General features: G+C 33.0%; 11 protein-coding genes across 11 annotated transcripts in view; 4 read left to right on the forward strand and 7 right to left on the reverse strand.

Moving 5' to 3' along the window:
• HELRODRAFT_135217 (hypothetical protein) overlaps positions 1-129 on the forward strand; it is a gene marked incomplete at both ends in the record, with an annotated part of 924 nt that extends 795 nt beyond the window's left edge. The window contains one exon of the mRNA XM_009027057.1: positions 1-129. This exon is cut by the window's left edge and continues 183 nt beyond it. Within this exon, the coding sequence (XP_009025305.1) occupies positions 1-129 (129 nt within the window).
• A 3,409-nt stretch (positions 130-3,538) lies between these two features.
• Positions 3,539-11,612, reverse strand: HELRODRAFT_68418 (hypothetical protein; the record flags this gene model as incomplete). Its single annotated transcript, XM_009026978.1, has 9 exons — positions 3,539-3,684; positions 3,835-3,934; positions 5,609-5,722; positions 5,936-6,111; positions 6,344-6,521; positions 8,848-8,880; positions 9,171-9,252; positions 10,570-10,731; positions 11,548-11,612. Coding segments are annotated over 9 exons (1,056 nt in total), but the record flags the coding sequence as incomplete, so codon positions are not given.
• Positions 11,613-18,656: 7,044 nt separating this feature from the next.
• Positions 18,657-19,214, reverse strand: HELRODRAFT_146853 (hypothetical protein; the record flags this gene model as incomplete). The annotated part of the gene is made up of 3 exons (XM_009027058.1): positions 18,657-18,817; positions 18,932-19,035; positions 19,105-19,214. Coding segments are annotated over 3 exons (375 nt in total), but the record flags the coding sequence as incomplete, so codon positions are not given.
• A 7,516-nt stretch (positions 19,215-26,730) lies between these two features.
• HELRODRAFT_189088 (hypothetical protein) lies at positions 26,731-30,304 on the forward strand. The gene is made up of 7 exons (XM_009027059.1): positions 26,731-27,349; positions 27,420-27,859; positions 28,011-28,119; positions 28,359-28,514; positions 28,593-28,967; positions 29,256-29,482; positions 29,710-30,304. The coding sequence occupies exons 1-7, from the start codon at positions 26,827-26,829 to the stop codon at positions 30,013-30,015; spliced, it is 2,136 nt and encodes a 711-aa protein (XP_009025307.1). The 5' UTR covers positions 26,731-26,826; the 3' UTR covers positions 30,016-30,304.
• Positions 30,305-30,563: 259 nt separating this feature from the next.
• On the forward strand, positions 30,564-34,546 carry HELRODRAFT_107293 (hypothetical protein). The gene is made up of 11 exons (XM_009027060.1): positions 30,564-31,890; positions 32,030-32,182; positions 32,312-32,356; positions 32,615-32,747; positions 32,946-33,046; positions 33,232-33,281; positions 33,449-33,602; positions 33,793-33,890; positions 34,030-34,272; positions 34,293-34,463; positions 34,501-34,546. Exons 1-9 carry the CDS (start codon positions 30,708-30,710, stop codon positions 34,225-34,227), a joined length of 2,115 nt encoding a protein of 704 aa, XP_009025308.1. The 5' UTR covers positions 30,564-30,707; the 3' UTR covers positions 34,228-34,272; positions 34,293-34,463; positions 34,501-34,546.
• Positions 34,547-35,304: 758 nt separating this feature from the next.
• On the reverse strand, positions 35,305-37,770 carry HELRODRAFT_95214 (hypothetical protein). The gene is made up of 7 exons (XM_009027008.1): positions 37,632-37,770; positions 37,122-37,517; positions 36,773-36,993; positions 36,572-36,658; positions 36,284-36,391; positions 35,932-36,110; positions 35,305-35,831 (listed from the first exon to the last, which is right to left on the reverse strand). The coding sequence occupies exons 1-7, from the start codon at positions 37,741-37,743 to the stop codon at positions 35,705-35,707; spliced, it is 1,230 nt and encodes a 409-aa protein (XP_009025256.1). The 5' UTR covers positions 37,744-37,770; the 3' UTR covers positions 35,305-35,704.
• A 1,670-nt stretch (positions 37,771-39,440) lies between these two features.
• Positions 39,441-41,948, reverse strand: HELRODRAFT_163081 (hypothetical protein; the record flags this gene model as incomplete). The annotated part of the gene is made up of 6 exons (XM_009027061.1): positions 39,441-39,751; positions 40,057-40,303; positions 40,388-40,654; positions 40,740-41,241; positions 41,654-41,777; positions 41,918-41,948. The coding sequence occupies 6 exons, from the start codon at positions 41,946-41,948 to the stop codon at positions 39,441-39,443; spliced, it is 1,482 nt and encodes a 493-aa protein (XP_009025309.1).
• A 2,585-nt stretch (positions 41,949-44,533) lies between these two features.
• HELRODRAFT_163082 (hypothetical protein) lies at positions 44,534-47,226 on the forward strand (the record flags this gene model as incomplete). Its single annotated transcript, XM_009027062.1, has 6 exons — positions 44,534-44,555; positions 44,742-44,843; positions 45,295-45,415; positions 46,179-46,349; positions 46,497-46,773; positions 46,993-47,226. 6 exons carry the CDS (start codon positions 44,534-44,536, stop codon positions 47,224-47,226), a joined length of 927 nt encoding a protein of 308 aa, XP_009025310.1.
• Positions 47,227-48,429: 1,203 nt separating this feature from the next.
• On the reverse strand, positions 48,430-51,062 carry HELRODRAFT_154200 (hypothetical protein; the record flags this gene model as incomplete). Its single annotated transcript, XM_009027063.1, has 7 exons — positions 50,802-51,062; positions 50,517-50,627; positions 50,140-50,292; positions 50,111-50,113; positions 49,879-49,986; positions 49,688-49,781; positions 48,430-48,510 (listed from the first exon to the last, which is right to left on the reverse strand). Coding segments are annotated over exons 2-7 (547 nt in total), but the record flags the coding sequence as incomplete, so codon positions are not given.
• A 3,951-nt stretch (positions 51,063-55,013) lies between these two features.
• On the reverse strand, positions 55,014-55,337 carry HELRODRAFT_137354 (hypothetical protein; the record flags this gene model as incomplete). The annotated part of the gene is made up of 2 exons (XM_009027064.1): positions 55,014-55,179; positions 55,240-55,337. Coding segments are annotated over 2 exons (264 nt in total), but the record flags the coding sequence as incomplete, so codon positions are not given.
• A 439-nt stretch (positions 55,338-55,776) lies between these two features.
• Positions 55,777-59,571, reverse strand: HELRODRAFT_189092 (hypothetical protein; the record flags this gene model as incomplete). Its single annotated transcript, XM_009027065.1, has 8 exons — positions 59,273-59,571; positions 58,651-58,677; positions 58,377-58,480; positions 58,104-58,284; positions 57,745-57,983; positions 56,727-57,656; positions 56,040-56,471; positions 55,777-55,878 (listed from the first exon to the last, which is right to left on the reverse strand). Exons 1-8 carry the CDS (start codon positions 59,310-59,312, stop codon positions 55,777-55,779), a joined length of 2,055 nt encoding a protein of 684 aa, XP_009025313.1. The 5' UTR covers positions 59,313-59,571.
• Between the last annotated feature and the right edge of the window lie 2,540 nt (positions 59,572-62,111).

The raw sequence follows: 62,111 nt of genomic DNA on the forward strand, positions 1-62,111 counted from the left end.
AAGAGGCCGTTGAAGACGAACACCGATTTATCAATTCTGAGCTTGGATTTGAACCAGCTGAATGATGATGGCGTTGAATGTCTGGCGGAGGGCATGCAATTCAATCGGTCGCTGACGGAACTGTCACTCAACATGTGTGGACTGACGTCACTGGGTCTCGAGTATCTGGTAGGCGTGGTAAAAAGCAGAACACCACTGCGTACCATTCGATTGTGTTACAACGAAATCGAACTAGAAACCAACGGCCAATCAGAGCATCCGTCTTCTTTTATAACCAATCAGAATCGAGGTAATGAGATGATAAATAATGAAAGAGGTCCAGTCAGCGACGATGCAAAAGCAAAAGCCAAACTCGCAATCAAGGCATTAGACGAATGCATATACGACGAAGATGATTTAAATAGGTTAAGAAGATCTTCACTGCGATTGGTCAGCCGCTCTGACGAAGCCACGCCCGTCATAAAACAAACAGGGCACGACAGTTCTGCCCTCTACAGAAAAATGATGCTCGCCTTGAAAAGAAACCCAAGCTTGAGGCTGATCATGTGGGGTAACAAAGTCAACTAATTTAGATGTTTTTAGCACTATATTGAGAATTTTTTTTAATCTCAAAGGTTCTAAAACATATAAAAGGTTCTAAATCGAGACAAAAAGCAGGCAACTTAAGCAAGATTTCGCTATTTCAATTTATTTAGATCGCCTTTTGCCTTTGTTTTTGTTGATTTTAGCTGTCTTTTACATTACTTTCTGAACTTTATACACATGCACGTAAAATATATTTTTTAAAAAAGCATATACAGGCTAAAAATGCACCAAATTATTTTATTTAACACAGCTTGCCTTCATTTTTATATTTACTGTAAACTTTCAGTCATTTCACTTTTTAAAAACAAATGAATGAATGAATGAATAGAAGAAACGAATGAATGAATGGTACTAGTTCAATTATATTAATTCATTCCTTATCAAATATTTTATTTCAACGTGTCAACCCTCTTATTGAATGTTTCAATTATATTCAATTTCACATATTTTCTATCGCTATTTCATTCCTAAATACAACGTAAACACACACACACACACAATGCATTTACACAAATTAATCCAGGTAACAATTTCAAAGGTGCCTATTAAAAAGTAACCGAAGCAATATTGGCGCTTCGTCATTATTATGACATTATAATTATTAAACATGGACATGTGAATCCTTTTATTATTGATTCATAATTTCAAATGTTGTACACACGCCACACACACACACACACGTTATATTTAGCTTGTTAACTGTTTGTACTGTTATTTATTTTCGTAAAACTTCTCTCTATTTTACTTCTTATTATTTTTTCATATTAATTTAATCCTTCATTCATTCATTCATTCATTCATTCATTCATCCAACCAATCAATCAATCAATCAATCAAGAAAAAAAACGTTTAGACGATTTTTATTTTTGGTACCAAAAAAATGAAATAAAAATAAACTATCAAAGGAGGAGTGAATCCAAATGTAATTCTCCCTCTCACCCCACCCTTTCTCTCTCTGTATATAAAACTATATATATATAATATATATATATATATAATTACTTATAAAATCCAGTATAATATCATTTAAAACATATTTAACGCATACATATTCATATACAAAATGTTCTAATATATATATATACATATATATATATATATGTATATATAGTATTATATATATATATATGTATATATAGTATGAAGTTGACAAAAATTTTACAAAGCATCAAATGTGAACCAAATGAATGACACAAAAAAACGCTCAGCTATAAAAAGCTTCAATATTATTATAAAAAATAATTTTAATTTTTCATAAAATAAATTAAAATGAAATAATTATTAAAGTTATGATTTGCAGAATACAAATAATAATATAATATAAAGTAGATAATCATTATTAATATATATTTATATATATATATATATTATATATATATTTATTATATATATATATATATATATAAATTTATACATGTGTTATACATATTTGTTATATACAAACGGTTAAGATAATACATGATAGCATAGATATATTTGTAAATAAACTCACACACACGCACACACACACACACACACACATATATATATATATATATATATATATATATATATATATTTACCAACATATATTTATATATACACATACCAATAAACATAATACATACACACGGATATACAAGTACATGTATAAGTACACACAAGCATACATACACATATGTAAGTTTAAAACGACAAAATACTGATAAATTGATCAAACTACAATTCGAATTTGATGATAAAACTTATATAACAATAATAACTAATAATAATAATTATTATTATTAATTACAATTAAATTCACAATTTTAATTAATAATGATAATAACAATAAGTAAAAATATACACAAAAAAGTGCCGCATATATATATACACATACACATATTTATATTTATATAAAAAAATTATGTTTATAAAATTATTGTCACACATAATTATTATAACTATAATAATAATAATAATTATTATTATTCTTTCAATATTATTTTTTCTGACTAAAAGCTCTAGACAACTTGGAGGTAGTTGATGTAGTATTAGAATTTGTGTTGATGTTGTTGTTGGTCAGCGATGAGGTTGAAGTTGTCGTTGTTGTTGTGCTGCAGTTGTTGTTGTTATGAGTGGACCCTGTTGAAGACTGCAATGTAAAAAAAAAGTATTACATTCATCACGTAACCAGATAGAACGAATGATACTTTCAATTTTGTTCTACTTTCAAATAAATGAATGAATGAATGAATACATGAATTAGCAATGATTGAATGAATCAGCGAACGAGTGAACAAATGAATGAAAGAACGTGAGTAAACTACCATCCCACTATCAACTGATGTTCTGCTGCTTCGCCTGTCATCTATGGAATGAAAAATTTCATAAAGTTTTAAAAATTCTACAGCTTAAAGGGTATATTTCTTACAATCAAAAATAAACAACCAATCAAAAAACAGATCCAACGGAGAAAAGAACCAATCAAATTGTTCAATCCCAACGAATTAGATTCTTCAATTAGGACCAGCCAGAAAACCACATTCCTTGACAAGATCCATGACCAATCAAACATCATGACCCACCAAACAACCAATTAAAATCTGTCTCAGTCCTCATTCGTTACCAATTAAGCACTAACTAACTTTCATTTAGCTCACTCAATGAATGAGTCAGTGATGACGTTGACTGATTGGTTGGCAACTTTCCTAAATGGTGTTGTTGATGAAACTGTTGATGTTGTTGTTGTTGATGTTGTTGTTGATTGCTGGTGACGTCAACATCGACTACTCCTGAATCTTTGCTGTATCTGTTGACAACGACTTCAATATCTTTGCTGTTGTTGTTGTTGTTGTTGTTCGTCGGCATGGTAGCGCGAAACTTCATTCTTTCCATGTATTCATTCATTTGTTCGGTCTGTCAATCATCATAATTATTATTATTTTTAACAAAACAACAACAACAACAACATCAACGACGACGATGATGCTAGCTATGACATCATCATGACAACCTCTAGAATTGATTCCTTAAGATCTTCAACGAATTTCCTTTGTTCTTCCTGGTCTCGAGCGCATAATGTTACGATGATGACGTCATCCTGAGTGGCGTTCTTCAGGCGGATGCCATATTTGTAATCTGATTGGTCGGTAGATTGGGTGATTTGCTAATTGATTGGTCGAATCATTGAGTGATCCACATATTGATCAGGGCAACAAATCACCACCACGATCATCATCAACAACACCATCATCATCATAATCAGCAGCATCATCATCATGAACATACGTGGAGTTTCAAGCAGATAGACGGACACCCCTTGCAATGGTATCGTCTGTTTCAACCTATGAACACAATTCTTCTTCTTACGAGATGATAGTTTCGTTACCTTGTATGTGATTGGTCGAAAATTAAAGCGATTATATGATTGGTTGAGATGAAAACGTAGACTTGATTGGTCAGAAATAAAGAAGTCATTTATTTTGGTCGAGGCTAAAGTGATAATTTGAATTGACGATGTGTATGGAAGGATTTTATTGGCTGTCGAAATGGATGGATGGCAAAATTTTATTGGCTGTTAGGAATTTTTTAATCTTCAGGAATTTTCAAGCGAAGATTGTAAATAACTAAAAGCCATGATGGATGAGAGAATGGGGTAAAATAAAAGAATGAAATGAACGAACGAATGAACGAATTGAGTTGGGAGGAAATAAAATATAAATGAAAGAACAAGAAGAATTAACAGATGGACGAATGAACAAGTGAAGAAACGAATAAAAATAACAGAAACCAAACTACGAATTTGTAATCAGCATCATCCCATGCAACAACACTGCAAACAAATCGTAAAAAACAACAAAAATAACAATTAACGGCAAACAAATAACAACCAACAACAATAAACAACAACAACAACAAACAACAACAAATAACAGTAACACACATCTAGAAAGAAAACATATTTTTTTTTACAATCAGGAACAAGGTCAGGGCATAAAATATGAAAAAAAGAACGAAAACATTGTAATAAACGAAAAATCTTTCAGCAATTTCTTCAACACTATTACTACTTATACTACCACCACTACTACTACCACTGTCTCTAGCAATATCACGGCAGCTTCTGTGGTCGCGACAACTACTACACTGCTACTGCTGCCTAGAACCTACTTCTATTATCACTGCTACTACTACTGATAGTAAAAATACTACTACTGCTTTTATTTATACTATTGGAGATATTAAACTATAATAAAAATAATAATAATTAATAAAAATAATAATTATAATAATAACAATTATTATTATTATTAACTATTATCATCATCATTACTATGACCACTATCGTACAAAAGTTGAAGTTCATACACGTAAGTACAATATTTATAGTACAATAAAAAAAACAAGTATAAGTAAACACTTGTGTGTGTGTGTGGATGTATGTTTGTTTCTGTGTGTTTCTGTGTGTGTGAGTTTGCGCATAGTAAGATGGTACTGTGATATACCGGTTAAGATTTTTGATATTGAGAAACTGTGTTCGAGGCAGGCAAAGAGAGAGAGAGAGAGAGAGAGAGAGAGAGAGAGAGAGAGAGAGAGAGAGAGAGAGAGAGAGAGAGAAGAGAGAGAGAGAAGGAGAGATGATGCATAAATAAATGAACGAACGAAGGTATGAACAAATGAATGAATGAACGAATAAACAAGAGAAGAAAAAGAGAAGGAGAAGAAAATACGTTTCAAAGTGTAAACAACTCAAGTTCGGATTTAGTCATGTTCTCTTCATCATCGTTGTCATCAGCATCATTTACACATTCATTCACACATTCATTCTATCATTCCTTCATTCATACTATCATTCCTTCCTTCAATTAATCAATAAATCAATCAATCAATCAATTAATCAATCTTTGTTATACAATCATCAGTGATAAACAACCAATAAACATACAAACATACAAACAAACAAACAAACAAACACAAACACACATATACACTCACTCACACACACACGCACACACACACACACACACACACACGTAAATAGGTCACAAACAGACAAACTAACGATAAGTAGGTCATTGAAAAGGAAAAGCCCTCTGGCGTGTGACCCAATTTTTTCAGTTTTGTTGAGGTCCAGTATTTCATGCATGCGACAATGGCAGACAAATCGTCTGTGGTTCTCTACCAAGCTCTGCAAACAATTGATTGGTTGGTTGGCCGGTTTGATTCGAGTGATTTGATTGGCTGATTGGTTTGGCCGGAGTGATTTCATTGGTTTGATATTGAGAGATTTGATAGGTTGGTTGATCGGAACGGTTATAAATTAATCAAGGAACAAAGCAACTGATCACCAGGTTAACTGACAAATGAAAAAATAAACGAACGAACGAACGAATGAAAGAAAGAAACAAAATACAAATAAACGAACGGATGTTTTTCCAGTGATCATTCGATCCAGTATGATGACCTGATTTGTATGGTCTGGTGAAGGAATGAATTCTTGCTCCTTCACTCGTTCATAAATTCCTGTCAGGTAGTCGCTATTTATATCACCTCCGGCGTCTAAACCTGATTGGTCGGTCGGTCGGTTGGTTGATTGTGATTGGATGATGACGTGATTGCATGACTGTGATTGGATGATTGTGAGAGAGGTTAGTTGAAGCTGGTTGGTTGGCTTGATCGATTTGAATTGATCGGTTAAAACTAATTGGTTGAATGGGTAATGTGAATACTTGATCACCATTGGTCAGTCGATTAGGAATGGTTTGTAATGATTGGTTAAAAAAACAACCCACTCAACCTTTAAGATTCTTCAAAAAATCGACCAGGGTCATCTTCCTTTCTTGCTTGATGTTCTTGTTATGTAGGTCAGTATTGAGCATGATGATGGCAAAGGAGAGCAGGAAGATTGTGTCACTTGACCTTATGACCTTACCCACTAAATGAGGGTTGCACTCGCGATAACGCGATGAAAATACCTGAAAATTGTTATAATTATAATGGCAATAATAATGATGACGACTGGAATATTATAAAGTTAACGAAGTGATGATGAAGGGTACATACACACACACACACACACACACACACACACACACACACACACACAAACACACACACACAAACACAAACACACACACAAACAAACAAACATACACACATATTCTAATCTTAGTAAAAAGCTTTTATTGTGAGTAATTCTCTACATATACACACACATATAAAATCTTTCCTCCACATTAATTCCCAGAAAAATAAAAAAATATATAAATAATAATAACAATGATAATAAAAGAAATAGTGATGATAACGATGATGATGAATGAACGAATGAATGAATGACGGAGGAGATATCAAAAATTTTATGTAAAAGCTGATGGAGAAGTGCAGTACAGCATACACTGGATGAACGAATGAATGAATGAATGAATGAATGAAAGAATGAACGAACGAATAAGTGAGAGAGAGAAATAAAAAAATAACTGATAGATGGATGGGAAATAAATGAATAAAAATATCGGCTAGAAAAAATGAATGAACGAATGAATGAACGAATGAACAGGTGGTCAGACCAGAGAGTGAATGTTTGAATAATAAAACGAAATAATAAAACCACCAAATAACTGAATTTAATAGAAAAATATCTGACTGACCGAATGAATGAATGAATGAATGAATGAATGGACGAATGAATGAATGGACGAATGAATGAATGGACGAATGAATGAATGAATGGACGAACGAGTGAAAGAACGAAAAAGCAAACAAGCGAATTAAAAATGACTAACAGACTCAATGAATAAATGAATGTATGATAAAAGAACATAAAAGAAATAGCCAACAATGAATATAAGCAGTGCAGAAGTTAGTTAGCAGTGCAAAGAGACGAACTCACATTCACATCATCTACCTACATACAACCACATAAAATATGTATAAATTTTCTCATATAACTTTCCATATAATATGGAATAATTTTAAAAATTATACAATTTGAAAAACAAACAACAGCTCTCTCTTTCTCTCTCTCTCTCTTTCTCTCTCTCTCTCTCTCTGTTAATTTTTTTTCATAAAATATAGAATGGAAAATGAAGGAACAAAAATGAAATTTGCTAAAAATTTTCCTGCTTTTCATAACTCTGTTATAACAACAAACAAGAAATATATAGCTGAGTAACAACTACATTAGAAAGAGAAAGGGAGAAAGAGAGAGAGAGGAGAGAGAGAGAAAGAGAGAGAGAGATAGAAGCATAGACGTAGACATGAGATGTGATGACGAGATAATTTCATGTCTCTATGAACATTTTACATAACTGACGTCACTAGGAATGGCTAAATAATCTCAATTTTATTCTCATACCATACTTGAGAAATTCCTCTCATCACGAAAAGAGTTCCCCCCATAAATAAGTTAAATCAATATCATTTCAAACTTTAGGAAAATCAGAATAAAACATTAAAGCACACACACACAAACACAGATACAAAGACATATGTGCCTACACGAACGTACTTATAAATACGCTTTTCACACAACCAAAATAATATTTTCAAATACACGCAGTCATCTCTCTTTCTATCTTCCTCTCTCACACACTTTCTGGCTGGCACACAGACACACACACAGACACACACACACAGATACACACACACAGATACACACACACAGATACACACACAGACGTACAAACAAACAGAGCAGAACAGAGCGGAGCCATGACACGTAACGTTCTTATCAGGAGAGGTTATCTACTAAAACATTTATTGCTGCTTCCCCCTCTTTCTCTTTCTATCTACAATTTCTCTCTCTCTCTCTCTCTCTCTCTCTCTCTCTCTCTCTCCCTCCGTCAATCTTATTTCCCCCTCTTCAACATACAGCACGGGTTTAGGCGCCAATGGATTCCAACTACAAGGATGGTGTTGACGATGATGATGATGATGACACAGTGGTGGTCATGATGATAGTAGCGATGATTGATGATCTACTGATAATGATACCAATAGTAGTGATAATAGTAGTAGTAGTAGTAGAAGTAATAAGCGGTAGTAGTAAGTAGTAGTAGTAGTACTAGCAGCAGTAGTAGTGGTAATAAAAACACTAAAAATAAAAGCAGCATTATAAAATGTATTACATTCGCTCTTAATAAAGATAAACACCTCTAAGACTATGGCTCTAAAGTGCCCAAAAAATACATTGGTAGAAAACTACACACACATACGCATGCGCACACACACACACCACACACACACCACACACACACACACACACACACATACATATATTTATATGTATGTATGTCTTACCTCCATAAATTTTTCTATTTTTTGAGCCTCACCCTGTGATTCAAGTAGAAAAAAGTATTTATATTAAATGAAAGAATGAATAATTGATTGAATGAATGAACGAATGGTTTAGTGAATTAATGAATTAATGGACTAGTGAATGGACGAATGAATGAATGGATAAATTAATGAATTTACGATGAAAATTTGATGGATCATTTAAGCAAATGAACCTTGTCCGTCTTGATGAATGAATAGGAATGAATGAACGAATGAAATAAAAACTAAAAAGATAAAACTCAACATTGAAAAATGAATCTAAATGAAATTTGGCCTCGACTAACAGAAATTTGGAATTGAGATTGGAAGACTCTGAGAGCAACGTCGATTTGCAAGCCGGTGAGGTCAAACTCTTCGGCAAAACACCTGATGAAAGATTTGTTACAAATGAAAAGCAACAAAATACTCCATCACATTTTATAGCACTCAATCATTTGTTTACAATAATAATAATAATTTATAATAATAATAATTAATAATAATAATATAAATAAAAAGAATATTAAAACACTTCAAGTGCAAGCAAACACACAGGATCATACATTCATGCAAGCAGACAAACACACGCACATGCATACATACACATAGACATACACATTCATACACACATACACGCACACACACATACAGACATGTATATGAAGCAGACATGCCAATGCTAACAGTAACATGATAGTTATGAAATCAAATCTACCTGCAGAAAAACAAATACATACATAGAAATAAACATACACACGCACATACACACATACCTACACACACAGATGCCTACACACAGACACACACGCATACATGCACACATACCTACAAATAAGTTAATGCAAACCAAAATCTAGAGATTAAATTTAAATTATTAAAATGTGAAGGCAAGCAATATCATGCTCATAGCATAATACATATAGGTAGGTACTAGGTAATTTCATCATTTTATGTGCATGTGTGCGCGCGCGCGTGTTTATGTGTGTATATGTAGGTGCATGTGCACGTATGTATGTATGTATGTGTGTACGTTTGTATGTATGTATGTATGTATGTATGTATGTATGTTATGTATGTATGTATGTATGTATGTATGTATGTATGTATGTATGTATGTATGTATGTATGTATGTATTAATATGAAGACGCTATTACTAATCCCTTGCATTCATTCAATACACGCTGTTCTTTCATAATCATAATCATAATCACAACTAAAACCATCATCATCACCACCAGAGCAACATCATCATCATCATCACCACCAGAGCAACATCATCATCATCACCACCAGAGCAACAACATCATCATCATCATCAGCACCGACACCAACCAAACCAAAGAGCACTTCACATTAAAGAAAGAAATTTCCTCTTTGATTTAAATGGCAACATAAATAATCATAACTATAACCCCCAAGCATAATAATAATAATAATAATAATAATAATAATAAATGATGAAAAAAGGTTGTGTTACTCACGCATACATACAATTGGTATTCTTGAAATAAGTTACTTAGGCAAGACCAATTTGTAAATGAATTTATTATGTGGAAATTACTGTTATAAATGTTGTTGTTGCTGAGAATACAATTACTTCAGTCTTGTTATTATTATTACACCTATAACAACAACAACAAGAGAAAAACATACAAAAGAACGAACGAACGAACGAACGGGAAACATAAGCCATCTTCACTAACTTCAAAACCTCCATATTGAATGCATCCTGCATGGAGCCGAGGTAATGCCCAATCATCTTACGACTGAGACCCTTTCTACTGATCAGGAATCTGGCAACAGCACTAGGCCTGGGGTCCACAAATCTATTATCAACCATGTAGTCTATGCCTTTGTTTGGCTTTCTAAGGGGTGGGGATGGGAAAGATAGAAATGGAGGTTAAGGTAGATAATATATACATACATGCATATGCATAGGCATCATTTTTGCACACACACACACACACACACACACACACACACACACACACACACACACACACACACACGCAAACACACACACACACACACACACACACACACATATATATATATATATATATATATATATATATATATATTTACACATACAAACATGAATACACACACACACTTCGTACAATACAAGCGTATATCCTATGTGCATTCCTGTATAAATGCTATAATTATTACTACTACTGCTGCTAATGCTACTTTTACCACAACTACTACAATATTATTATTAATATTTATATTATTATGATTATTATTATTATTATTCCTAGTTGTTAAACTTTGAGAACTTGAAAAATATTTCTGATAAGAAGTTATCTCTGAGAGTTAAAAATTCAATCAAGTTATAATAAAATCATCATCGTCGTCGTCATCATCACACCCTGGACAGAGATAGATAGATAGATAGATAGAGAGAGAAAGAGAGAGAGAGAGAGAGAAAGAAAGAGAAAGAAAGAGAGAAGAGAGAGAGAGAAAAGAAAGTAAGTGATTTGTTAGTTTCATAAGATTGGCTATTAACTAAGAGAAGAGCATTTATTACATTTATAAAATGATTTTTCTGCCCATAAATCAATCAACTGAATAACAGAATCAAACAATCAATCAATCATCCAATCAATCAGCGAATCATTCAATCAACCAATCAATTAACCAATCAACCAACCAATCAGCGAACCAACTTGACTTACTTATTAAATACATTCAGGCCAACCCTGTAAACTCTCTTTCTATTTCTATCTGACATCAACCTAGGCACACTGTGGCATTAATAATAATAACAACAACAACAATAATAATAATAATAATAATAATATCAATTTGTAATAATATCACCAATAATAATAATAATAATGATATTATCATTACAAAATAGGGAAATAGAAAGCTACACAAAATGTCCAAACTAACGATAATGATGATGATTGATGTTGACGTTGTTGTTGTTGTTGGACAAGACTATGATGGTGATGATGATGCTGGTTGTGATTATGATGCTGATGATGATGGTGATAAGGCGACGACGATGATGATGATTCCGATAGCTGCCTCATCATCATCATCACTGACGACGACGGCTGCTGATGATAATTAGCATGGGGGAAAAAATATTGCTGCTGCTGCTGCTGGGGAGATGTGAGATGCTGATGATGATGGTGCGGCTGTAGCTGATTATGATAATGATGTTGGAGAGAAAGTGGGGGAGAGTATTGAAAATACGAATTGGGTAATGCTATAGAAGCTGCCACGGATGCCCCGGCAGAATGATGAGGAAATAATGACGTCGATGAAGATGACGATGACGAGGAGAGCGTCAGCGATGATTTGAAGTAACTGGACCCCCGGCTACTGTCGCTACAGAAGGCGCACTTCGAGCCACACGAGCATAACGATGAAGATGATGATAATGATATCATAGATTGTGGACTATTATCATAACCGCCATTCGCTAGTGAGGTTGATGATTGTGATAATGATGGCGTTGTAGCGGTGGGGCCTTCAGAAGCGTTTTTTAAAGTTTTATCAGGAGTGGCCGTTGATCTATTGTTGCAGTCGTAATATGTAGCCATGTAGTTGTTGAACTGTTGTTGTTGTTGCTGGCTGTTGTATGCTGGATGTTGTTGCTGCTGGAGATGGTGTTGTTGTTGCTGTTGTTGGTTACTATAATTTGCCATGTATGGTGAGTTTGGTGTGGTTGAGCAGTTATTGTGATATTTGTTGCTGTTGTTGTTGATAGTGCTGGATTGGGTCCAAGGTGGGCTGAATTGTTGCTGCTGATGAAGATGTTGCTGCTGTTGTTGTAAATTTTTCAACTGTTGAGAGAATAAAGGATGGCGTTGTTGTTGTTGCGATTGCTGTTGTTGTTGTTGTGGCTGTTGTTGTTGCTGCTGCAGCAACTGCATTCTATACAAACATTCGCCACATCCACAACTTCTACCTTTCACCAAAAGCATTGGCGAGGACGATGATGAAACTGCATTCGACATCATCGAAGGCGACGACGACGAGGAAGATGGCGATGAAAATATCTTAGATATAATGGGATGATCTTTCTTTAAAGTGCCTCCAGCATTTCCACCGACACCACAACTACTAGCGCTACTACCACTGCTAACAATGATGTCATTTCCTGTCGGACTGTCAAGGCAAACATCATCAGGAGGTGGGGTAAGAGCCCAGCGCCTCATGACGACCTCGTTTGACCCTAATTGACCTTTACGTCTCAAGGTCGAATTTCTAGAACTGGAAGACGAGGACTCGGTAGTTTTGAAGTCGTCCGCGGTATCGCTATTGTCGTCACTGTTGAAGCTGTCGTCATCGTCGTCGTCGTCGTCGTTGTTGATGTTAACCTCTTCTAAGAGGTCCTCAAACTGACTGCTACTTATGTCTACCAGAGGAGTGCTGCTAGAGTTGGTTGTTTTGTTGTTGTTAGTGCTGCTGTTGTTGTCATTAATGGCGATGTTGTCATAGATATGAAGATTGTTACTGTCAGCAGACATCTTAAGAATGAGCTCTTTAGCTCGTTGTGACATAGTATTAGTGTTATTAACATTAACGCTATCATTGTTGTTGTTGTTGCTGTTGTTTTGTAGTTGTTGGTCTTGCGAATCTGAATATTTCCTATGTAGATATGTTCTGAATGTTTGTTGAAGCAGAGTTGCAGCTTTGTTGTAATCTGTTATCGACTTTTTTATAGCATTATCGTCATTATTACTATTACTATTAATGTTATTATTAATGTTCTGGTTGGTCCCATCAGAATTGTTAGCGTCATTATTATTATTATTACTATTAGTTGTTGTCGTTGTTGTTGTTGTTGTGTTGTTTTTGATTGAGAAGCTGTCTTGGTGGAGGTGATGGAGGTGACATTCATCAGTGTAGCTGTGTTGAAATTAAAAAACATTAATGTGGTTTTTATATTGAAACCATTGTTAGCCTCATTGCAACAAATCTACTATAAACACTCCGGCAACAATCCCCACCATCATCATCATCATCATCATCATCATCTTCATCACAGATACTCCCAAACAAACAAACAAATACACAAACAAACAAACAAATACACATACAGACCGACGCATGCACACACACACACACGCACGCACGCACGCACACAAACATACGCAGGCAAACATTGCAAAAACTTGATTAATGCTAGTAAACTCAGTAACATATGCAAATGTGTTTTTTGAATGCAGAAGAGGATAATGAAAATACAAATGACAAATGTACAATAATAATAATAAGACAAAGAAATAAAAAAAATAACAATAATAATAATTAATAATAAGAATAATAATGATTACATACTGAAAGAAATTTATGTAGATAAATAAAATTAGGGTGAACAAAGAATGTAAAAATAAATAATGTCAGTTGCTCAATGAATAAAATGAATATAAACTAAAGAAAATCATCATCATCATCTTCTTTTGTATCATCATCATCATCATCATCATCATCATCATCATCATCATCATCATCATCATTTTGACAACCGTAACAACCAACCGCAACAACCAGATCCATCGGTAAAAACATTAAAGACATCTAAAAAGTGTGTTGTTCATTTATTTCAGACACTAACTGAGGAAACTTTTTAAAACTCCAAATAAGAAACTACTACTGCTACTGTTGGGGACAGAAGAAAAAGTAAGTAAGATAGAATGGAAAAAACAACACCCAAAAGGATAAAAGTTTACATATATTCTTACTCACCTAATTTGAAAATAAAAGTTAACAGTTAATCCCACATTTCTGCGTGCGTGTATGTGTTTATGTACGTGTGAAACTGTGTTTGTAATACTTTATCATCATTACCATAATCAATAACGCATTTTCATCTATCATCATCATCAGCATCGTTTTCATCTTCGTCATCATCATCATCGTCTTCATCATTATTTCTTCATTAAAATAAAACGCCCATGACACATTGAAATTGAAATAAATGGATTGACAAACAGGTATGTACATACGTACACATGTACTTACCCACATACATTACACACTTACACGTGCGATCATACATACGCACACACACTCACGCACACACATCAACATACATATATAGGCACATACGCAATCCTTTTTCTTAGCTAGTTACATCTTAGCTCAACACTTTTCTCATATACATAAATACATACAAACATACATACAAACATACACACATACATACATACATACACATGCATACATACATAATAAAAACGAACCAACATATCTGCAAACATATACACATACTATATATGTATACAAACATTTATATAAACAAAGGTTTTATATTCTCAAAATGAGCTAACCATAACATTAGGTCATTTTTTCCTTCTCTCATTCCTTCATTCTTTCATTCATCCAATTCATTCATTCACTGATATGTTCATTCATTCATTTTTAATATACATATATTTATTCATTCTTACAATCATTCACAATGCATTTAGCTAATCCAACTTTTATAAAAATACGTTAACAACATGTACAATACAAAAATACACTGAAACATGCATGCACACACACACACACACACAAACATACATACGTACATATATTCAAACAAACATACATCACTTAGACAAAGTGACTGATGAAAAACAAAGTAAACAAACCACTAATTTGTAAATTAAGTTAGACATAATTTTTTATATTCCTCACTCAAGTAATTAGTTAAGTCAGGCATTGCTTTAATTAGTATTACTACTTCTGCTACTATATAATAGCCACTCATATTGCGTAATAGAACGCAAGAACACAAAGACCCATAGTATAGCACATGTAAAAAAAATGTTTGTATGATAGTAACATGCAAGGAAAAAAAAAATTAAGATATTTTCATATATGGTACATCTCTTCTCGCTCGCTCTTTCTCTCTCTTTCTCTCTCTCTCTCTCTCTCTATATATATATATATATGTTTAAAATTTCGGTCTAATCCTCATTTTGTCTTTCACTCATTCACTACATCTTCCTTCCATTTCAGTGTCATTCTTTATATTCTCCTTCTCTTTCATTCATTCATTCATTTAATATTTTTCTCTTTTTCTCTCACACATTCATACATATTAATTTATCTGACAACAGTACAGCAGTCATAAATTTAACATTACATTGTATGCTGGGGACAATGATTACCAAGAATTGGCTCTCTTGTGTGATTGAATGATCATGAGATACATTGATATCAGAGCTTTAGTGATAATGATGATAATAATTGTCACCCTTGTCTGTTATAAGACAAGTTCAAAATAAATACACAAACATATGTAACTACACACACACATACACGCACACAAAACACACACACATACATAGAGCACACAAACACACACACAAATATATTGCATGCAATGGATTCTTAAAAAAATTTAATATAGGTACTCAACACAATATTCTATCATAATTAAAACTAGCATAACTTTTGATTGACATAACTTTTGACATAGATTGATTGAAAAAACCCTGAAAGAGAAGAAAGAAAGATAAGATGGAAAAGAAAGAGTGAGAGGGAGGGAGAGAGGGAGAGAGAGAGATATATATATAAAAATCAGAAAGAAACAAGAGGGTGAGTTTAAGACTGAGAAATGATAGAGGAAGAGATTAAATAGAAAGAGAGAGAAAGAGAGTGAAAGAGAGAGAAAAAGAGTGAAAGAGAGAAAAAGAGAGAATGGGTAAAGGGAGTGTGAGCAAGAATGAAAGACAGAAAATATAAAGAGATCCAAGAAAAAAAAAGGTTATAGGTGATTGACTGATTGCTGTCAAAATATATACACAGGTGAAAGATTATTAAATGTAGTTTTTCTTCACTATTTTATAGAAATATTAAAATAATTTCCTTAGGTAAGAAAGAGAGGTTTATAATAATAATAATAATAATAATAATACAAATAATCAACGCCAGCATCATCATCTTGATTAGGCCCGAATTTTGAAAAAAAACCACACATATCCTATTCATCACAGCAACAAAGACAACTACAACAGCTGCATAAACTACCATAGTCCAGTTGAGGAAACATAGTAGTAGTAGTAGTAGTAGTAGTAGTAGTAGTAGTAGTAGTAGTAGAAGTAATAATAATAATAATGGATGGTTTATTTATATTATAAATATCATAAGACCTTATCATAAGTGATAAGTGTGTCTTATGATGTTTGTTTATTGATCCACTGCAATTTTAATATATTTTTAAAATTATTTTCCAATAAAATACAAAAAATGCATGTAAGAAATCTAGATTCCATTTTATTTTAAGGTTAGATTTTTAATAAAAATCAAATAAAAATGTGGAGTTAACTGTTAAGGTGCTTAATCAAAAAAATTAAAAATTAATTTAAAAATTAATTATCCATTGAAATTAAGACAAACATATTACAATTACATACTATTTTCAAATTATTAAAAAATCCCTAAATATTGCTCTTTTAAAAATAAATTTTTATTACAAATAATAAAATAAAATTTAAAAAAAATTGAAAAAAGAGAACCAGCCACCTGAGATCTACGTAATCTTCTAATGAATTTAAGTCTGGATTAGTGTTAAATCCGGCAGAAAAATTATCCGGCGGTAAATGGGATGGCCATCTCGAGACGGCCAGGGCCAGTTGTTTCTCCAATTCCCTAATTACAGCCCACTGTTGCTGGATCAGTTCGTCCCTTTCTTTCAAAGCCATAACAACGTTCTCCGGTAAACCTTCGAGATCGACAACAGTTAATTCCGCCATATTTAAATTAAAAAAATTCATTTATTTGAGATAATTTTTGTAATAATTTTGATTTAAATAAATTTAACTTCAGATATACTTATTTCAAAATCTGACCAAACAACACTAATATCGCCATCATCACTAACGATAAATTCTTTTGTCTGTAACCAGGTCAACGTGATGATGAAGATGACATATACAACCAATGGCAGCTGTTTAAAATAGGTCAAAAAATTTGTAGCGTAACGTAACTCTTTTTATCAAAAAATATATACCGTTTTTATACACAAATTCAGCCAATAAAAACCACCTGACGCATTTGAAAATAATATATTTAATTACAAAGTTCATTAAATTTTTTAATTTGAGACAAAGAAAAAAGTCGTGACCTTTATTAACTAAAAATCTCATACTTATTAGATGAGTGATTAATTCATCTACAGACGTGTTAAAATGAATTTTATAAAAAAAAATCCGCTAAAATAGTTCTACAAATCACTAATTCATCAATTCCCTGATATACACACACACACACAAACATACATACAAACACTAACACATCCAACATGCATAGCGATAAAATTATGAAACTCACAATTGGAATAAAATTCATGTATAAAATTACACACACACACACACACACACACACACACACACACACACACACACACACACACACACACACACACACACACACACACACACACACACAAATTCATGTATAAAATTACACACACACACACACACACACACACACACACACACACACATATATATATATATATATATATATATATATATATATATATATGTGTGTGTATATATATACGTTTGTTTGGTTTGTTTCGGAAAGTATGAGTTTGGTTCGGAAAGTCACAATATCATTGGTATTATAATTAAGGACGGAAATAAAATGACAACATTTACGTTAGTAAAGATGGAAAGAGTGGTAGTAGTGATGATCATAATAATAATGATGATGGTGGTGGTGATAATGATGATGATCATCATCATCATCGTCGTCGTCGTAGTCTTCATTATAATTGCGGCAGTCTAGGTTGTTGTCGTTGTTGTTGATGAATTTTAAAATTTTCCAGAATCTGTTTAAAACTGTGGTTCCTGGTCTCCACTGCAATGCCCTCTATTGACCTAAATAACTCGACCTGACCTACTTTTGCTTCCGGGGGCCTGGATAGAAACTGGGCCATTGCAATGAAGTCCATGTCAAGTAGCTCGGATTGGAATAGTTTTAAAATCCCTGTTGGGAATGTTAATTACAAATTAATCAGTCAATCAATTAACCAACCAGTCAATCAATTAATCACTCAACCAATCAATCAACCAATCACTTATCCGATCCCAATTAACCAACCAAGGGCGGTTCTGAACAGAAATTGTTCTCCATCCCGGAAAAACACGTCCCAAACTCTCGAAGCTAAATCCAGATTTAAACATCTTGAGTAGATAGAAAATATCCTGAATGAATGAACGAATGAATGAACGAATGAATGAACAATCAATCAACCAATCAATCAACCAACCAACCAATCGATAATATACAGATCTGCGGTTAGTTTTTGATCGGTAAAATGTTTGTACAGTTTCGGTAGGTTGTATTTGAAGAAGTAATTAAACGCGTTGTAGTAGATTGTCATCTGAAACAAACAAAACAACACTTACCAAAATTATCATAATAATAACAAGGTCAGTGGTAAATGTAATTAGCGTTGGTCGGGCAAGTACCATGTTGGAGTCCAGTCTGAAGAAAGCCACAAAGATGGGGCGGTTTAGTAGGTTGGCAAAGCAAACAAAAGCTTCCTCCTCATTCATATTCAGTAGAAACATCGCGGCCACGAAAGACATTCCTTGGACCTGTGTGTGTGCGTGTGCGTGTGTGTGCGTGTTTAATTATCATAATGGTAATAAATATTGAAAGAAGTAAAAAAAAAAATTTACATATCCAATGTCTGGCCTGTAGCAAACGTAAGCACCTAGAAGTCCCTCCAAATATTCATGATATGGACCATTCTTGTAAGTGTAAATGTATGTATGTAAGTATGCATGTATGTATGTATGTATGTATGCATGCATGTATGTATGTATGTATGTATGTATGTATGTATGTATGTATGTATGTATGTATGTATGCATGTATGTATGTATGCATGTATGTATGTTTGTATGTATGCATGTATGTATGTATGTATGTATGTATGTATGTATGTTAAAACCAAAACATGATGAGTGACACTGAACCGTCAAACATCAAGTAACAAATGGATTAACACTTTGATTTGTCGTTAATTGCACATGTCGGCATTCAGTTGGATATTTTCAAGCACACAGACACGCAGGAACCGCTGCAACAAGCACGGAATGTGGTTAGTTGCGAAAAACAGTTCCCTGCTGTCGCCTGATCTGACGCTGATCATTTTACATATTGCCTTAAAAAATTTAAGGGTGTTGGGGTCCATCGGACCGAGAACCTCGATACATATTGGCAAGAATTCCATCGAGGGGAGGGCGTTCCCATATTTTTTCATTTTCTCGTCCGCTGCCCTGGCCGCGGCCAAATCGCATTCTTTACTTGTCAGGTTTATGTATCGTTCGGCGAGGGTGCCAGGGACCGTAAAATCCCACGCCAAACATCTGCCGACTCTCCAAGGTATTAGTGTGCATCCGTCCGGGCGCCTACCATCATGCGCAGAAATGCCGGATGGTTCCTTGAGAACCGGGATTGAAGCCTTGGAGAAGAGTCGACAAATGTATTCGTTTAGCGCTGAGTAACGTAGTTGACGACCCCACCCAGGCGACAAACCAAACCGTGGTGCCCAAACTCGTCCGCCCCTGCGCCACATCGGCACGTGTATGTATGTATGTATGTATGTATGTATGTATGTATTATTATTATTATTAATAATAGAAAACTTAATATAGCGTTCGTTATAGCAGTTTTCACAAACGCTATCAAATTATAACTAATATTAATAACAAAATAGCAAGAATGAAAAGAGATGAACTATAATGAAAAAAGGTATGTCTTTAATTGTCTTTTAAATTCAGCAATGCTCATTCCAGGCATTTTGAGGGCTGACGGCAAGCCGTTCCATACGACAGGGCCTGACACAGCAAAGTCACGCGATCCAATCTTTAGCTGTCTATGAGGAACCACAAGAATGTTCGAATCGTCAGACCTCAGACGCACACCAGATGCGATCGAAGTTTTTAATTTCAGTTTATCTGATAAATATTTTGGATCCAGACCATTTAGTGATTTGAAAACTGTGACAGAGATTTTAAAAACAATTCTTTTATTTATGGGCAACCAATGCAAATCACTCAGGATCGGTGTGACATGATCATACCATCGACATCCAGCCACAATCCAGGCAGTACGGTTTTGTATCGATTGCAGAATTTTGATGGATCTAGCCGGGAGTCCATAAAATAAACTAATGCAATAATCGACACGTGAGTGCACTAACGCGTGCGCCAGAGTATGCATTGCGACTTTATCAAGTGATTCTCGAATTCGTTTCATTCTTCTAATCTGTGCCAAGCATGATATAGAGATCATCTTTAAATGAGATTTCATTGTTAGGTTTGAATCAATTATAAAACCTAGGTTCGACACTGCTTTACAGAAATCTATTTTTTTATCATTCATAACAACTGAATTTATATCCAAGTCCGCCAACTGCTGCCAGGTACCCTTTATTTTATTTTATTTTATTTGTTTTACCCTGGTTAAGCTTCAATTCATTTCTCGACATCCACAGATTAACCTCCGCCATGCATTCAATGAATCTCGTAATCTCGTCTTGAAATAACTTCGGTTTACCTGATAACATAATATGAATGTCGTCTGCATATGCATGGCTTTTAAAATCATATGAATCAATTATCTTCAGCACATCAGATGTATAAAGCAGAAACAATAAAGGACCCAAAATGTATGTATGTATGTATGTATGTATGTATGTATGTATGTATGTATGTATGTATGTATGTATGTATGTATGTATGTATGTATGTATGTATGTATGTATGTATGTATGTATGTATGTATGTATGTATGTATTTTAAAACCAAAACATGATGAGTGACACTGAACCGTCATATTTATGTATTTATGTATGTTTGTATGTATGTATGTATGCATGTATGCAATTTTTTGGAAAAAAATTTAATAGATTAACATGGAGACTAATTTGGGGCCTAAAATTACCATTCATCACCATCATCATCAACACGACCATCATTATCATCACGACTATCATTATCATCATCAACATCATCATCACCATTATCATCATCATCAGTAGCACCACCACGATCGTCATCAGTACTTTTTGGAAAATCCCCAGATTGGGGAAAGTTCTAGATAGATCAAGCCTGATAAGTTCTATACTGTTCTCCCTGCTAATGGCGACACTGAGGTTGTTGTTATTGTTGTTGCAGTTGTTGTTGTTGTTGTTGCTACAGTTGTTGTTGTTGCAGTTGCTGTTGTTGTTGCTGCAGTTGTAGTTGATGTCGTTGTTAAAGTTGTTGCTGATGTTGTTGTTGTTGCTGCAGTTGTTGTTGTTGTAGTTGGTGTCGTTGCTACAGTTGCTGCAGTTGTAGTTGATGTCGTTGCTACAGTTGTTGCTGATGTTGTTGCAGGCGATAACATCTTCAATATTATCACTGCCACAGACTGCATTAAATTGAATTAAATTAATCTACCGAGTTAGCTCAGCTGCTAGAAGTTCCATGTCTCATTAATCAATAGTATTAATAACAATAATAACAACAACAACAACAACAATAATAATAACAATAATAATGTTTGTAGTATTTCCGTACCGTTGACACCTGAGTTGGATGATCTAGATGTGAAATCACTACAGCTGTAAGCGTCATCATTTTCGTTATTATGGTTATTGCTAATATTATTATTATTATTGTTGTTGTTGTTGTTGGCCAGAGATGATGATGATGATGAGGATGATGATGAGGACAACGACGATGAAGATATGACGGAAAGATGTGATGATGACGATAGTGACGATGGGGATTTCTTATGATGAAGTTGATGATGGTGGTTATTATTATTATTAATGCTATTATTATTATTATTATTATTGTTGTTGTTACTAGCGGTTTTTGCTGTTGAAGTTGTCGTTGATTTTGTCCTCAATAAATCTTGGAATCTGTGCAAGCATATCTCATAAAGTTCTGCAAGTGAATGAGTGGTGAATGAATTAATGGATGAATTAATTGATGAATGGATGAATTAATTGATGAATGAACGAAAAAGTAAGTAAATGAATGAGTGAATGAATGAATGAATGAATGAATGAAAGAAAGAACGAATACAAAAAGTTTACGTTATCAAGGATAGAGATGTTTCAACGTTAAATCTACCCCATAATCAAATACTGACTGAACAAACCAGCCCGCCAATCAAATACTGACTCAAAAAATCAAACAACCAATCATAAAATGACTCAACCAACCAGCCAACCAACCAGCCAACCAACAAGCCAAACAACCGTCCAACCAGCCAGCCAGCCAGCCAACCAACCAACAAACCAACCAACCAACCAACCAGCCAACTAGCCAACCAACCAACCAGCCAGCCAACCAGCCAACCGACCTTTAGTAATATTGAGCTCGTTGCCAATCACTAATTTCCAAACTTGGCCCCGGACACTCGACGGAATGCCTAACCACCACAATTGCCTCGTATTATAATTGTTTTTCCTGTTATAATAACAATAATAATAATAATTTCAATAATAATAATAATAATAATAAACCAACACATCCTCCCAATATGGAATCAATTCGTTCTTCCAGACAAGAACTGATGATGATGTTAATTCTTCCAGTTTCAATTGCATCTTCAGTCGTTCCTTCATCTTCATTTCTTCCTTTTTCTCTTTTTCATTCATTCATTATTATTTTTATTTTATTAATTATTACTGCTCAACAATTTATTCAATCATGTACGATTTCATACATACATTCATTCATTTGTTTGTTCATTCATTTATTCTTTCATTTGAAAATTCATTCACCATTCGTTTGTTCATTAAATAATTCATTCATCTATTCATTCATTTATTCATTCATTCGTAAATTCATTCATTCATTCATTTTTATTAATGTTATTTCTCATTACTTCTAATTTTAAGATTCTCAATCATCTCCTGATACATGATTCTATGCTTCTCCTCCTCCTCAATATCTTTGCTAGGTAGGCCACTTAATTAACATAATTTATTCATAGAGATTGTAATAACTAAGTGGCAAAATAAAGTTATGAATGAGTTAATGAATGATGGATGGATGAATTAATGAAAAGATGAACCGACAAATAAACGAACGAACGAATAGAATATGACAAACGACTATTATATCCATTTAAAAAGGAACGAACGAATGAACGAATAAATGCATGTAATGAATATTTATGAGTAAAAATTAACATACTACAGTGAATAAATGACAAGATAGTTATAAGATGGTATCAAATTTCAATTGTATATGCGCATAAATTATGCAAATTAGCTGATGTAACTAACGCCTGTCTGGACTGGAGTATTAGGGCTGTCGTTGATTTTTCAAGTATTGTGAAGTTGGACTTTGAGGATGGAATTTTGTCTTTTAATCTGTTTGTTCATTCATTCATTCATTCATTCATTCGTTCGTTCGTTCATTCATTCGTTCGTTCATTCATTCATTGGTTTGTTCGTTTATTCATTCACCAATTCATTCAACCTGGCGGTGTTGCAATGCAAGTGATCAAGAACCAAATCATTCATGCATTAATTCATCCATTCATCCACTGATTCATTTTTTTATTCGTTCATCCATTCGCTCATTTAATCATTTATTCATCTATTCATGCAATCCATCATTCATTCGTTCATTCATTTGTTTGTTTACCTGGTAAAAAATCCCACCATAGAGTTAACCCTTTTAATGTTATTATTACATCTATAAGTGACGTCATTAGCGTTACTATTTTTAGAATACGATGACGACGACGACGATGTTGTTGTTGTCGCTGATGATGATAATGATTGTAATAATGATGATGATAATGATGTCGTTGTTGTTGCTGGTACTGATGATGATGGTACTGATGATGACGATGGCGTTACATAACCATTGTTTGCTGTTGCAGATGTTGTTGTTGTTGTGTCCTTCTTATTTGATTGACAAGAGGGAGTGGTAGTTTGTCTATTGTTGTTGTTGTTGTTGGTGTTGTTTTCATCATCGTTGTCATCATCATCATCATCGTTAACATCATCACTATCATAACTGCTGATATTTTTGTTGGCATCATTATCATTACTTAGTGGTCCTGCTGGTAGTATTAAAAAAAATGACGATGATGACGATGATGACAAGGAGAGCGGTGATGATGATGATACTATCGTTATTGACGATGATGATGATGATGACGACGAAGTTGTTGTTGTTGTTAATAATGATGATGATAATGGTGGTGGTGATGACGATGGTGATGATGTTGTAGTAGTTGCATATGCATTTACTGCTTTGAATGCAATTTCAGAGTCTAAAACGCAATGTGACAATGATGATGCCGTTGTTGATGTTGTTGATGATGATGTTGAAAAAGGTGATGGTAATGATGCTGTTGTTGATGTTGATGATGACGATGATGTTGGATAAGGGGATGGTAATGATGCTGTTGTTGATGATGATGTTGATGATGATGATGTTGCTGATGTCTTCTCATCATGTACAGTTGCAGTTGTGAAATTGCAAGACTTCGAGTAAAATGTAGTAGAAACTGTCGTCATCATTCTTTTTTTCAAAATGAAAAATTTCCCAAAATGAATCTTCTCCCTCTTTACTTCTCTTGTCTAATTCTCACATTTTCTAATTTCAAAAACTCCCCATTACAAATCAAATTTTACGTAAATTATCTGCTGGCTGGCTGGTATTACCTATGTGTTTTGAAAAATGAAAAAAAATACCCAAATTAAAACAATATTAATAGTATTATTAGTAATAATAATAAAATTAATAACAATAATTATAATAATCTAGTGATCCTTAGTAACATGCCCCCAAGGTAAACCCCAACTTTCACTAACCAAATGACTAGTGACACATTTGCCAATTTTAATTTAATTCAATTAATTTGATAAAAAATTAGAAATCTTCTAATTGAATAATTCACTGATTGATTCATAGATTCATTTGATTAACTAATGAATTCATTCATTGCCATTCATTTATCATTAATTCATTCATCTATCTCCTATTAGCTATCTATTTATTTTATAGTTTTATATACATTCAATCATTTGTCAATTAATTGACTAATTAATTATTTAAAATTTTAAATGATATTTTAATAAATTTATTTTTAACACCACACCACACAGACTTCTTAAATTTTGAAAAAAAAAAATCACAAACAAATACTAACACACCCATTGGATTATCATAGAAGAGGCTTGGAGAGCTTTTTAACATGTTTCTGAATTCAAAAAATGAATGGTTTATTAGTAAATTCGTTTCAATAAGGCCAGTGCCAGTTTACGGTATCTCCTGAAAAGTTGAATTAGGAAATACAAAATCAATACTAAGTCTTAGTAACTAAACTACTAAAGTTTAGTTTTTACTTTTAGAAAAGAGACACTACACTACTACTACCTGGTTTGGTTTGTGAGAGTGAAACGAATCAAAATTGAAAAGAAATTTAAGAAAGTATTTAACAAATTAAAATTATTTAGTTGTATTTTAAAAATAAAAATTGGATTTTTTGTTATTAAATGCAATTTATACTCTAAAAATATTGTCTCTTTAAATGTTTACGTAAGTCTCGATAGCTTTATAACATTTTCTAAAATGAAACTTATATGGAAAGTTTATGCAATTTTTATTTTAATAATATGTAATTATTAGTAATTCAGTCACATATTAGCTTTAAAATTTGGCAAACATTTTGTTGTATTGTTGTAAAGGGTTTTGTTGTTGTATATATAAAATATAACATATTTATATTCTATATAGACATAACAAATTATATATAATATGTGTTATATTCTCTATATATATATGTCTGCTGTAAATATGATCAGCAATTTAGTCAGAGTGAAACTCGAAATTACGTTTAAGTTTACTTTTGTCAATCTAAGCATCAAACGCTTTTAAACAAGTGACTAATTTTTTAATGATGTGGAAACGAATGATCAACTAAAAAATTAAATTTTCTTCGATTTTACATTTTAAAATATAGTCATGAAAACGTTTAAACGGACTGCGGCCGATAATAATAATAATTTCCTAAACAACACTAACAGTAGCAGTAACAATTTCGCTTATAACATCAACCACAAATCTACCATCTTATTGAAACTTCTTGACGGGTTAGGTAAGCCAACGAAGAGAGGAGTTAGGCAGTGTCCTAAGTGTGGCTACGTGAATGGCCTGCGAGGATTTCAGTGTAAGAATAAGAGTTGTGCATTCAGGTTCAAAAATGAGCTAGTCGTACCAGCTGAGAATGATAAATCTCTCTTTGATGTGGATAAATTTTTAGATACTGAGTATTTCAAGAAAACTTACAAAATTGTGAAGTTAGTATCTTCTGATAGATTTTATTCTGTCCAAAGACTGGTGACGGATGAATGTGAATTTAGAAAAGAGGATTGGGGCTTTGTGTATTTGCCATTTTCTGAACATCCTCGTAATAGAAAACCCATTGATGATATTGTTTTGGAAGATTTTGAAAATTTCCAAAAGATGGCAAATTGCAGCATGACAAGTATGTTAATTTTTTTTTGTTTTTAATAACTCCTTAATATCTTTATCTTTCAAATATATCATTCTATCAGGCTGTGAGAACTTTTCAAAAGATTCAAGAACATCACTCTACAAGAAGCATAAAATCAGAAGAAGCAATGATGAAGACATGAGCCAACCAAAATGTGAGCATATCAAAGCAGCCTACCTCTCGGCTCACACAGGCACCATCTTCCCCATCAACCGAAATGTTTTGGACACTGTGTATCTACCCATGGAGACAAAAATCCAACTCACTAAACTACTTGTCAACCAGTCAGACTTAAATGTCATTGTCCAAAGAGTTTCTGATCATGTTTTTGTGGTCAGGATAAATTCAGATTTTTTGCACCCACTGGGATTTTCCCATGTTCATGTGACAGGTATCTCTGGGGAAAGTGAAAGTGAAACTCTAATTGGAAGTAATGATTTAAAAAAGAATTTTTCATTAAAGTGCTGGTGTGGTCTTAGTTTGGATCTGGATTTTTTTAAGGTTTATTTTTTAGTTTTTGTTTCTTTTTGGTTCTAAATGTAGGTAGAATTATTTTTAGCTGTTGCTAACTCAGTGATTATGAATGTTGTATTAAGTTATAAATAATCTCATAATTGTCCATAGTCCTCATTAATATTCATGAATTTTTCAGGACTCCACCTACCAGCCCTGTACATTTTTATTTGCCTGCCTGCTGGCTCTTAGCTCGTCCTCCATTTATAACAGCCTTTCGTTCCCCCTTTTGTCTGAAATGGATGAATGTAATGATCTATCAATCAATCAATCATATCTTTATAATTTTATTTTTTTAATTTTCATTAATTTTCATTGACAGCATCTTTTATTTAAGTTGTATATCTTCATAATAAAATCAATTGTTCATTAATATTCATATAACAATGATCTTTCAATTAAAAAATATTTTTATTATTCACAATAAACGTATTTAATAATATTATTTGGTGTAATTTTTCATATTTTTCATAATTGTTTGACTCAGATTATAATCAAGTGAACATGGTTCAGGAGTCCATGTTCAATGTTGACCCAATTAATTCTCAGTCACCAGCCAATGGCAACGAAGAGGATGATGACCCAATTACGAGATCTGAAGATGTTTTAGAATATTTAAAAAGTTTACCAAAGAATGATGAAGGTTCATTAAATATAACTTTATCATTGGTTGAATTTTATTCTTTAAATTTTGAATATTTCTTTTTAAATTCGAATTCAGATAAAGCCGGAACTTCACAAGCAAAAGAATCCTTTCAGCTTCAAGATGTTAACAACAGCAACAACAATAACAATAATATTAATGCAATCAATAATAAAAATAACAAAAATAATACTGACATTATTAATAAGACAGTTATAAGTAGTGGCAACAATTTTAAACCAAGTTTAACCATTGTCAAACGCATCAGCAACAAAGGCAATGACATCAGCGGCAATAACGCTAATAACATTGTCAATAACAATATTAGTGACATCAATAACAGCAGTATTGGTGCTGTTAACAGCGTTAATAGTAACATTTTTAATAATAGTAACATTAACACTACTGGCTTGAATAATAACAACAAGCTGGCTAATGTCATTCACATCAAATGTAATTCTCTTTTTGCTATTTTTCAGTTTCATTGAATTTTTTATGAAAAATTATTTTTAAATAATAATTTAATTAATACTTTATTATTTTTATTTCAGCGTCCCAGTTCATTCCTCCATCAATCAATCAGTCATTTGATGATTGGTTGTTGTTTGTAGTTGAATGCATCCATGAAACAATGCACTACCGATGTCCAGGTTTATTAAATTTAATACTAACAATAATTATAACAACTATAATATTTCATAATTATAATATTTGTCGTTAATACTAAATAATTTTGAACAGGTAAACCCAGGCCACTGCACCTCCTAACCCCGCAGAACTTTTTCGACGTCGTACACGAACGTATTTCCCATTTTCACGGACTGAAGAAGAAACGACTTCCGGATTCGATACTAACCGTTTCTCGGTATCCGCCAACCGACACAGATCCGCCGTTCGGTCAATTTTTGCAATATATGTGGAACCTTAAGGACCCTAAACATGTCCAGTATATCTTTTCTACCTCAACGGTTTGGCTTTAATTTGTATTCTTTGAAATTTGTTTCCCTAATTTTTTTCAAGTCGAGTTTCTGATACGGTTGGCTAATCAATCAATCAATCATTCAATCAGTAGGTCAACTGTTCATTCATTCATTCATTCATTTATTCATTCAACAAATCAATCAGTCGACTAGACAATCAGCCGTTAAATCAAATAGTCAATCACACATTGATCATCTAACTAATTATTTCGCAGAATAAATTCGATCTATCTCAGTTATTCATCGAAAACAAGGACGGTACCTACAGCAAATACGAGCCGCAGATACCGACAACCGATTCGAATAATCCTCTCACCAACTCTAAACCGATCATTCGACCACTGCACTTGAAGACTCAGCTAGAGATCGGTTTTAACAAAGATTATAAATTGTCGAAACCGTTTATAATCGAGTGGATGCCGGATTTTTATCCGAAATCGAAAGTCGGTCGGTTGGTGTTGAAATACGAGTTCAGTCACTACAACTGCGCAAGACCCGATGAGACTATTGAAATGTGTTGAATTCGTAGTTTTGATTGTTATTGACTGAATGATAATCATTCTTTTTTTTTAATATGGATAGATTGATAATGAATCAATTAATAATGATTTAATGACCTATTTGCTGGTTGTTCTCGATTGATTGATTAGTTGATTGATTGATGATTGAAACATTGTTATCTCTTGACTGCTGCCATCATTTATTTTTAGTTGGCTAGTGATTGTTAGACAATGTCCATTTCTTTGTAAGACTCAACGTTTTTTTCATTCGTTTCAATGTTTATTCGATACAGTTTTCTAATAAAATTACAAAATTAAAAATAAATCGTTATGTCATTTCGCTTTTCACTCACATTTAACGGTCAAAAGTTACGATCGTATATTTACTAATTACGGAATATTTTTATTTAAAATGTTAAAATTTAAATTTTTTAAAATTGTTATTCAATTTGCCTCAAAGTCTATTGATTGCGTTGCCTATGGCAAACAGTAAGCGATAAAAAGCCGTACATGTTTGTTTCACTTTTAGTTTATTAATTGCTTACAAAATGTACGCTTTAAGGTGTTCAACTGGATCGGTTAGAATTAGGCAAAAGATTTTAAATGTTTTAAAAATAAAATCGCTAAACTATGCGACTGGTATTAGTGAAAATGAAATTGCTAAGAGACAACACTTGAGAAAATCAAAATTGGATGAATTTCGTTTGAATGAAATGAGGGAAAAAATGCGAAATTTACATAAATTAGAATCTACTAATATCATTGATAACTACGACGGTAACAACACTAATTACGCTAACAATAAAGGTAACGTCTGTCAGAACTCAACAAAATGGAATAATGATTTTATGGAAAGCCCGTACACCCTAGCAGATGGCGGCCAACAACATAATGACAATATTTCTCCTGCCTTCAACACTGAAGGACCATCAAAAGACACTGAATTCATCAGATCATTGTTGACATCATCTTCACCAACTAAGGACAATGATGGGGCCGACAATGTTAAAATATTATCTTATGGCAGAGTGAGAATAGACAAACCAATTAATAAGAATATTAAAAACCTTAATAATAATGACTTATTTAAAAATGAGGTCAACTTGATGGCCAAGAGAACTGATGTTAATTTGTTTGATGAGCAGTATTTTAAACTTGACTTGAACACAGATGGGCACGAGAAAAGTATTAAAAATATAAAGAAAAACGACAGCGATGATGTCAATGATGATAAAAGTGTATCTAAAAAAGATAATAAATTGAGTGTTAATAACCACGATGATGATAATTCACATCATCTTCATCTCAACAATTTTATTGAACAGCAATACTTTGGTTCATTGCAACAAAACAGCAATAAATGCAATGATCTTGGTGATAGTAGTAGTCCAATGTCTCCCCCACCATCACCATCATTCTCAGCACCGTCACAATCAGCATCATCGTTAGAGAGTTTCATTAATCAACAGACTCATCTGCAATTCAGTAATTATTGCAGTAGTAATAATGGAAAGCCTAATAGTATTAACAACAAAATATTTTCACATGAAACTACCGACAAAGTCTACATTAAAACTACCAAAATACCTGATGGCAATTGTAACATCTTAAATTTTTTTGATGAACAGTTTTTTACTGATCAGCGCACAAATGAAGAAACCTCCAGAGATAACAGTACTGGCCAGTTTTTGCCTAACTCACTAACTGGAACCCCCTACCTAGATGAATTTAGTAACAGAACTGAAACAACAAAAATTGAAACACTAACTAGAAGACAGTTAAAAAAATTAGTAAGTGAAAAAGTGAACATTGAAAATCCCGTAACAGCCTATGATGCTTTGGTTAAAATGAAGATTGAGAGAAAGAAACAGAAAGAAGAAAAGATGAATGAAGATGGTATTTTTTCATTTATATTTTTTATTATTTGATATTAATAAAATAATATTTTATCACAAAAATTTATCAAAAATTATACAAAAAAATATTCTTAACTTATAACACTTTCTCAAATTTGTTGAAAATAAATAAAATTCAGATCTTGTAACCCCCTCAAGAGCCAAAAATTGGACCGGCCCAGTTGATAGTAAGGGTTTCAAGATATTGAAAGATCAAGTTAAGAGGGATGTACAGCATATGATTGATTCTGATCTTGTCTCCATGCTCTGTGATTCTATACTATTTGAAAATGGTTTGTATTGTATGTATGTGTATATGTGCTTGTATATGTGTGTGTGTGTCTGTGTATGTATGCATGTATCTTTGCATAAAATTTTATCTCAATTACTATTTGTAATATTTCTCTCTTGATTATTTTCAGAGCAAGTAATAATTATTGACAAACCATACGGCCTACCTACGCACGGTCAGTTATGATTTTCATAAGTATCAATCTTTATATGATATCAATCATTTATATGATTGATATTATGATATATCAGTCATGTATATGATTGATATCATGATATAAATCATTTAATGATTTACAGATGGATGAAAGAATGAATAAATGATAGAATTACAAACTAGTAGCGCAATTTTTCAACCTTTTGACAAAGATTTCAACTTTTTTTGAACCTTTTTTTTTATCTGTATTCACTGTTGGTACATTTTTTTGATTCAGGAGGTCCAGGAGTGGACAAAAGTGTGTCTTCACTGCTCGACATCATGGCCAATCGAAGAGAAAAGTTTCTAAAATCTTACAAATTAGTCCATAGGCTCGATAAAGAAACTACAGGAGTCATGGTACTAGCTAAGTCTGTAAATATAATTCAAGTTTACTTTTTATCTATTTCATTTCGTTGATTTGATCATTTTTTTTATAAGTTAATTTGCATTAGTGATGTGAAAATTTGATTCTTCTTCCTTTTTCAATTTATATAGTGCTCATTTATAACCAAAAAAGGTGTTAAAAAGTATTTATAATTCTTTCCCTAATTTTTTGTAATGGTTAGGACAGAGCAAGTCGCGGACATTTTGATGGGAATGTTCAAAAAGAGGCAGGTCATAAAAACCTACTGGTTAATAACCAGAGGTGTACCAAAACCCCCACAAGGTTAAAAGTGTAGATGATTATTCACGTTTAAATCATCAAAGTAGTATAGTTTCAGCATCAAATTGTTGGGAATTATCAAATTGCATAGATACTTTGTTAATTATTTTAATAATTATCTATAATCATAAATAATTAATTAGCATTATTGATTTATTTATTAACTGTAAATTTATTAAAACCTTTAGGACAAATAGATATACCATTGGCTGAAGGGACAGTTGGTAACAGATATCGGGTTGGTTTGATTAATCGATCAGTTTTGTTTGATTGGTCATTTTGATTGATTGAATAATTTGCTAATTAGTTTGATTGCCCGTTTATGCATTCAGTCGTTCAAAATTAATTACTAACCAAATAAGCAGTTGAAATTATTTTAATTAATCACCAACCTTCACTTGTTAGATGGAACTCAGGCCCAGGTATTCAGACGAGATGAAGTTACTAAAGAAATCAGCACCCAACTTCGACAAGGATGACGTGAAGGAGGCAATCACTAATTACAGGGTGTTGGACAGCAGTGATTCATGTGCTTTAGTTGAATGCACTCCAGAATCTGGTATGCACTTGCGTATGTATGCGTGTACGTATGTATGTATTTACGCGTAAATTATTACCATGAATATTCATAATTATAAATCTACGGCTGTCAATGAGTTTATTTTTTTTTTACATTTTTTATACAAATGCACACATTCCATATTGAACAAGTTAGAAAGCTATCATCACATGACCTTTAAATTTGGCAGGAGTTAAACATCAGATCAGGTGTCATATGGCGTTTGCCTTGAACACGCCCATTCTTGGAGATCCTAAGTATTCACATTTTTCTAAGATAGCTCCTCAGGTTAAGATTTTAGCTATAAAGTTAATTTATTTTAACAATCAGTTATAATGTTAGTAATAAATTGTTCTAGATATAGTATCATATTACAAATATCATTTTAATAGAATTTACTTTCAAATTTTTAATCTAATACCTCCAGAAACTGCCACCAAGCATGCTAGAGAAATTAGGGATTAGACAGGCAAAAGTTCGCCACCTAGCGATGCACCTGCACGCTAGGTCTCTGGTTCTACCTGAGTTCCTCCCCAACGGAAATAATTTATTCGTTTCCGCTCGTCTGCCGCAATTTTTTGTACAAAACATGAAGTGGCTGAAGTTGATTATACCCAAAAAATAAGCAAGCACACACACTGGTACACATACATAAAATATACACACACAACACAACACACAAACTTAATTATACATACATACAAATATATTTCAACATACATAATGTACATACATATTAACAAATATGTATATATGCACACACACTAACTTTTTAAATCATTGCTATATTATAATATATTGTTTTTCATATATATATATATATATATATATATATGAGACGCACAAAAAACATTTATTAGAATACAAATTTAAGCAATATTGTTATCTAATTAAAATTATAAATGGTTATCTGATGAAAATTCATTAAGATAGTATACATATATGCATGTGTTCGTTTGATAATAACGAGAGTATTAATGTCAATTCTAATTAAAATAAAGCTTAATAATTTAAAATCAGAATGCTTAATATGTGTATATGTATGTATGCAGGTGTATATGTATGTATGCAATGTATATTATATATATATTGATTGATGAATGAATAGAATGTAGGTATATATATATATATATATAAACACATACATCATGCTAATTCTAATATATTATGAAAGGTTAATACGTTAAATCAAAATATAAGACAGCTAACGAGTAAAGTAAGGTGCTATATATATATATATATATATATATATATATATATTCGGTAGAATTCATACAATACCATATATATAGTATCTGGATACAACATATAATCAATGTTATTAACAATCATCTATCACAAAGCGTTTTATGAGAGCCATACAAGCATCAGTAAGATGGCTAATATCATAAATATATCATTAACTAAAACAGTGTCACAGACTCACACACACACACAATATTTATATCAATATGAAAAAAAATAAAGCTGTTCTGTTTAGTATGGTAGATAATATATATATATATCTTGTAAAAGCTGTTATGAATATATGTATGTATAAGGAATGGATATAATATGATTATCAATATGTATATAAAGAAACACACACAACACATCATGCGATAAAAATGGACGAAAAGATAGTCATTTGAATGAGGATATCATACCCACACATATATATAAGGTAAATATGTAAATATACATTTAACTGTATATAAATCCATACACACGCACGCATGATATCATAAAAGATTTGAGATGAATGAATTTAAAATACGTAATGAATCGCCAAACTGTTAAAACTAAAATATATTTGTATATATATATATATATATATAATGTGAATAAAATGAACACCAATATTAAAAATCTAGCATACATATACACACGTACATCCGCAACGCAGTATAAAATTACAGGTTTAAAAGCTGTTTAACAAGTTTAGAGAAAAATTTAATTCATTTCATGGTTTCAACCTGACGTCTGTGGTAAATAAATTTAGAAATTTGGAGATAAAAACTACACAGGTTAATAATAATGACAAACTGCCGGAATTTATAATTCTCGAAAATAGGCAGGTACAACTACTCCCACCAAAACAACAACAGCCAACGACGAGCACATTACTGGGGCCACTTAGAGATGGGTCTCATGGCGTCAGCATGCCAGGCCCTTAAATTAACTAGAGCTTCATTTAAACTTCTACACCAAGACTCTCTATCTTCTTTGGTGTCAGCTGATAACCAGTGTCTGAAAATTTTGAAATTTGATTGGTTGAATAAAGTTTCAATGATTTAATTAAAAAGCCATCTGGCTTTCCAGTTAATCAGAAATCAAACTAATCACTAACTTAGTAGTAATAGAGGCCAGTTTATCGTTACAAGTCTGTATCAGTGTATTTCGATCACCTCTCCTCTTGTTTCTCATAGTCTCAATCTCGAACGTGTTGGGTCGGGCACAAACTTCGCGTGTGACCAATCCCACGCTTGCTGTTATGCAGGTTTTTAGATCGACCGTTCCAAGGGGCTCCTTAGAAAAATGTTTGAAAATGAATGTTAGCTCGATGATGATGATGTCGCTGCAAAGTGTAATATGCCGTCATTCATACGTTGTATTTGTACAAAAACAGGCCATGTACACATGAATACAACATATACACAATCAAACACACACACACACACAACCACGCACACACAGCCAACCTTATACAATTCGTCATCAGGGTACTTCCAATATGACAGAACTCCATTTTTCAGTGAGAACCATCTTCTGTGCCAAGCTCCCAACCCACTAACATCCTCAAACATTGTCTTGTAAGAGGGAGTAATTTTTTGATTGAGTTTAACATCTATTTATGCTTATTTACAAACACACACACACACACACACACACACACACACACACACACACACACCTCACATTTATACCAATACAGCAGATATGTAGTGGCAGAAGAAAAGAGAAAAGCAGAAAGAGAAACAAAGAAATACCAAGAAATCTTTCCTCTCAATCACGTTCTCCATCATGCATTTGAGGTTCATCATGATACAATTCTGTATAGGACAGGACTGGGGTATCTAATTTGAATAATTTATTCATTCACTGATTTGAATAATTTATTCATTCACTGATTCAATTAATTTAATTTATTCAGTCAGCGAACCAAAGGAATGAATATAAATTCTACAAACCCTTTCTAATGCAAATGCACTGAGTGATACATGTGATCTATTCAGCTTTATGGAGGCTAGTTGAATGAAATTTGTGCTCCTGACTGAAGCAGCTGTCGTAGCTGCTGAACCCACACCTGACGACGTTTCATATCTTCTCGACGATCTGGGAGTCAGATTGAGTAGTCCTGTCTTCTTTGGTGTCTTTTTTCGAGGTGAGTTTATTGGATCACTTGGTGACACTTTTGTCACTGACTGAAGCGTATCAATTTTTTTTATAAATTATTATTATAATTAATATTTTAATAAATTGTTAATACCAATAATTTTAAAATAATATATTATCACGCCAATGTTTTAAAAAATCTACCGACCATTCCATAGATCTCAACGACAATGTCAAAATCCTGGCCGACATTATTAATATTTATAAGGTTGGGGAATTCCAGGTAGTCCCTACGTCCCCTGTTCTTGCTGCACCCGTAGAGCTGGCCGTCGTGCGTTGACGTCATCTGAGTGAACATGATGTGTGTCTCGTGTCTGATCATAATCAGGAAGTAATGAGTCGTCGTATCTTGAATTGTCCCCAGTTTGTTTAGGAAATCTCCCTTTATGGGCAGCCTGATGTCACTGATGGTCAGCCTGCCCTGGGGTCCAAGTAGGGATGTACCTCCCCCTCCCCTTCTTGATGTTACCATCACTTTCTGATAGTTCGGATTTTCTTTCAGTTTCTGCATCTCTATCAGGTAGGCTTCGCGCTTTTTACCTTACAAAATGTTCATAATCAAAGAGTGCAAAATTTAAAAAAAGTTATTTAAAAATAAATCAATAGATGAGTGAAAAACCAAAAACAAACAAAAATACAAAAGAACGAACTTACAAGCAACAAGTAGCAGTCTATTACACTCAACAGCTTCAGCCGATCCGGCAAACACGGACATATCGTGACAGCACTTATTCAATGCGTTACTTGTCTGGTGTATTACGTTCATTTCCTGATTTACTAACTCTTGCAGCTCCTATATATAATATATGGTGGGGTGGTAGTGATCCAATGTTTTACCAAATGAAATATTAAGATTGATGTTAGAGTTTAAATGTTCACTAATCGATCGTCACCATTGTAATGATATTCGCCAGCTAGCATCATAATCATCATTACCACCACCACCTCAACTATCACAATAGGGTTCTAATAAATACCTTAATTCGTTCTTTAACATTCACGTTGTTATTATTATTATTATTCTGGATATTGTTCAGTTCTGTTGTTAGATCGGGATAAAGCTTCTTATTGCGCCTGTATATTTGTATGCATGCAATAATAATAATAACAATAATAATAATACAGGGTCAATAATAATAATAATACAGGATCAATAATAATAATAATAAAATCACTGGCAACCCCTACATTACGACGCCTCCAGTAGTGTTGTTAGTTTGTTGCTGCTGTCTTTGTTTATGCATTTCGTAATAATGTTGTTGCTGTTGTTGTACGTAGTAATTATTGCCATCTCCATCGTTATTATTGTTGTTATTATTATTGTTATTATTATTATTTCTAGATGTTCTCTGCTGTTTGCTTGGGGGTGGTTGACTTTTAGGCCTCGATTGCTGATTAGTTGGAATTTTTTTTAAATATATAAATACAATGGACCAGTGAGAATTGAGATTCTTAAAAAATAAACCAACCTATGAGATTTAACATTCTAAATAATAGAACCAATAAGAATTAAAGTTCTAAATATAACCACCATTAAGAAAGATTCCATAAATTTATCACACCAATAAAACAAGCACACACACACACGCGCGCACCTGTTGTCTATACTCTTGCAATGATATGTAACCCCTGGGTTTTTGAAACGACCCTGACCTTCTCTTAGTGTGTTTTCTCATCACAACAGGAGCCTGAATTTCGATCGGTTGGTTGAATGATTGATCAAGTGATTGATTGATTGCTTTGTTTATTTAATTATTGGTTTGTTTGTTCGCTGGTTGAATAGATTGATTCTTTCATGGCGTGAATATATTGTTGATTGATTGACAATAATAACGACAAACACAACAACAAACAACAACACTAACTGAAGATTTTTCATCATTAATATTGTAGGTGTCATCATAATCGTCATTATTATTATTATTGTCGTCGTTAGTTTTAACATCATTTGGTGGAATTTGGACGGCGAGTCCATCATCATCATCATTATTATTATTGTTATCATCTAGAATCCCGCTAACATCAACATCATCATCGTTATCATCATCGTTATCATCATCGCTATCATCATCATCATCGTCATCTACGGCCGATTCCTCTGTTATGGATTCATATATGTTTGATGGCTGACTTTTATAGCCATCATTGCTTTTGGACTTGTTCTCCATTGCGCTATTTGAACTGTTGCAAGAATCAATTAATTAATTAATTAATTAATTAACTGTCAATCAATTAATTAACGGTCAATCAATTAATCAGTCAATCAATTAATTAGTGAACTGATCAATTAATCATACAATCGGCAACCAAGCCAAACCAATCAATCAATCTATTCTATCATCTTAACAGTTAAGATGATGATAATTAGGATTTAAAAATTCAATAAATCAAAGTTACAGCAAACTTTAAAAACAACCATAATTAAAATAACAACAACCAAAGCCACAACAACAATTAGAGTGACTACGAGAACCTCAAAATGCTATCTGATGAAGCAACACTGTACTCATTGTAAGCCACATCACCAAAAGTTACACCCTTCTGATTATCATCATCATTAATGTTATTGTTACAGTCACCATCATCATCGTCGAATGAATCGATAAATTTATCCTTAACACCATTATTATTATTTATTATCTTTGCTGAGTCATCGTTCGAACTCAACAGTCTTGGCGGTTTCGGAGGTGGGATACCTGAATTATTGTTAACAAGATTGAACAGGGAATGAGGTTTTCCAGTATTTTTGTTGTTGTTGTTGTTGTTAGTAATGGCTGTTGTTGACGTATGTTGGGTGTTGCTATTTTTGGTGATGTTGAAGTATGTTGTTGATGTTTTATTAGTGTTGTTGTTGCTGCTGCTGTCTTCAATGTCGAAACCCATCATCTTCAATTTGCAGTCAAATTCTAGTTTAAAAAATACAAAATTGGAATTAACTCAAGTGCATTTTGGGATCAATTAGATCATTATTTCATCATCATCATCATCATAATTATTATTATTTCCAAATTCCTCAAGCATCATCATCATCACACAAACATCATCGTCGTCGTCATCATCATCGCCACCATCATCATACCACTTCTGAGTTTATTCCTTTTCTCTTCCTTCTTATTCAGAGGTGTAACAGCTGCTGCACCATCACCACCCTGACGACAAGTATCATTATCAGTATCAGCTCCAGTGAAATGACCAGCAGCATCATCATCAGCAGCACAGGCTTTAGCATCATTATCATCATCATCGTCGTCGTTTAATTTCTCAGTCTCCCATCTGCATCCAACAGCTGCTAGCTCATTTTCTCTTTCTTTTTTTAACGTTTGCGCCTTTGCAAATTATAATCATAATAAAATACTTATTAATATTTATAATATAATTATAATTAATGGTAATGTCATACTGATCATTACCTTAGAATCAGACTGAACTTGTTCAATCAATTTCTTCTGCAATCTCTCCGTTGAGGTTTGCACCTTCATTCCACCAACGGGAGACTTACTGGGAGTAGCCTTACCTCCTGGCGTCCAATCAGATTTCTTCTTCAAGCTAGAGGATCTCCTACTGGCCGATGGTTTTTTCTTGTCGTTTGATTTTCTGCGGGCTGATTGGACAGCTGCAGATTGCTTCATTTTGCTATTAGTGGTCGGTGTGAAGGCTAAAGCAGGCATAGGAACAGACTGTCATATCGCAAAAATTATTATATATAATTATGATCGTGATATATTTAATAATTATTATAAATATAATTATAAAAATACGAACCGAAGTTTGTTGAACTCGGTTTTTCCAGGCAGACAAACGCTCACGGACGGACTTTCTGGTTGGTTCGTCACCAAAGCTATCATTCAATCTGCGACCACCTCTACTATTAACGTCTTTATTATTAATATTATTGTTGTTGTTGTTGCATGCAGATTTAATGTCATCAATGCGTCTTAGCAATGCAGCATGCGAATTGTTATTGCTGTTGATGCCAGAATTATTCGTACTGCTTAATGATGATGATGAAGGATTTGCAGCAGCAGCAGCAGCATTGGGTGTAGAATTGGTACTCTTAGTATCAGGCAATGATGGGTTTTTCCCACTTTCATCATCAAACTTTACTTTATCACTACTCACATTGGCATTCTTGCCATTTCCACCACTGTTGATGATAACTGAAACTGAGCTAGTGTGGGTTTTTCCAACTGCAATCTCGACTTTTGGTTTTTCCACTGTTATTTTGATAGTTTCACTTTTAATTGGGGTACTAGTATCAGTACTGCTGCGATTATTATTGCCATTAGTTGTCTTTATGTTTATTTTAGTTGTGGTGGTTTTAGCAACTGACGATGAAGAGGATGTAGAAGAATATGATGATGATGATGACGGAGTTGTTGATGATGATGATGGAGTTTTTGATGATGATGATGGAGTTGTTGATGATGATGATGGAGTTGTTGATGATGATAGCTGAGAGGTGGACTTGACAGCAGCAGTATCAAATTTATTTCTATATTTAGATGGTGTTGTCGCTCTTTCAGTTCTGCTTCAGTAAGAGGAGCATGGAAATGGAAACAATTTAAATATTAATAAAAAGTAAATAAATATGAATGGATTAAATCATAAGTTTTTAAATTATAACTGAAATAGGTGAATTATTATAAGTAATTATAGGTATAACAAAAGTAGTACACCTTATATTGTAATGTATATTTGATTCATCCTCCCACTCATTCAGTTTCTCGGCCAGGGCTGCCAATCTCAACTTTCTTGAAGAACTCTGATTGGCAGTGGCTGAGAAACTGTCAATCCCGACGTCTATTGAATAAATTTCAAAAATAATTATAAACTTATGAGCAAATCCGAACCTGTAATGGCAAAACTTACAAGTTAAAAAAATTACAATTCTAATTTTTTATTCTAATTATTTAAATTCATAATTTCCACAAATATACTACCTCTAGCGTCGCTGCCAGACTTAGAAACCATTATAGGCGTGCCAACATTTGAATCAATCTCTTTTAAACATTGTCTTTTATTGGGGGACACTAAAGAAAACAAAAACAACAAATAAAATAAACAAACACCTATCATCCAGAATCAATTGATCAAATAGTCAATAAATAAATAAATGAATAGAATATATATATAATTTATTCATTCAAACAATCCACAATCAATAACTAAAACATAAAAATTTTAAACAGTGATTCAACTAAAAGTGGACTACCATCGTCAGAATTAGAAGTAGTTGTGGCACCAGTCGAGTTACTATTGGATCTATTTTTAAGTGAAGATGGTGATGTTTTCGGTTCGTTATTACTACTACTGTTGTTGCTGTTGATCATTTTGGAAAGCATTTCTTTGCGCTGCTTGGCTCTTTCTAATATGGCCTAGAAATAATTTTGAAAAAACCTCAGTACTCATATCTGATCTCTCATGTAACTTCAATAATTAAAAATAAAACATTAGCAGATTATTTTATTTTAGCAGTGTTTAGTTTTTAGACAGTAGTCCAACAATACAAGAAATAAAATAACAATTCAATTTTATTTAATTATAATACAATACAAGTATCCAGTCTAATTTTTCAATCATTTTTAAATTAATGAATAATTTAATTTAAAAAATTGAAATAAAACCTGAGTGACATCATCTAACGTGGGTTCGCTCATGATCGTTAACTAAATTTACAACAGCTACGCTACACTAACTTCGATTCTTAAAAAATTAAAAAGTAATTTTTCCGGTTTTCTTTCCGGATTTTAGATTTATATTCTAAAATAAAACGAGAATTAACGAAAAATTAACAAATATATATATGCTATTTAACAAAACCATATATATTGAATTTACGTACGTGAGCGTCAATGCGTTTACTGGGGACTGACCGCCTAATCAATAGAATTCCGGAATTTTAAAATTTCAAATTTAAGCGCCTGTTACGAAACTGTTACAGGGCCGAAATTGAAATTAAGGAGGGTGCGTTTATATAAATTAAATTTATCATTGAAACTAATCTTAGAAATACAAGAACACAAAAAATCACGTTAAAAAACAAAATTTCTTACATACAAAAGTACAAAATAATATTTTAATAATAAACAAACAAACTTAACATCAACACATTACTAATTTATACATATACATATATAAATATTTCATTCATTGCTCATTTTTGACAGACAAAATGTATGCAAAGATCAATAGCCCCACACAAATGCACATTGTAGCTACAGGTGCAAATATATATATATATATATATATATATATATATATATATATATATATATATATATATATATATATATATATATATATATATATATATATATATATATATATATATATATATATATATATATATATATATATATATATATATATATACATATATATATATATGTATATATATTCATATATATATATATATATATATATATATATATATATGTATGTATTTTCATATATATATATATATATATATATATATATATATATATAACATTGTTATTAATTTTTAATAACCTTCGTTATACTTATTAGTAGAGTATAGATTTGATAGTTTAAAGTTAAAGAGCGGATCATCACCAATAAAAATCTGTCATTTTATGCCTGTTAGCCACTGAATTGATTAATAATAAAAGTTATCGTCCAATAATATTATTAATTTATTAATATTATTGATAATTATTATTAATAATACAAATTTTTTGCAGTAATGGTGATAAAATACTGAAAAAAAGGTTAGTTTCATTTTAATTATTTATTGTAAACCTACCTTACCTTAAGGTTTAACCGAAAAATTGTTAGAATATAACGGTTTATATGTGTGTGTATGTGTAGGTAGGTATATATGTATGTATGTGTGTGCATGTTTTGTATATGTGTGTGTACGTATGTATGTGTGTGTATTTCAAGTGCGATTTACGTGTTTTTACCTGTGCTAAGTGCATACATAGTATATTTAAGTGAGTTTATGTTTGTATGTATGTATGTATGTATGTTTGTGTTGTACGTATGTATTGTATATGTATGTACGAGTTCATAGGTTTAGTATTTATATTTTTAAATTAAATTCATCATCATCAACATCATTGTCATCATCATCAGCACCCTTGCCATCATCATCATCATCATCAGTATCGCAAGCTCTTCTCATGTACATACTTAGGACCAGCCTAAATCATAAACATCAGTGGCTGGAAACCATAACATATATTTGTGTCTGTGTATATATATACATGCATACATACAAACACACAAATACATACACGTGCATCATACTTGTGCGTGTGTGTGTGTGTGTGAGTGTGCGTGTTTGTGTGTGTGGTGTGTGTATGTGTTTAATTTTTTTCTAATAAATATATTAAAATTTAATAATAAATAATAATTTTTTAATATTTTAAATAATAATAAATAATAAAATAATAAATTCTAAAAACTCTGACAGCTGGAAAACGACATCTTCTCTGTTTGCAATAGTAATCTATCAACAACAACAACAACAACATCAACAACAACAATAACAACAACAACAGCATCAAAATTTAAAAATTAACTCGATCCCTAAAATGTCCGCCAAAGAGACTACAAGTTTTTTTAACGACTCGTCAACAACAACAACAACATCAACATCATTATCATCATCGTCTTGGTTATCATCGTTACTATTACCGTCATCGCCATTATCATTATCATCATCAAATAATAATAATAATAATAATAATAATAATAATAATAATATTGATAATAATGATAATAATAATAATAATTTTGAAGACTTTTACAACGTTACAAATATCAGTAACATTGAGAACAGCAACAACATCACAACCAATGGAACATACGCCACTGATGATGATGACGATATTGGGGAAGATGGTGAGTATGATGATGATGATGATGATGATGATGATGATGATGATGATGATGATGATGATGATGATGATGATGATGATGATGATGATGACATTTTAAAGGGAAAAATTTTTTTAAGAAAAACTCTAATTTGAATAGATGTACTAAATTGTAAAAATTTTGAATATTTATTCGTTCATTCGTTCGTTCATTCGTTTGTTCATTCATTCATTCATTCTTTCATTCATTCGTTCATTCATTCATTCATTCGTTCATTCATTCATTCATTCATTCATTTTTTAACTGTTTATTCATTTTTTCATAGAATAACAAGTACTCGTTCATTCATTCGTTCGTTCGTTTCATCAATTATACATCATTATCATCATCATCACCACAAACGTCATCATCATTATCATCATCGCCACAAACGTCATCATCATCATCATCATTATCTCCACCTCACCCACCAAAGAAGTGACAAAAGCCCGAAATAGTTATTTTGTGTTTGGCATATTATTTGGAGTTTTGTTCCTCTTTTTAATCATCATGGCGATATCTTACATACTCATCAAAAAGAAGAAACAAAAAATGAAGTGAGTAAGCCGGTGATGATGATTGTGATGATGATTGTGATGTAGCAGCAGTAGTAGTAGTAGTAGCAGTAGAAGTAGTAGCAGCAGTAGTAGTAGCAGTAGTAGTAATAGCAGTAGTAGTAGTAGCAGTAGTAGCAGCAGCAGCAGCAGTAGTAGCAGCAGCAGTGTTTTTCATTCATCGTAACAGGCAGAAGAGCGTTGAAAAGATTGAGAATCCCAAGTATTCAAACACCTCATCCAGATACCCTCAGTCTTTTGAATTTTTAACATCCAACACTGTACGTAGGTTATAATAATTATTATAATTATTATTATTATTATAATTATTATCTAATTATTATTATTATTATTATTGTCATTATTGTTTTGTTATTATTATTATTATTATCTTGTTGTTACACTGCTGTAGTTGAGCGGGAATTGAAATGCGATCCCAAATCCTTCCCATTTTTTTCTCTCATTCCCGATCCCCTCCCGAACTCCCATTTAGGACAACGTTCCAGAAAAATTCCCATTCCATGTTTTTTTAAGCTATTTCCGCGTTTTTCCTTCCACTTTCATAAGATATGTTAAGTAAAATTATTATATTGGGTTATATAGCGTTATATAGAGATATATAGAGTTCATTCGTTCGTTCATTCATTCATTCATTCATTCATCCATCCATCCATTCATCCACCCATTTATTCATTCATTCCACTATTACGCAGTTGAACAGAAACGAAACTGATGCACTGGAAAAACCGGAAATCCCGACAACCAGGGCATCAACTTCATCCACGTCATCATTACGTAAGGTGACCCCACAGCCTAATTCCCTAAATTCAAAAACGGTCTTACTGGTTGACTACAATACCTCTTCAGACCGTTCAAACATCAACAACAACAACAACAACAACAAAATCTACAGGCCCCAGAATAATAGTAACAAAAGGTCATCATCTAGTAGTATTAATAGTAGCCTTAGTAACAGTGCTAAAAATAGATCGTCTAATAATAGTAACATTAGTTTCAATACTTCCGGAAATGTAAACAAGTTATTACGTCACAGCAACAACAACAACAACAACAACAACAACAGCAGCAGTAGTAATAACAACATAAGATCTAGTACCATTAGTAATGCGAGTAGCGGTGCTGGCAAAACTACTGAAAATGTGAGTATTCATACTACTCCGCTGATGAACGAAAAACCCAACAACAACAACATCAACAACAACATCAACAGCAACATCAACAGCAACATTAGCAACATCAAAAATATCAACAACGACAAAAGTAGTATTACCAATCTACATATCAGGCCTTTATCTGTTACTGATAGCCCGCTGAAACGCAAAGCACCTTCTCCACCAATCGTAATTTCTTGTTGTTGATGTTGTTGTTGATGTTGATGATGTTGTTGTTGTTGATGTTGTTGTTGACGCCGTTGTTGTTGATATCTTTGTTGTTGTTGTTGATGTTTTTGTTGAAGCTGTTGTTGATGTTGTTATTGTTGCCGATGCCAATGATGATGTTTGTGGTGACGTAAGAATGTGTAACATGACAATCTCACAATTTTATAATTCTATTTCAAGGTGTTTGGTATTTCCGCTTCGGAAAATCCCAAATTTTCATTAATACCCTCAATGGCGAAACAACAACAACAACAAAACAACAACAACAACAGTGACGTAATACACGGAGAAGAGGATGATGATGATGACGCCGAATTCTTCCAGACGCCAACAACGACTCTGATAAAATCAAGAGAAAAGAGCATGACGTCACTGGATTCTTACGACAGGAGTTTAAATCCTTTCTTTAATTAGCATCACATGAATATTAATTATTAAGCTCGGGGCGATTATTTAACTCATGATTATTGATGAAATGAGGTGCTAAAATGTGATTGGTCGGCCGGCTAGTCGGGAATAATAATGAGATGGAGGTGTAAAAGTTTATTGGTCCGTCAATTCTTTATGAGAGTTCCAAATTTGATTGGTTAAGAAGATGGTCGAGAAAAATAATGGGTTGAGGTTCTCTGACATGATTGGCTAATGAAATTTTGTGTATTTTAATGAGATGACGTTTTCAAATTTGATTGGTTAATTGTTGATTCTTCCAAGACGAACATTTCAAAATTTGTTCTTAACTTTTTTTCTTGCGTTTATCTCATTTAGAATCATTTTCAGTTGCTTCCATTTGTTTAGTAATTGATTACTTACTTACTTAACTAATTAATTATCTAGTTATATAAATAATTAATTAAATTGATTAATTAAATTGTGTAAATATCACAAATTCCTCGTAACCAAACGTAAATGAAGGTACATTATCTGATTAATGTCATAGACCTAATGCTTCAACTAAATAATAATAAATTATTATTATTGTTATTATATGTAATAAATTATAAATATAATTCATTTTTCTAAAGTTATATGGTTAAACATGCATGTATGTTATATTTAACTCGATACATTTTTTGCATATGTATTTTTTTTTTCGTTATGTTACACACACACACACACACACACACACACACACACACACACACACACACACACACACACACACACACACACACACACACACACACACACACAGACTTCTATATATAAATCTGATTTAAGTTAACAATCAAAGCTTCTTTGATATACAATATTTACGTGCTTCAAAAGTTTGTGATTCCTATCAAATTTTCTCCTCTCATATTCAATTTTATAAACTTTTTGAAATAAATTTTCGAAAATTAATTATTACGATTAATTTTGAAAAATTGAAAATAAATTAATTAACAATCAAAATAAGGATATATGTATATATATATAAGTTATCATTTAGTTATACCTTCATGTTGCACATCATATTTTTACATATGATGTGCAACATCCATCTTATAATTTCACAAAATTCACGCTAAATTCAAGCGGATAGATGCAAATTAGCGTTAAATTAATGTTAAAATATGTAAATTATATGTTAGTTTATGCAGGCATTATGTTAATATGGGTTCTCTCCGAAGGCTTTTTGAATTGTGTTGCCCTTGGCCACTAAGTAGTCTGACCTCTCTTGCTTTTTGCGATCGAAAATTGAGGCCGGTCTTGGAGCATCTGAATAGAATTTCCAAATTATTTTTGTTATTAGCTGGTTAGCTGGTTAGCTGGTTGGCTGGCTGGTTGGCTAGTGATTGATTGATTGATTGAATGATCGGTGAATTAAAATTTTTAACTTGAAAATAGCATTTTTTCTCACTGTGTATAAAGTACCAGCAGACAAAAATATAATAAATATTCTCTTTTTCTAATTTTTTTCAATCTCTGCTTTTTACATTTATCTCTCTCCTCTCTCTCTTTTAATTCACGATTTACCGTTTCAATTAAAATGATAAATGTTAGCGCTATTGAACAGATATTGATACAGAGTTAACTATCCTGATCGCTCCTAAATATAGTATGATAACATGTGCATTGGCTGCTCGTATCAATTTATAATTTCCTCTCTCTCCTTTTCTCTTTTTTTACTTCTTTCTCTCTCTCTCTCTTTCTCTCTCTCTGTTCCTCATCCTAATAAATTTTTATAGTACTGATGCATAGGAGCCTGGATATATACATTCTCTTTCTTTGCGAGTTTCGTTCCATGTTTCTTTCTCTTTCTGCATCGTCTCTCTTCATCCTTCTTTGTATTTTTCTCTCTCTCTCCTTCTTGGCACCTCTCTCTCTCTCTCTTGCTCTCTACCTCTTTCCCTCCTAATAAGTAGCAGCACACGTATAATAATAAACATCACACCTGATTGTTTGAATGCATTTTTTTCAAGAAGTTCAAACGATCTATTACACACAGACCTTGCGTCCATGAATTAGATAATGGTGAGAGGAATTTTACTCCTTTATTTGTTTGTTTGTTCGTTCAATCGTTCATTTATTCCACGTTTGATCAGGGTATTCATTCGTTTTTTTATTTCTCTAATCACTCAGTCGTTCAGTTTCATTTATTTTACTCGCTAACTCACATTCTGCCTACTTCTCTAACTATTTCTCCATCGCTTGCGAAGTTCAGAGCGGATCTCAAGACCCATCTGTTTTCAAAATTCATTGAGGAGCGCTGTTGAACATCGCGGAAATAGCGCTTTATAAGCTAATTGATTGATTGATTGATTGATTGATTGATTCACTCACTCAATTTGAATCTTAATGATCGACAACAAAATTATAACTACGTGATAAAATTATACAACGGTTACGTTATAATTAAATCAAAATTACGTCATAATTACGTCATAATAATAACCTGCCACGTGTGCGTCGGGCGAGGCACCACCACCAGCACTGCTAGCGGCTGGCTGCAGTTGTTCTTCTAACACTTGGAAGGTTTTTTGTTGAACCTGGGGAAAATTGATCAATGGATGAATAAATGAATGAATGGATGAATGAATGAAGGTATGAATGAATGAAGGAAGGGTATGATAAACCACGAAGTACCGGTTTGAAACGGGGACCGCCTAATTTCGGTAACGGTTTTTCGTCGATGACCGATCTTGGCTCGTTACCGGGTTCGGCTTCACCATGACTCGATACACTAACTTCGCCGTCCCTGAAAACCAATAGTAACAACACTATTACTACTGCTGATACTACTACTGCTACTACTGCTGCTGCTATAACTGCTGCTGCTGCTACTACTACTACTAATACTACTACTTATAATAACATAATTAACCAAACAAACACACAAACAACCGACCTTTGTATAACGAGATCAATATCATTACCGGCTCTCAAAATTTCACCCTTGACCTGGGCATGGGTTAGGTTGGCAGTGGGCACGCCGCAGATTGATAGCACCAGATCCCCGGCTCGCAACCCCGCATAACTTGCGCGCCCGTTCGGCTGTATCTATATTTATTATAATTATTATTAAATACGAAATTATAGTTTAATAATTAAGTATGTGTGATTGATTGATTGATTAATCGAGTGATTAGAAAATGAATGAACTAGGAGATAAACGAATGAATGAACGACAGAATGAATAAATAGACAGACTGAGGAAGAGGAGAATCAACATACGCACGAACGAACGAACGAAAATGAATAGGATAAAAACAACCAGCACAAACATGTTCGATGAAAAGCTGCAGGCCCTGGTCGGCCCCACCCTTCAACCTGAAACCCCAGGGCTGGTTGTTGTCCTGTCTTTTCAGCGATATCAACGCCTGGCTGCACATTCTCTGACGTATTTATGACGTCATCATTGTGAATAATAATAATAATAACAATTATTTTTATTGTTATTTTTATTAATGTAAACTTCGAAATGTATTGAAATGTGTTGAAACGCTTTGCTTGAATTGATTGTAGGAAGTATGATAACTGGGTGAATTTGTTTCAAATGTGAAATTTACTTTGATAATCCGGATATTTATTTGTTATATCCCTTCAGGATATTGGCAATTTGAATGGGATTTAACTCCTGGCCTCTATTGTTCAATTACTACGGATGATATCCAAATTTGAAGCTAAAAAGTAATAGAAAACAATACAAATTAAAGTGTAATTATTACTGTTATTATCGTAATAGTTATTATCGATATAAATATTAAATTAACATTAGTTTATATGATCAAACGTTTACATTACAGCCTAATCTTATATTAAGTTGAATGCTATGGAAGGAATGACACCAACAATAACAACAGCAACAATACGGCAACTACATAAACATTATCATCATCATAACTAGCAGCAGCAGCAGCAACAACAACAACAACACAAACGCTAACACACACACAGACACAATGCTAACTACTTTTCACTTCACAGCAACAACACAAAGCAATGAATGAATTTTCAAAAAGAGTTTCATCAGCTTCAGCAACAATTGCATCTCCATGTATGTATATATATATTTAAACGTGTGTGTATACATATATATGCATACATACATACATACATGCATAAATATTGCATCAATTATGGTCTACTTCCAGCCTATATATATATACATACATATAACAAGTATATATATATATATATAGTCGACTTAAATACACGGGTGCGTGCGTAGTTTATGAAGGGTGAGAATTTCCGACCTGCTCCCGCAAGTACGGTTGGCAGGTACGATTGCATAAAGTATGCCATCTCAGCTCAGTCTCTAACTTACCAATATTTTATTGGCTCAGCTCAGTCTCTAACTTACCAATATTTTATTGGCTCAGCTCAGCCTCTAACTTACCAATATTTTATTGGCTCAGCTCAGTCTCTAACTTACCAATATTTTATTGGCTCAGCTCAGTCTCTAACTTACCAATATTTTATTGGCTCAGCTCAGACTCTAACTTACCTATTTTCAATTGGCTCAGCTCAGTTTCTAAATTAAACACACACACATATATATGTATACATTTAAACGAACACTTACGTATAAATACATACATATATATAATCTCCAACTGGCTCCTGCAAGTACAGTTTCATAAGGGATGGAACGCGTCTAGCCTAGAACGAGTTAGGCTTAGGAGTTCAGAGTAAGGCACCTTAGCTCGTGGTGAGAGCTGGCTGGATTCATCTATTATATTTGATTTTAGTTTTATTACGATATAAATTCATTATTTAAACTTCAGTTATTAGCGATACATGTGAACGCAGGCAGTTCGAGAGAGTTGAGAATAACTTGAGACCACGCCTTACTTAACAACAGTTGTAAAATTTAAATGTATAATTATAAAAATATAAATGTTTAAAATAAGTACATATGTCTATTTGGTAAAATTTATTCGATAGGAATCGAATATGATTCTTATACTGGCAAATTGACTATCACATAAGCAAACCGGTTGTTTCTGGCTAGTATTAACTCAACTTACATACAAAGACACAAACACACACTAATACACACACACAGACAGACACACACACGCATATAAAATTTATTTTCCAAACAAAAATCGTATAAAAACCTTCAATAATTTTCATCATCAATGAACATCGTTATCATTAACCAACACTGAACTATATTAAATTAATAATATATATAACTAGATATAACATGACTATATATATATATATATATACATATATAAATATATATATATATATATATAAATATACGATTTTAAATATATATATATATTTAAATATATATATATATAAATATATAAATACACAAAAATCAATCACATCAAATCAATATGAATAATTCAATATTATGAAAATTGAAGATACAACAACAGCAATAGCAGTAAGGACAACAACGACAACAATAACAATAATAAAATCCATCAAATAATGAATGAATGAATAAAAGCTTGATCATAATACACTATATTTAAAGGCATTATTAATAACTGGTTGTTTAAAAATATGAATTTAAACATATAAAAAATTATATGTATATACATATATATATATATATATATATATGTGTGTGTGTGTGTGTGTGTGTGTGTGTGTGTGTGTACATGATATTCAGAAACAAAAGAAAACAATGTTGTTATAAAAAGTATTCTTTGACTGATTGATTAACTCTTTCTCTCAACCTTATTCTCCACCACCCTCTCAATCTCTCTCTCTCTCTCTCTCTCTATATATATATATATGTGTGTGTGTGTGTGAGTGAGTGCATATGTACACAGTAAAACATTAATTCAACAACATCAAATACATGTATGTATGTATGTCTATGTACATGTGAATATGGTCAATATTCTTCGTGAGAATAGCATCTCTAAATGGAATAAACTTTTAACCAAATTCATTCTTAATCAAGTATTAAATATTAACAATGAAAATCTTTAATATTACAATAATAATAATTTATAAAACTAACATAGCACCTTTTTTACATACATCCATTAAAAAATCCATAATATATATATATGTGTGTGTGTATGTGTGTTTGTATGTGTGTGTATTATTTATACAATCTTATTTACAAATAAAATAACAGAATATATATATTATTCATCTTATTATTGATTTATTTACAAAACGAAAATATAAAAAACTTATTAATATGAGACAAAACTAAATATATTATGGAATATTAACTTATGTATACATGTGTTTTTGATACTGATCTAGATATGAAAGAATCTTTACAAGAAGAATGTAAAAAAAATAAAATGTAACTGTCTTCTTTTTCTGTTTTAAAAAATTTATTTCACTAATTACTTACTAATTAGTGCTGGACCCCTCCTTAACTAAAATGGGAAAAATTAAAAATTCTTCAAAAAAAAAAAATTTATAAGAAAAATGAAATTAGGAAAAATAAAAAAAAAAAAGAGAAATTTGTATCTTAAGTTTGCTTTTCATCGAAAATAAAACTTTCCCGCCATATTTTTAAATTGATTGATTAAATTGATTCATTCAAAATACTTCCCGCCCACAAACAAGCTCAATTATTCGTACTGTTAAAGCGCTTATATTTTGAGTTATCGTAATTTTTATTGGACTGCATTAGCAATGCTTTGTTACTGATGGCCTGGGTTCTAGCCATATCGATGACGGCATAGCAATCATTGTTGTTATTGATGTTAGCACGTGTTAATGTCGTTGCTGAAGCTGTGGAGGATGTAGTTGATGTGATTGTGCTTAATTTGCTGCTGCTGCTGCTGTTGTTAGTGACGTTGTTGTTTGGTTCTAGATCGAGTTGTATGTAGTTGATTTTTTCACTGGGTGGTGTGATGTTCAAGTACATGTTGTTGTTGCTGGCGTTGTTGCAACCTTTTGATGTCGTTGTTGATGTCGATGTCGTTGTTGCCGATGACTTGTTGTTGTTAGATGAGTGGAGACCTTTACAACTGGAAGAAAAATTATCATTTGTAGTGGCGGAGTTGTTGAGAAATTTACTTCTACTGAAAACACTGACTATCGGCACGTTTATGTAACCATTTCCTGGAACTTTATTCTCATCATTATCATCACCGCCATCAGCATCATCTGACTTAATAATAAGATCACAATCATTACCAGCTATGGGTTTTTCCTCATCATCATCAACATCATCATCATTTTTGTGATTACTCAGCTGCCTGCTTATATCATGCATGGCTGGTAAGTCTAACTGGGCATACTGAACAGAGGGCTGTGATTGGTCAAAGCTTTGACCATTAATATGGATGTGGTTATCTGACTGGTTGACGTAGTTTGGTAGTTGGGATGCTGTGGGGTTGATCTCTGCATTTACGTAGTTCTGAGCTGTTTGGGAATGGAAAAGTGGTGAAATCTTTTAGAACATCACTCTTAAATATTATCTACTTTTGTCTATATAATTTAATTTAGATATAATCAATTAATATAACAAATTATAGCAAATACATTTAAAAAAAATAAAATGTCAATTAAGAATGGAACCAACCATCTTTGTTGATATACTGATGTTGTTCGTTTAGAAAATGGTGGCTTTGCTGAGAAGTGAGATGGTCTGGAGTGTCATTAATTATGTTACTTCTAACTTCACTTTCAAGCTGATGATTGAATGCATCCACATTGTTACTCACTAATCTTCCATGAGGATTGGTAGTACTAATCAGCCTATTTTGCTGCTGATGTTGATCAACTAACAAACGTCTGCTGATTTCAAGTTGTTCCTCTTCCCTCCCCAGTCTTACAATTGACTCCTGAACTAATTGAAATAATAATTCGGATCTGCCGCACCTAAATGCATAAATTCCAGGTCCGGTAGCACATCTTCTGCCACTCTCAAACGAAAATAAATCCCCATCGAAACCGTACCTTCGCAAACTTTTTAACGGCCAACGAATCGGGGCCGGTTGTTCGGAACTGCTATTCAATATATTAGAATGTGCATCCATTGGTAGTATGGTAGTTAAGGTGTCTGACTGATGAAATAACAAATCGTTGTCCCTAACCTCCAGGACTCCGTAATTTTGTTCGACACCATCGTCGTCAACGTTTGCAACTCTAAACGAACGCGGGTTAAGTTCCAATAAAAATGTTGCTGGCTTTTTGCGATCTTTGAATGAATGTTTCGAAGTGATGCAGCCCATCACTAATCTCTAGGATTAGTTAATTATATTGTCAAGTTAGCGAAATTTCGACCGCTAAAGGACGGAGTTTAAATAAATCATTGCATTAAAATTGGGACAAAGTACTATAACTATAGAAAGCCAAAGCTTTTTATCTACCGTACGCCGCCGGCTGTTCACGAATAGCACCGCCACGAGCGTCCGCACCGGTACAGACAAACCAAATTGGTCAATTGAAACTGCGTAATCTTAGTCAACATTTTTAATAAGAAATGAACTGAAATTTAACGACAAAAACGAAAAAAATTCATCCACCGATTGACGACCCACTCGCCAGCCAACCAAACATGTTCTATCGATCAATCAAATATTCGATTAATCAGTCAATCATTTACAGTGCAAAATCATCATTTTGGTCTTCCATAGACGACTCAACCTTATCAATGCTCGGAGCTGCAGCAGCGGCGGCGGCAGCATCTGCAACATCTTCAAACTTTCATAAAATTAAAATATATTAAAATTTTTATAGGAAATAAAATTAACTAATAAAAGTTTTCAAATAGTAATTTACACATTAACAATTATTAAAATGTAGCATATACAGAGAACATTGTTAAGAATCAATTAGAAAAAAAAACCAAAATGGGATCAAACCTTAATATTATTATTATCATCACCTCCAGGATTCTCAACCTTATCATCATTGTTAGTAATGTTCTTGAAAGCTAGTTCACCATCAGCGTCGTAAACGCAACCAGCTTCAGGCAATCCTCCATTTTCAAACTTATCCACCAATTTAGCTTGTGGCTTGAACATGACACTGCTTTTCAGAACTTCATTTGTCAGGTATTGCTTGCCAAAATACATTCCCGAACCGACATCAGTCCCCGATGTAATATTCAACAACTCCTCAACCTGCTCATCCTCATCAATCATTTCCTCATCTGACTCGCTCGACTTGCCATCAAACACGGCACCATTGTCACAAATAATATTGTCCTCTAGGTCGTCACGTAGAAACTCCTCCGATAGTTTATGTGGATGTGGTAGTTGCTGCTGCTGAGACTGATGCTGCTGATGTGGTTGCTGTTGTGGTGGTGATTGATGTTTTTTCTTTTTTGTGTAAATTTCAATGTCAACAAAGGATTTCTTGTAAGCCAAAAATGCTCTCCATAATTTGACAGCAACCTAGTAAAATAAACAAACTGAAGTATAGCTGACAGTAGATAACTGAATTTTTTCAAAACAAAAATGTTATAAAATAACTATTGAAATTTCAAAATTTATAGAAAAAAATGAAACTGTTCAAATGAAAATTTCATCTGGAGAGAAACATCCTACTTCTTTTCTTTTTTTCTTCAAATCAGGAATCTTTCCAGGTCCTGTAAATCCAGAGCTGACGGCAGCAGCACGTCTGAGATCTTCCTTCAGAGAGGTCAGTAGCATGGTCATTGACTGTGTGGCTGCCAATAATCTTTCTAGAACGTTCCAGACGTTGTTCTGATCGATGATGGGAGGTCGAGAAGAAAGTTTCAATCCGGCTACTGCAGCCAAGCTGCTTGGAGTATTCTTATTTAGTGTGCTGGCCCTTGGGTATTTTTTGCCAGAGGTTGAGCCCGGCATTTGTATGCATTTTTCAAGTTTTTTGAGAGGAAGTTTTGGCCGACCTTTTGGTTTTTTTTCAGTAGCAGGTGTCATCGATGACGCCATTGCTGAAGGCTGAGTCGCTGTTTCACTTGGTTGAGTAGCTGATTTGAAGGATTTAGAAGTCGCTTTCAATCCTACAATTTCTCCGGTTGGCGTTTTTATATAGACAACTTCATTATCAAGTTTTTGTTTTTTAGCTGCTGTTGAAACATTAGGCGTGGCTGCTGGGATGGGAACAGGTGATTTAGATGCAGCAGCAGCGGTCTGCTTTGGTGGATCACTGCAGGAAGAACTTTCATTTAGGACATCATTCACCTTCACTTCTCTCTTTGCAATCTCACTGAGAATTCGCTTCAGATCCTCCTCGTCCACATCATCTTCGTTCTCATCATCATCTTCGTTGCTAATCCCAAGTTCAGATTTTTTCAATCCTGATTTAATACTTTTCAATACTTGCTTCACATCAATACCTTCCTCCTCCTCCTCCTCCTCATCTTCTTCTTCTTCTCCATCCTTCACATGTTCGATGACTTCATCCTCCTCTTCTTCCTCCTCTTCGTTGTACACCTCGTTGTCATTTATCTCCTCACCTTTCTCTGAAACCGTTCCCTCCAACTCATCATTCTTTCAAAATGAAAAATATATAGTTTTGAAATAATAATTATAAATAATTATAGATACATAATTATGAATGATGTACTGTACATCAAACCTTAATAACTGATGTGGAATCATCAGTATCAACAGTAATTTTGCTCTTCCTAATTCGTTTAGGCTTGGGGGAGGACCCAGCAGAGGCCTCATCTGATAGGTCACTGAAGCCAGCCAATCGTTTTGTGGCTTTCATGTAAATGGCAGACTCAGCTGAACTGAAAACTTCAGAGCATGATGCAACCAACCCTTGCAGAGGTTCCGGGTTGCAGACATAACATTGCCATTTTTGATCATCCTCTACATTAAGAAAATACATTATAAATAAAACTACATGACAAAATTAAAAAAAAGGATGGTTAAAACACAACACAGCTACAACAAACACAACACAGCAATGACTTGAGAGGAAACACTAACCGGCATTTAGGATGATGTTAAGGTGCGCTCTTCCAAGATTTCTCCTAATGCAGAGCTTGCAGAAGACATTGTGGCAAAAGTCACAGCAAATAAGGTCACCCTCCAGGGCACACCACCTGCACGCCTCGTCCATTCCATCCTCTCCTACCTGTATCTCTCTTGAGTGAAGCTGGAAACATCTCTGTGGTGTGTTTGCAAAATTGTGGGTTTAAAATTTAAATTGCAATAATAATAGCCACCATCAACATCATCCCCATCATCATCAGCAGCAACCTTGCATAGAAGCACACCCAACAAAGGATGTCTCCTCATCCAATCTACTCTGTAGGCATCCAATCTCTGACTGCAAGCTGTACATGTAACTGTGTCACCATGACCTAATTGCATGTAATTTTTATTAATTAAGTTATAAGTAACTTGAATAAGATATAGTAACTGACTCTATGTATATATAAAAACTATGTTACCATAACCTTATTATATTAATTAAATCAAATGAACTTTATCAATTTATTCCAAATTAAAAACTGACAAAATGCAAACTAACTTCGTTTTTTAGCAGAGATTCTGTCTTCTGGAACATGTAAAATGTTGGCTATAAAATATTAAATCAAAACTGAAAATTTAAAAATAGAATTGAAAATTTAAAAAAAAATAATTTTTTCCACTCCCTCATACCACTTAATATGTTAACAAGCATCATCTGAGCTAGAATTAGAGTTTAAAATATATACAAACAAAAAGTTAGTTTATTTATTATATGCACATGTAAATAATGACAAAATGTCATCAACACACTTACCATCTAACTATCATTAATAAGGATGGACTTATCATACAATTTAAGTGAGGAAAAGTATTGACAAAATTTCATTTTTTTGACTACTATACTTCATTGCTATTATAAATTATAATTATATAAAATAAAATATACAGATTTCAAGTCAGAGTTAGAGTTTTATACAGAGAATGTTATAATTATAAGTTACAAGCCTAGAAAAGAAAACATTCAGTTAGTTTTAGCTGCTACCAATGACAATCTGCCTTGAAAAAATTATTTGAAACTTAAGCTAAGTAGGAGGCTAAGGCTTGCTGGCTGCATAAGCTAAAATAGAATTTAAAAATAAAAAGTAAAATTACAAAATTAAATTAAAAATAAATTGTAATACCTTTCGGGGTAGCACTGTTACTGCTACTAGCTTCCGCCATTTTTCATTAACCACGAATTAGTTCTATGACTTTTTTTGAGATTTTTAATATCAAGAAGTTAGTTAAGTAAGAGCAGTAGTTAAGTTAGTTAGAGGACGTCGGCTGTTGTTTAGCTTTGGTTCCGTGAAACAGAACCAGAAAATCAGTTAATTTTCAAAAAACCGAATAAAATAACAAATTTAAGAACAAAGTTTGCAATATTAAAAATAATTTATTAAATTTTAAATGAAATGAGCAGTCGGTTTTAGTAACTTTTTTCGGAATATTTTCGGAAAAATTAACATGGCGATAAAGCGTCGTTTAATAGCTATGTTTAAAAGTGAAGATAACAATAATATAGGGATGAAAAGGTAAATTTAATTGATACAATGACGTCACGAACAGCACTAACACAAAAAATATATCAGCGCTACATAAAAACTTTGTTTACAATGTATGTATGTATGTATATATATATATATATAGATAGATATATATGTACTATATATATCCTACACAATATATTTATGTGTATATTATATATATTATATAATAATATACATAATATATATTATATAACAATGCCCAGTGCGCTAAGGCTCAAACGTTGCATTACGTAATGTGGAATTGGAAGGAAAAAAATCAAAACAAATACATGGAAGTGATATGATGGTGATGGTAATGATGCTGACGATGCTGATAACGATGCTGATGATGATGCTGATGATGATGATGATGATGGTGGTGGTGATGGTGATGATGAAAATGATGATGATGATAATAGTGGTCGTGCTAGTTGTTTGTTGACGCAAGCAAACAAATAACTAGCCAACTTTGATTACGAGAGTTCTTAACACCACTAATTCACTAATTAGATGTTTACATAAGGATCAAATGATCAAAGGCCAGCAAGCCAAACACAAAAGCGTGTTTACCTCACAACAAACACACACAAGCACACGCACACACACGCACACACGCGCACGCACACGCACTAACACACTCAAACGTAGATTGATGTTGTTAACATGTGCTGGTCTATTAATATGGAAATCATGTCCCATCATTACATACAATTTACGAATTAAAACGGATGTATGTACATGCATGTGTGTATGTGCGAATGTGTGTATGTGTGTGTATGTTCATATGCATGCATGGATGTATGTGTGTATGTTAGTTAGTTTGTATGTTTGTATCAGATATTAAAAAACAAATAACTAAAGATGAGTAAATAATAAAATCTCTGACAAAATACAGAAATCGTTGAAATTCAAATTAAGTAGAATGGATGCTTCACCAAACCACAAGCCAGCCACCATAGATATTTGTAGTAGTTAGCATAGAAGATTAACCTTGCATAGATATGTAAAGTGCGGCCAGCCAAAGATGTCCAACTGAGATAACATAGATCCCAACTTGCAATAGATACTACTAAATAGAGACTGTACAACAGATACACTGGATATCATATATCATAGACATTCAAGGATGTTTAATAAAAGCGCATAGATACGAAAAAACACAGATATTCTAAAAATTATTGACAGCCGACGAAATCTAGCCTAGATAGCAACAATGATGCCTCGGACAGATAGACAGAGTGACAAAATCTCGCACCAATAAATTTCATTGGTCCAAAGTGAGGTCACCAGCATGGATTGTTGAAAGGTCAAGGTCGTTAAAAGGTTATAAAGAGAAAGAAAAAATAGAAAGGGAGAGAAAGAGAGAGAGAGAAAAAGAGAGAGAGAGAAAAAGAGAAAGAGAGAAAGAGAGAGAGGAAGAGAGAGAGAGAGAAAGAGAAAGAGAGAGAAAATGAATGAAGAATGAAAAATTAAGAATATATATGCAAATAAATATGGACATGCGAAGTGTATGAGTGTATAAATATTATACATTTTCATTCTTTATTTCTCTATCTTTGTCTTACTCTCCTTCATTCTATTGTTTTTACGCGTCTGCATTTGTGTGCGTATGTGTGCGTATGTGTGCGTGCGTGCGTGTATGCGTGTGAGTATGCGTGTGTGTATGCGTGTGAGTATGCGTGTGTGTATGCGTGTGAGTATGCGTGTGAGTATGCGTGTGTGTATGCGTGTGTGTATGCGTGTGAGTATGCGTGCGTATATGCGTGTGTGTAAGCGTGTGCGTGTGCACGTGATCCAAAACATTCTCTGCACCGTACCGCAATTAATTTTCTGACGTACGAATCAATGCAGTCGTTACTGAACATTAACTGTAAGATCTTTATTGAGGGAAAAATTTAGGATGGTGAGATGAGAAAGATAGTGATGGTAAGAAAGAGAAAGAAAGAAAGAGAGAGAGAGAGAGAGAGAGAGAGAGAGAGAGAGAGAGAGAGAGAGAGAGAGAGAATGAAATACAATGAGATACAAAAAGTAACATTATACAAAAAAATACACACAGATACAAATGAAAGAAATGAGAAAGAATGAATGAGTGAATGAAAGAATGAATGAATGAATGAGTGAGTGAATGAATGGATGAATATATATATATATATATACAAGTATATATATGATAATAAAATATGTGCATCATCTTTATCATCTTCTTCATCATCATCACTTTTGTACCACCTACAATTTTAAAATACAAGTCTATAAATAATACAAACACATGAGTTTCGATTCCTCATTGGGAAATGGGAATTCCCCAGATGAACAAAGCTGTACCTATTTTTAGAATACACTTCCCTTGACCTTGACATTTGGCAGACAGATATATATATATATATATATATATATAAATATATATAAATATATATGTATGTAAATATATATAAATGAATGAATGAATGAGTGA

This window comes from Helobdella robusta, assembly GCF_000326865.2.
Source record: "Helobdella robusta unplaced genomic scaffold HELROscaffold_5, whole genome shotgun sequence".
In the NCBI taxonomy this organism is placed as follows: Eukaryota; Metazoa; Annelida; class Clitellata; order Rhynchobdellida; family Glossiphoniidae; genus Helobdella; species Helobdella robusta.

Excerpts from the sequence above, each read along its gene's own strand:
- HELRODRAFT_189088 (XM_009027059.1), top strand. The coding sequence starts at position 26,827 with ATGAAAACGTTTAAACGGACTGCGGCCGATAATAATAATAATTTCCTA. Across the intron at positions 27,860-28,010 it reads TGGATCTGGATTTTTTTAAG|GACTCCACCTACCAGCCCTG; the intron begins GTTTATTTTTTA and ends TGAATTTTTCAG. Across the intron at positions 28,120-28,358 it reads TTTGTCTGAAATGGATGAAT|ATTATAATCAAGTGAACATG; the intron begins GTAATGATCTAT and ends TGTTTGACTCAG.
- HELRODRAFT_107293 (XM_009027060.1), top strand. The coding sequence starts at position 30,708 with ATGAGGGAAAAAATGCGAAATTTACATAAATTAGAATCTACTAATATC. Across the intron at positions 31,891-32,029 it reads AGAAAAGATGAATGAAGATG|ATCTTGTAACCCCCTCAAGA; the intron begins GTATTTTTTCAT and ends AATAAAATTCAG. Across the intron at positions 33,891-34,029 it reads TTTCTAAGATAGCTCCTCAG|AAACTGCCACCAAGCATGCT; the intron begins GTTAAGATTTTA and ends TAATACCTCCAG.
- HELRODRAFT_95214 (XM_009027008.1), bottom strand. The coding sequence starts at position 37,743 with ATGAACGTAATACACCAGACAAGTAACGCATTGAATAAGTGCTGTCAC. Across the intron at positions 36,111-36,283 it reads CTGATGACGAATTGTATAAG|GAGCCCCTTGGAACGGTCGA; the intron begins GTTGGCTGTGTG and ends CATTTTTCTAAG. Across the intron at positions 35,832-35,931 it reads CTGGCCTCTATTACTACTAA|ACACTGGTTATCAGCTGACA; the intron begins GTTAGTGATTAG and ends CAAAATTTTCAG.